This window comes from Lygodium microphyllum, chromosome 20, assembly GCF_053477565.2.
Source record: "Lygodium microphyllum isolate KBCC chromosome 20, Lygodium_microphyllum_v1.1.10, whole genome shotgun sequence".
Taxonomy (NCBI): Eukaryota; Viridiplantae; Streptophyta; class Polypodiopsida; order Schizaeales; family Lygodiaceae; genus Lygodium; species Lygodium microphyllum.
Genome location: NC_141154.1, coordinates 108,784,990 through 108,857,078, shown reverse-complemented (window position 1 = coordinate 108,857,078; position 72,089 = coordinate 108,784,990). Strand labels below are relative to the sequence as shown.

Below are 72,089 nucleotides of genomic sequence, written 5' to 3'. Positions count from 1 at the left end.
AGTTCAACTAGGTGTTGCATCCATGCCTCCTTTCCTTCCCATCGTTCCTAAAGTGCTATTCTCAAGCTAGGCACGAAGAATTATATAGGGAGAATTGCTTCGGTTCCGTAGGTCAACCTACAGGGGGTCTAACCCACAGCCATTTTATAAGTTGTGCGGTAAGCCCACAAGGCTGCCATCAGCTTGTTATCCCAGTCACTGCGCGAGGCAGAGACTACCTTGGTCAAGACGTTGACAAGAATCTTATTCGTGGATTCTACATGGCTATTTTCTTGAGGGTAGTATGGAGAGGATTTTCGATGGATAAGTAGGAAGGTGGATAGGAGATGCGCTATCACTTCATTGATGAAGTGTATGCCCTAGTCACTAACCAGTTCGATGGGGCAGCCGAATCGTGAGATTACCTACTCCCACAAGAACTTGGCAATCGGTCGAGAATCATTCTTTCGTGTTACTCTCGTCTCTACCCATTTCATTAGGCAGTCTGTGGCCACAATGATGTACTTGGCCTACAAATACTGTGCAGCGGGGCTGATGGGTCCTATGAAGTCGATTCCCTATTTTTCAAAGGGTTGTCGTGCAATGATTGGGGTCAACTCCATTTGATCCTTGCGAATCGGGACTTTTGTCCGCTGACACTCGTCACAATGCTTAACAAATCGTGCTGGATCACGAAATAGCGTTGGCCACCATAGTTGAGACTGCAGCACCTTGCAGGCTGTCATGTCTCCGCTAAAGTGTCCACTAACAATTCCGTTGTGTGCCTCTGAGAGCAAGTCATGCATCTCATACTCGCACACGCATCTGCATAGCAATACATCTTGCCCTAGGTGATACATCTGGCCTGCTATCAACTGGTAGTGTTGGATCTTGAGAATGCGTCGTCTAAGTCTTACCTTCTCTATTGATCGCTTAGGTAGTCCATGCTCAAGCACTTGGAGTATGTCATCTGCCCAATATGGCGTTAGATCAGCCTTGAATAAATATCTCTCGTTGAAAAGGTTAAAGAGACGGGTGTCGGGCAATTCATCGGCAATGCCTTCTCCAGTGGCTTCTCTTGTGGGGATGTGTTACATATGGTCAGTCATGTAGTATTGTTTTTCCTTCTGTACAACCACGGAGAAGTCAAACTCCAAAAGCAGAAAGAGCCACCGAGCTATGCGTCTTGTAGCGCAAGGTTTATTCACTAGATATAGCAAGGTTTGATGGTCCATGAAAAAGATAAAGGGTGTAGCCAATAGATAATGCTGGAACTTCTTCACAGCAAACACCATTGCCAAGCCCTCTCTTTCTGTCGTCAAGTAGTTCATTTCTGTCTCAATGAGTTGTCTGCTAGCAAAGCTCACTGGATAGTCTAGGTTGTGTTCACCAGGTTGGCACAACACTGCCCCACAGCAAATTTAGAAGCATCGATATGCACGTGGAAGGTAATGGTCCAATCTGGGGCTCGTAGAATTGGTGCTGTGGTTAGAGCATTCTTCAACTCTTCATATGCTCGTTGGCATGCTTCAATCCATTCAAAGACAATCAACAGCTTGTATAAAGGTCTAGCCATCAATGCGTAATTCAGCACAAACCGTCGATAGTATCCCGTATGGCCTAAGAAGCATTGGACTCCCTTATAGTTGATTGGGGGTGGAAGATCAACAATAACCCTGACTTTTAAGAAGTTAGTGGCAATGCCGTTCTTCGACACCACGTGGCCTAGGATGCATCCATGCTTCACCCAAAATTAGCATTTTAAGGGGTTTAAGGAGAGATGATATAGACTACTTGGAGTTTGTCTAAGTGTTTCATCCAGGTTGAGTGAATGCATAAGTCATCGACAAAGACTTCTAACTCTTTGTGAAGCATGTCTTTAAATATGGTGCACATGAGGCATTGGAAAGTGACAGGGGCATTAGTCAACCCGAAAGGCATGACTATGTAAGCAAAGATGCCCCACTCAGTGGCGAAGGCAGTCTTATGCCTGTCGGCAGGATGCACTTGCACCTGATTGTATCCTGAGAAGCCATCCAGAAAACTGTAGGCCTCCTTGCCCGCCACTCTTTCAAGCATGTGCTCGGTGTATGGCAATGGATAATTGTCCCTCTTAGTAGCAGCGTTCACCTTCTTGTAATTGACGCACACTCTGATTTTTCCGTTTTTCTTCATCACGATGACTATGGGTGATACCTAGTCCGTGTGCTCAATTTCGTAAATGAATCCCACTCTGATCAACTTATCAATCTCTTCCATGACAACATGAGCATGTTTTGGATTCATAGGGTATGATCGTTGCTTCAGTGGCATTGCGTCTGGTGTCATGGGTATATTATGAGTCACTATACTCAGATCTACCCCTTTGAGCTCTTCCAAGGACCAAGTGAATACGTCTACATACTCTCGCAAGAGAGCGACAAGACTCGTTTCTTCTTCCTCAGTCAAGTCATCGGCAATGAAGGCTGGTCGGGGTGTCTCCCCTTCCTAGGCTAGGTTCACCTCATTCATCTTGGTTGGTCCCTCGATTGGTTCGCTCGTTTTCCCTTGCCGTTTGGCACCCAACAGGATCACTACCCTATCTCCTTTCTTGAATTTCGTAAATCTTTTAGGGAGGTCCCGCGGTTTTCGCCGTTCATGTGTTTGTGTGTCCCTGGATTGTTTCGCCCTTTCCTGCTTCAATCGTCTACGCCTCAGGTGGACGGGTAGGTCCCCCTTGGTGCGTCGAATCTTGGGCGTCCTAGGTATTTCTGGGTCACTATCCGAACTTACCTTTGACTTAGACTCGAACTCCTCATCTTCTCTAGAAGATATGGTCTCCCCTGGTGGTTGCAGTTTAGATGGTGATTCTATCCTAAGCACTGGTGTTGTTCTTGGTTGGGCTAGGCCTGCTTGCTCAAAGTCTATGGCTCCTACGTGTTCTAACCAGGCACGATCACAATCCATGTGCATGACCCCTCGCTCTATCCTGAAGTCACTCTTTTTCTGTGGCTTGGAGTCTGCCCGTATTTGTTCTATTTCACGTCCCTCTGTGTCGTATTCTATGGTATCTATCTCACCCTCACTTTCATCATTGAAGGTTTGGCAATCTTCGTACTCATCATTAGAGTCCTCTGCATCAGACTGCTCATCGTCTCCTAGGGCTTGGTATATCTCTTGTCGTTGATCAGGGACTAGGGTCCGATTGTACATGAGGTTTAAGTCATGCGCCCTGGTCCATTGCCACTTGGATTCGTCTTGGAGTGGTTTGAAGTTTGCTGCTGGATTGTTAGCTAACTTGTCCGTTAAGTATCCCAGAATCTTCTGGAGCTCAATTTTGTTGTTTGGCACTTGGAAGGTGACGGACGTAGGTCTCCCACGAAGGGTTCCTGCCATCATGCAAAGTGGTACGGAGGGCGTGTCGTTAGACTTGCCCATCATCTTGATGGCTTGCTCATATGCCTCATGATCTGAGAACGGCAGTTCAATTGTAGCAAGGACATGCATCCAATCTCGCTCATCCTTTGGGCATGGGATATACTTGGTCAAGAGCCCATAAGACTTCTTGACTCGAGCGTTACCTTTGAGCATCGCAGAGATGGCATCCAAGTCGACTGGTGGGGTCTTCCAAGTGTCCATCTCTACCCTCACAGCTTCCGTTCTGTTGCCTAGTAAGATCAAGCCGTTACCCCAATCTTCTATAGCTCTGGCATTGTGCATCCAGGGTCGGCCTAATAGGATAGCATAGTCCACTCTCTTCATGACTATAAAGTTGAGAGAGAACTAGATACCTGCGATTTTCACTGGCCAATTTTTAAGTACCCCGAATGGCTTCACTCTCATGCCATTTGCTAATCTGACATTAAACTGAGTGGTCTCGATAGGTGGGTTTCCCCAAGTCTAAAGTACTATGTGGCTCAGCACACTAACCCCAGCTCCCGTGTCTACGATCCCCTTTCTCGTCGTGTCGCCTAGGGCTAGGACTGATAATACTACATGCATCTCGGTGCCTTTCAAGAAAGCATTAACGTGCAAGGATTTTGGCACAGAGTGCAGTGTTAGACTCGGTATTTGTGTTTCTGCATCATGGTCGTGCAAATCAGCAGCTTGTTCTCATGACCCCTCAACCCACTACTTCAGGTCTTGCCATAGGGTGGGATGCTGCTTAAGCAGGTCTCCCATGCTTAACGTCACAGGGGTGGTCACTAGCATGGTAAGGAGGTCGTTGGCTACTCGTCTCTCTCCTAAACTGGATTGTCCTGGCCAATGGCCGTGACTGATTTGCAGGCCTGAAGCATCAAGGCTTGGCCTAAGTGATGCTGCTTGTGGTGCGGTTGCATCTCCTGACTTTGGTCAAGGGGGTGAGCCTGCATGCTTATGCTGGAGAGATCATCGATCTCGTCCTCTAGGATGGGCTCAACGTCCCTTAAGTGCTCTTGGGCCTCTTTCACCCAATCCTTCACTTTCTCTATGGCCTCTAGTTGGTGCTTCGGATGCGGGTATTCCCCTACCTTGGTACTTCCCTTTTCAGCCGTCTTAGGGGTTGAAGTTTCTACCTCTGCGTCTGTGACCTTCTTTCCAACAGGTAGAGTTGTAGCACTCTCAATTTTCAGTGCAATCTTAGCTTCTGACCTCTTCTTTCTCCGTCTGCGGCTCTTCTTCCCTATTGAGGCTGCATCGAGGTTGCTAGGTCCTGGCAGTGATATGTCGGCCTACTTCGTCTAGGCACGGGTCATGATCCGCAATGGGATAGGTGTGGCCTCCCCACCATCAAGGTTCTCAACACCAAACAACCCCAATGGGATAGATGATATGTTGGCTGAACTTGAAGAAGGTTTCCGCTTTAGGCAATCGACGAAGAGATGGGTGATTCCACACTCAACGTACCTTAGGTCAGCTTTGTCTCTGTTCTACTACTCCCTCTCAAGGCAACGTGATGAGACATGACCTAGGTGACCACAAGTCCAGCAGATGATTGAATCCTGTGTTTGCCCTCCTAGGCCTCTACCTCATCCTCTCCCTAATGCCCTCACCAGTACTGGTCGATAGTCCATAAGGACTGTGTTGCCCTCGTCGTTGTGAGAGATGTAAGGGTATACGTAAGTCTCTTCCTCATTTAGCTCTTCCATGTAGTGGACTGGAGCATCACTCGGTGGATGGGTCACATAGGGACCAGGCGATCTAGATATGCCTGTAGGGTTTATATCCATCCTGGGAACAGTCGGCTTAATGTCATTAGGCGCAGGAAGGGCCAATGGGGATCCCCTTTCGAAGAGTGGCTATGGCCTGTTTGCTAGGTAAGGTTGGCTGTATGGTAGTGAGTACGGAAGTCTTCTCGGCAATCTGCAATGCGCGACGTCATGACCAAACCTGCCGCAGTTAGTGTAAGGTCTCGACCTAAGGCCTTGACACTTGGTTGACAAGTGGTTTCCGCCATAGTACACGAATTGGACGTGTGGGCGCGTTGGTCGTCTCAACATGTCTTGCAGCTTGGCTATCTCCATCTTGACATCAACCAAGTCTTGGTTTGTCTCGATGGCTTTCCCCTTCTCTTGGGATGATGGGACTGATCATTCACCAGAGGCTGACGCTCTCTCTGAACTTCGCGAGTTGGTTTCTTCTGAGTTTGAGCTCCTGGAGCTCCGCTCTTTCAGCTGATCGTCAACTCTGATGGCTTCCTCAAAAACCCTAGCTAGCATGTCTCGCTGCAAGCTCGAGTTGGCTGCCAAAGCCTTATACAGTTCCTCGTTTCGAATTCCACTGATGAATACAGTTGAAACTACTCTTTTAGTCGGTCGTTCACCCGTAGGGATTCTCTTGAAGAGACTTCTCACATGGGTTATGTAATCGCGAATGTCCTCCTTCTCTTTCTGCTTGACATTCATCAGTCGTATTAGCAGATTGTCGAAGTATCCAAGCTTAGAAAATCTCTTGATGAAGAGATTCTTGAGGCCATTGAAGTTGGCTCGCTTTGCGGCATCTGAGCTTGTATACCAAGCCCTACCCTTGTCACCTAAGCTGAGCCCGAACATTTGAGAGCGCTGAGTCAAGTCGTTGAGGCCGTTGACTTTAGAAACTTGCTCGAACTGCTCTACAAAGCTGTATGGATCATCACGGGGTTGGTACTTGTCGAGCTGCTTTGCGACTATTGGGATTTTAGACTAGCTCTTAGAGCTTGGGTTGCTCCTAATCTTGCCAGCAGTGATGTCACCAATACTGCGGCACTTTGCTCTGCTACGGTGTTGTCTAGCAGTCGCTTCATGAGAAGCTCGCTCAACATTAAGTCTCCTTCTAGGGCTCTCTCGTGATCCGTTCGGTTTCTACCAGCTAAGTTCAGCATCCACTGCACCTCACACAACTCCGTGCTTTGCCTTTGGCTCCTAGCTTGCTGGTCTCTATTGTATTCGACTATGCTTTGCAATGCTTTGTGGGCTAGCTTTCTCTCTTCTTCTAAGTCTGCGATGATAGCATTTGTTGTCCTGCCACAGTGCTCATACCGGGCGTGCACATCATAGCTACTGACCAGCTACTGCTGAATAGCCTCTGGGAAGATGCCTAAGTCGAGTTCCTCGTTAGACTTGCGATCTGAGCTTTCTTCTGCCATAGTCGAGTTCTCGTGCTCCACCAAGCTATCGATCAAGTTGAGTAGGTTTGTCAAATCCACTTCATTGGCATCGCTTGCTTGGTCCTACTCCGCATGTTAATGGTTTGTCTACGTCTTTGGATCCTCTCCTATTGGTGGGTTCCTTGAGTGGTTTATCTGAGTGAGTTCTTTGACTTATTAAATACACTCCTCAATTTATCTCCCCTCAATGTGTGTGTTATTTCCAATGCACTTGTGCTCAATCAGGCTTTCAGTTTTCCTTAAGTGTACTTCAAGTGTGAAAATTCAAGGTGAGTGCAGTAAACAATCTCTAAGCGTCTTACGCACTCTCGGTTCGTTTTGGGCCTGATACGCTTTGTCGATCAATTCTATGGCCGTCTTGATGGGGTTTAAGGTTTTTCTGTTACGTTGCCTTGCTCGTTTTTTTGTCTAATCAGGGCTTTATGGCTTACTGGGTTGCCTCAAGGTCTCTAGGTTTCGCGACAGCCTACTCAAGCTGCTAAGCGGCTGCGCCTTACGATTTTGTCTATTCCGTGCACCAGAATCAAGTTCTGAGCATCAAGATGACTTGCGACAGTTTGCACTGCTGAGCTCTAGCCGGGTCAGGTCAAATTTTTAAAAATTTGAGACAAATTCACACTTGGCCCAACTAGTCCGAATTGTAGGGGCCGAGTGGGTGATTCGAACGGACCGAGGCACATGGGCTGAGGGCTGAATCACACTGGTCCGAGGGCTGAAATTTTCGTGGGCCTCGCGAGGGCCAAATCACACTGATCCGACGGTTGAACTTTTCGCAGGCCGAGGGCCGAACTTTTCATGGGCCGAGGGCCGAATTGGGTCTTGGGTCGAGGGCTGAGTTGGTCAATGGGGCCGAGTGCCATCACTCAAACGGGCCGAGTAGACTTTGGGCCAAGGGCCCATTAGGGTTCCTGAGCCGAGTCGGTCGAATGGCAAGGGCCAAGGGCCGATTCTGGGACTCAGCCCAAAAACGACCGCTTGGACGGGCTGAATGTAGTGCGATGACGATTTCGATCAAATCTCACGATTTAGATAATCACTCCAAGCACAAACTTCCAAATCCTAACTAGGGTGCCAAGGGAAGTGATTGGTATACCTGAGGTGAGCGGTAGGCTCTTCGATGATGAGATCGAATCGAATCTTTGAGAGGGCGTTCTCTCTCTCTCTCTCTCTCTCTCTCTCTCTGTGCAATGGTTGCAAATAAGCTCTCCCTTGGGCTCTTGGCTCTTAAACCCCTTCCTGGGTAAGGTTTTGACACTCCCAATCACTCACTTACCGACATTAAGCATCCCAAGAAAGCTTTTTGCCATTTTTTGCATGATTTATGCCCTGTTTTGCAACGGTAAACCCTACCCTTTCCCGATTGGATTTCCTAATCCTATCCTACGCTAAATGCAACAAGAATCAAAAGCAACAAAATGAAATGATTTCTCCATGTTTTCCAATCATCAAACAAACTAACTAACCCAAAATACTTACTTGTTTCGAAGATCAAAACACCCAAACTTCCTACCTATCTCAAGCTCCATTTTGGGGATGAATCCCTTACTTGGATGCTCGATATGAGGCGTGCAAGTGCTCAAGCTTGAATTTGTGGTCCTGGCAATGGAACCAAAATGTGGTGGGAGCTCACGCTCAACCTCCAAGACCCACGGACCACTTATTGTTTCAAGCGTTTCAAGCAAGCTCTAATGGCTATCTCTCACCTAGCCGATGCGTCGTCGATCCTACGAGTATAGTGAGCTCACCTTGATGCTGATATGAGTTGCCTCTCCTCTCACACACACCGGTAGCTCCAGGATCCTAGATGCTAGCTCAAGCATCCTCAAGCATCCTCCATCTCCAAGCTCCATCCACCATAGCCGCGCGCGCGAGAAAAGAGAAGAGAAGAGAAGAGAATAAGAGAAGAGCTTCACCCTCTTGATCCCTCACTCCCACACACTCACTTTTTCATACTCTCACACTCTCTCTCAAGAGCACGCACAAGCAGGAGAAAAGAAGGAGAGAAGAAGAAGAGAACTCTTATTAGCCACACACCAAAGAATAAGCTTCCATTCACTTTTTGAACTTTATATACAAACCCTACAATCCCATGGGCACCCATCCCTTTTTTACATGACCGGCCATTGTGGCAAGGTCCTTTCTCTATTTCCTCTTCTAGCCTTATGCCTCTAGTCTACACCCGTCTAATATATTTTACAATTTGCACAGAAGGGAGCCTGGCGCTCTTTTACATGAGTTTTTTGGAGTTTTTTGAGGCGCCGTTCATTTAAAATTACGCTTTTGGCCCCCGCTTAGCTTTAGAGGCCGCCTGCGTGTCTTTGCTCTTTTTCCATCCTTTTTCTGCCTTTTCATTCATTTTTTCGCCTTCTTGACTTGGGGTTAATAGCATGTCATACATCTACAATGAAATAATATGGGTGTAGTATCTGGACTAAGCCCTCGGAACAATCATGTGTTCCGCATGTCACTAGCATATCCCCCTCATGTCTCTCTGATGTAGCATCTATGTCTAGTACCTTGAAATCCATGGTTCGTATGCTCCTCTAATCTCCTTAGCTCTTTGGACTATCATCCATCTTTGTGTAGATGTCAAGTGTGTGGTCATTGTTTGTAAGAAATCAAAGAGCTATGATTGATGTTCCTCTCTTTAAATAGTTCTAGCCTATAGTAATGATGTGTAGAGCCTCTAAATCTTGACTAGGAGCTGGCCCAAGTCTAGGGACTCCATGACTAGTCTCAGTGAGAGAGAATAGGAGGGAACACATGCACACATGCATGTGGATACTAAGTGAATTTAAGTGCCTTGAGGAGCCTTAGCTCTAATTGATACATGATAATGTCACCTCCCCCCTTCCCCCCTTACATGAGTGCATGGGGGTATACTAAACAATCATGACTCTGTAGTTGCATAGGTTGAGCAAATTTCTAGGAGGAAGCAAGATAGGCAAGGAGGAGATGTATGGAAATGGATATATGTTGAGTCATCTAGGGTAGGCATGATTAACCATGAAGAGGTCAGAAGTCCATGTACACTTTATGTTTTGTTGTACAATGAGAAGATATTATAGCACCTAACAAAGGATGCAAAAAAGAAGGTGCTTTGAGTAGTTATGGCATTCTCATTGCTCAAGCTTAGGAACATGTATATCAATTATTCACTTCCATGTCTCTTCTTCTTTTTAATGGGCAAACCGCTAGGACAATATGATTTTGAATGTTGGTTTTAGGAGGCATACTAAGGCAAAGCTATACTACTTTAGCACCACCGTAGTGTTGGTTGCCTTATTTCTAGCTTTGATGGGCTCTTTGACTAAATACAATTCATTATATGGAAGTGATTATTAATAGACATGTTATTTGCTATTTTTCTTACGTCTACATGTCTTACTTGTGAGCCTTTATTTGGGTCAAATGAGGAATTTGGGTGCTTTGCCATTGTCTCAGTCTGCCATTTGTCCTTATGTGTGATGTCTTTCCATTTCAAGCACATTAGGTGGAGATTGGAATTTCTTCTCCAGTTCATCCACCAATTCATTTTGAACTTGTTAAAATTGCACACTGATAATAAGGGTGAGACCAAGTCACCCTCTCCTCACATTGGTTGGTGGCCTTTAGAGGTGACCACCAAACATTGTTTTGGTTGGGTCATAAGCTTGTACTATTTCATAACTCTGACTTTCTAAGGATGCCTTGCAAGGGTTTAAGATAGATGGGGTTAAACGAAGCTTTACACATGCATCGACACAACAACTCCTTGTATTTTCCTTGCTTCCCTAGTCAAAAAGCATGACAAAAACTTGTGTGCTTTACTATGTGTGTTCTTGCCTTACAACCCTATTTGTGTATGCAATTTGCAATGCATATTATGGACACACCATTTGCTCGAATTGATTTGCCACACTCCCTTATAGACATGTGGTCCAATGAAGATCTGGAAGTTGGGTATCCTTAGCTTGAATATGGGGAGTTAACTTTATAATGTGAGTACTTGAAGGAGATAATGGATGTTGAAGTTTAGAAGGTATGTCAACAAGGGCATGTGGAAATTTGATCTTAGCAAATGATGTGTCCAAGGAAGATTTGAATTTATAGATATATTGATCCTTGGGTGATTTTAAAGCTTCACTTCCAAGCTCAAGGGAGTGCAAGCAAAGGGAATTCCCTATATGTAAAGCCATCATATCATGTAGGAATGCCTTTCTAGTCTTTCTTAAATAGGAATCATCCTTGATTTGGTACTTATCAAATCACTTAACAACTAGGAGAGCTTTAGCTTGGTCTCTTTGCATTATAGTGTTACCCATTCCAGTGACTAAGGTTTGGGATGTGTGCTTCTACTATGAGTAAATCCATAAAATCAAAAAGTCTGCATGGAATGAGGTTTGTAATGGTGTCATTAGATGATCGTCCCATCCTTATATTTAGGAGCGTACTAAGATTTTCTTGATTTAGTGTGGGCCTCAACTCTCCACAGAATCTCAAATTTTCTTGGGAAGATCAATTGGGTAGATAGGATGAATGATTATTTGTGCTCTTTGATGCAGATCTAAATTTCTTGGTTCACTAGAGCTATGACTTGGTTAATAAGGTTGGGAATTGGAGTATTTTCAATGATTAAAATCCCAATTGGTTTCTTGGGACTAGGATTCCTTTTCTTTTTAAAGCTGGGAATCACATGACCACTTTTCCAGTGCATGTACTTGTAGTATTCGAAGGCCCTTCTCTAGCCTTATGTATCATAATAGGGGTTGCCTTAAAATTTTTCTCTTTTTTTAAATTGGTTTTCTTAATTTCTATAAAAGTTAGGATTTTCACCTTTTTGGGCACATGTGAACATATTGGATTAATCACACATCTTTCTCATCAATCTTGCATATTACTCTATAATGGAGGGATTGAATGTTGCAAAGTATTATTGGACTAGCTACTAAGTGATATCTTTAAAATATGTCACATGACTCTTATCAATCTTGCTCAACAAGTTTCAAAGTATTCATCCAAGAGTAGATACCACATATTAAAAGATTTATTGGCACCTTTGTTAGGAGCCAAAATGCGCTTTTCTTAAAAAAGTTACAAGTACTAAATCTTTATAATAAACCAATGCATGCAAGCTCTCACATAAACCAATAAAAAGAAAAAAATGCTATTTAAAAGTATTATTTTCATATAATATATTTGATGTGTCATCTAGAAAGTACTTTATCAATGTTTGTGATATGTCATGTTTTTAACAATATTGCGATATGCATAAGCGTACATATGATGTATAGAGTTTAAGGTTTAAGATTTAGGGTCTATAAAGGGTCAAGCAAGGAAAATTTGTTATTTCATGATTACGTGTATGCTCTATCTAACGTACTCCTTTACTTGTAAACTAATGTGCTAAAAAATGCGCCATCGCAGGCACAAATTTTTGAACCTACAATCACTTCATTTCAAATTTCAAGCTTCTTTTGAGCTACTCACAATGATGAATGGGTTGAGAACTTTGATTGAGAGAACGATATAACGCTAGGCAAGAGCATGAGCTCCAATTTGGGAGATGCCACGGAGGAGAGCCATCATGGAGGGAGCATATTGTTACCCTTATCCACTCTTCTTCTCCACACACAAAGGTAAGTGCATTTTGCTATTCTGCCTCTTCATCTCATTTTTCTTCTTCTCATTCTTCATCTTCTTATGTTTGCAAAGGTTGAAGAAAATAAAGCATTTTTCATAGTCTAAAAGGATGGGAGATTCTTCCAAGATGTAATTTCTCCCTTGTTTCTTTAGTTTTGTTATGCTCTCAATATTCTTCCTCTCCATAATATTTTGAATTTTTTTTAAACTTTATGTTTTTGCATTTAGGGTTTGATATGATCCATCTGTGAATATCCAAGTTTCGTTCTCAATTTGTGTTTACTAAAGCATGGCATTTTATGTGTGATTTACGAGTTTCAACGCATGGTTTCAAACATCTTTATATGTGCCAAGGTTATGACTTCACCTACTATATCTATGCACATCCATTGTCCCTCTACAGATTTAGGGCAGATCACAGATGTTGCATTTGTGGACATCTATATATGTGCTGGTATTTTGCAAGCTTACGTGTTTTTTCATGAGATAATAAATGCAATTATATTTCATAATCAAGTTTTATGTAGGGTTATCACTTCATCAATTTTCTAAATTTAATGTTTTTTTTTTGTGTGTTTTTTTGTAGATGGATGGGATTATAGTTGCATATATTGTGGCTACAACTATATTGATTTGTGTAGTACTAGCTTGCATTTTCATCAATTGTTTACGAGACAAGGTGGAGCATCACAATGAAGAGCCAAACATTGCTCTCACACCACGTACTAAATGCACATCATCACACAAGGGGATCCAAATCCTCCTTCATAAATTGGCATTTTTGAGATGCAAGGCTCACATGCACTAGTAGGACATGCATGACAAGAATGTCTCATAGGTAAAGTTAGTTTGAGTTGAATTGTATTTTGTAATGATATCTAAGATTTGCTAGCTTGGACTTATTTCATATTGTATGCAAGCCAAACTCTATGTAAAGTTATTTCGAGCACAAGTGAAGAAGGTCATTAATTAGTCTAGCAACAATAAAGGTAAAGCTAGAGAGCCTCCCAAATAAGTGGAGCAACATGCCCAAAGTAAAGGACTAAATGCCTCTTTCCTTCAAGGTAATGAGTATTGTGAAAAGGTGAAAGAAGTGTAGAAGTTAGTGTCTACTAATTTTTCTAACCTAGTATGTAGGTGGAAAGAAGTGTAGAAGTTAATCTCTACTAACTTTTCTAACCTAGTTTGTAGGTGGGAATAAGGCACCAAGAGGGTTGTAAAGTCTCTAAGAAAAGTGCATGGCAAGAGGAGGGCCTCAGAGAGGAGGAGATCCATTGGAGAAACATATTTACTTCCTACTACTTCTAATCTTGTCTAGCTCCTACAAGGGGTCAAAGGTATCATTCAAATTCAAGAAACTTATATCTGCGAAGGGCCAATTGAAGGCTTCGTTGGATCTTTTGGGGGAATCTAAAGAAGAAAAAGACAATTTTATTGGTTGAGGGATCTAATGGGGTGTTGAAGGAGGACAAGAAATAGTTTACATTTTTGGAAATCATTTTGCTTTATAACAAAGCAAGACGGATGTCCTCCCATCATTTTATATGACTAAAGACTTGCTACTTTTTTGGATACCATGAAATTAGCCATATTTTCAAGGTTGCTGAATATTGGAAGAAGAGATATCCTTGCACCAAACTTAGGATTTAGAAAAGAAGAGCAATGAGGATTTGGGTGAGTACACCTTCCAAAAGACTTAATGTAGTCATGTGAAAGAGTTTAATGAACAAATTCCCTACAAGGGAAAGATTGTGTAAAGCCAAATAGCTTTCCAATGTGTGCATTGTGTAAAGGCCAGGAAGAATTAATTCAACATCTGTTATGGGAATGCCATGAAGTGAAGAGCCAGTGGTTTGTTGTTAAGAGGTGGATGGAACGTGTGGGTTTTCATGGTACAATCAATTTAAAAAATGACATGTTTGGTGATCTTGGTTACTTGAATGAAGCCTCAATAAGCCTTTCGAATGGCCTCTATGGAGTGGCAATAGGTTTGTTTGACAATTCTAAAAGGATTAGGGAAGAAGAACTCTATGTACAAGGCTGTTTATAACGCTTTGTGGAAGTATATGGGTGCTATACTTTTTGAATGTGTGGCAAGTAAAGTGAGTTGTATCATATATGGCATATTGTTTAAGCCTAACCACGTGTTATTAAAGGGGCTAACTTTACTTATTAGCCACCGGAAAAGTCTAGTCATGATCTGAGTGGTAGGACCCTCCCTAAGTTCTGTATGACTCGATGCTGCGCAGGTCCCCGTGTTTGCGGATTGATATGAATATTCATTTAAAAAAATACATTTTCCAATTAGCAAAAAAGTTTTCAAATGCCTATTACAAAATTTTAAACATGGCGGCAGTACGATGGCATACAGTCGAATGTCCAACCGGCAACGAGCAAGGTAGATACAGAATGTGTTCGATGACAGTATGTCAGAGACAAGATAATCTCACCTGGTTCTTCGGCCCTGGCTTCTGCAGGAAAACCAATGGCTATACAGCTAAGCGAGGCTCAGCAAAGAGCAGTGGAAGCGCCCGCAGATCGACCATCTCTCATCCTTGCTGCTGCGGTTGAGTATTCTTGTTTTTCTACATAAACAAGTAATGCAGCGCTCGTAAGTTTTCATGGTTAGATAATGATAGGGATCCATCGTTTCTGCTGAAACTGGTCTAGTTACCAGTCACATTACTGATGTATGGATCTTTCTCTGCTCGGTTGGAAAAAAACAAATTTGAACCCTTTTCCCTGTGAACAACAATCATTCTAATCATATCAACCTTTTCAATGCAGGGCTCGGGGAAGACTTTGGTGCTCTGCCATCGGATTCTTCGCTTCATATCTCAGGTTAATCTGTTATGTTGATATAAGAGTTTAGTTTGCACATACACTAGAAATAGGGATTTTATCCTGGCAATTGGCATGGTGCTCGAGTCTCTTTTACTTGATTTTCCTTGATGTTCAAGCAACAGAATTAGTTATGGATCTTTTACTCTTTTGTTGCAGGGCGTGCCTGCAAAAGACATTCTTGCCCTTACGGTTTGTCATTCGATGCCGCAGAGTGAAAATTGTGTAGGAAGAAGAATTTAAGACATAGACACTTGGGTTCATCAGTTGATCTGAATTAGAGCAATTGACGTGAATTGGTCTTATTATCTTATATGCAATATGTGACATCTCATGCCCTTGTTTTGTGATGATGTTTTCTTTTGATCAGTTCTCTAGACGAGCAGGACAAGATCTTCTGCATAGGCTTCATACTCTTGCTGCTCCAGTAGCAGCTGCTGTTCCTAATGTTAGCTTAGATGGGATCCGTGTCTGCACCTTTCATTCATTTTGCTTATCAGTTCTACGCATGTTCCCAAACGAAGCTGGCCTTTCCCCAAACTTTATTGTTTTTACTCCCAAAATGCAGGTACTTAGATATGCTGCATCATCGAGTCTTTTGGGATGTCTCATTCATTCTGCTCATTCAAACCTGTTCTATCATAACAGCTTCAGTTACTTGAGGATTTGATAAAAAAGTGGCACGAGGAGAAATACAACCGGAAATGTGCTGGAAAGTCAGGGTCTGCTGTTTCACCTGAGCGAAAAAGTTTCGCCCAGCTTTATGGGGTAATTTCCGCATTCTAGCTGGATTTGGACATTGTGAAATATGGTGCCTCCTTACAAAGTTCCAATCTTCAAATTAGTTCCTTTCTTCAATCTAGCTATACGGTGCAGTTTTTATATTCTGTTTTTTTCAGTGAAGGATTTGTTAAAAGACAGCTCATAATTTGATGAAAATTTGAGACCACACCTGTCATGTTATTCTTGTTGGTACGCTGCTTTAGCATTGGAGTAGTGTGGGCAATGACCCATTCTTTTCTTTGCAGAAAAATACATACCTGACAGAAGCTTATTGTTTGCTCCGAAAACTTCGGCAGCTCCAAAATGCTGGGAAGCCGTGGCCACATTTTGATAACAAGAAATTCATCCAGGAAAAGGCTAATGATTATTTTGAATGGGTGTATGAACAGTATCTTGCATCCTTGAAGAATGTCGACGGAATTGATTTTAGTGATTTTCCTCGGTAAGTTGACCTTTTTTTGCAGGAAAGCTCTCACATAAAGATCTGAACGAGGTTTGGAAATGCTGATGTTTACATTTTTTATTTGTGAATGCTGTGTAGACTTGCAATCAAGGTTCTGCAAAGCTGCCAAAAAGCATTGACAACCGCTGGACTACAAGCACAGTATGTCCTAGGTGAAAAGGAAGATGTTTTATCATTACTCTTGAAGCTTTTTAGGTTCTAGATGATGTTAACCCTCCAGATAGTTGGCTTGACATAATTTCTCAAATGCGGAAACCTTTTACCTTATAGGATGTTTCTGTCAAAAAGAGTTTGTTGATATTTATTCTTATGTGAGGCTGACATAGTAATGCTTTTAGTGGACGAGTTTCAGGACACTGATGCTGAACAGTTCAAGCTTCTAAGTCTGCTATGCAGAGATCACAAACGTCTGACAATTGTTGGTGATGATGATCAGCAAATCTATTCCTGGCGTGGTGCTGCTGGCCTGTATAATCTGTCTTTATTTGACAAGGTTTTCCATGGAGCAATTGTAACTAAGTTGGAACAAAACTTCAGAAGTACAGGTGCAATTGTGGCTGCTGCAAGGGCTGTTATAGTTAAGAATGTGAACAGGACACCAAAAACAATATGGACAGTCAGCCCAACTGCGGTGGTATTGTCTGTTTGCGAGTGCCGAAATGAGCAATGTGAGGCAGCTGCTGTGGCAAAGCATATTGGGTCTTTAAAAGAAGAGGGGGTTCTGATGCATGAAATTGCCATTCTTTATCGAGTTCAACATGTTGGTTTAGAGCTGCAAAAAAACTTACAAGCTCAAGGAATTTCATGTAGTTTTAGGGGCGATGGTTCTGGAGCCACTGACCCTTTGGCTGGAGGGTTTTTGCTGAAGAATAGCAGAACAATTGATCTAGTGGGTGCAGTACTGTATGATATTTTGGCAGTTCTTCGTTTGATATTGTGCGAGTCAGATAACATAGCTTGCAAGCAGGTTATGGATGCCATATGTCCTACTTGGCATTCATCAGTTGTCTCTACATGCACACAACACTATCAACTACATAATAGAACGTCATTTCTTGAGGCTTTGAAATGCAGCCGTTCTCATTTGCTAGGACTTAAGAAACATGAGAGCTTGCTTCTTCTTGAATTGGATAAACAACTCTCTCCTGTTGACAAGCAGGTTATTGAAAGAGTACATTTGCTTATGAAGATTCTAGAATCAACAAAGGAAGATTTAAAACATGCTGGGATGAAGAACGCCATAATGAATCTGCTGCAGCAACTTCCTCCTCTTAGGGGGGGCCTTACAAGCAGAGGGCATACACTCTCAACAAAAGGATTAACTGAGGTCTCTTCTTACACACCCTGCAATCTTGAATTTGCTGGGGTAAAAGCTCTCCTGAAAGAGGCTTCCCAGTTTGATAAAGAAAGAGACAGTGAGATGCAGTCTAGTGACAACACAGGTAATGTGTGATTCTGAAAAGGAAAAGCTTGTGTTTATTTTTTGGCAAGAGAATGGGAGTTCCAGTTATGAAACTTTATAAATGTTCTAGGAACTACACTGAACCGAGACAAAGATTGAGAGAAAGAAGAAAGAAAGAAAATGTCTGTTACAGGCCATGTCAGCCCATGAGACAAATCACTATATGACAGTTCATCTCTTGAACTAATCCTAGTCAAATGCATCCCACACCTAGTCCCTTCTACGATCGCAATCATAGTGAGTAATCTGAAACTAGCTCCATTTAGTGGCTATGATAGGATGTAGTATATGACATAGTGTAGGAGCGAAGAGGACTTTTGAGGTCAGCTGTGCCCTATCCAAGGCTATGTACTGTTCTCCACAATTCTGTGATGCTGTGCTTGAATTTGAGGAATTTGTATGGTATAATTGTCTGTTCTTTGTGTCCAAGTAGTCTGGACCTTTTAACACCCTTGATGTCCAAGGCCTAGTCATTTGATAAGCATGTCATCCATTGATGTGAGAAAATGATCTTTGTAGTGCTGCATCTTGCTGGGTAGGGGACTTGACCAAGTCTCTTAAGTGTGTATTTGAACTGAATCCTGTCTCAAAACTTTGTTTTGTAAGACCCATAGGAGCATTTTATCACTTTTGAGATCATGGCAGGCCCTTTGGTAGTCAATAGTGGCTGTTCTGGAAGTTCATTATGCGTCTTGGTTTTTGAGGGTTGATTTGTTTGTGCAACTCAACAAAACGATATCATTGTTCTTGTGATCTTGATAGGCCCTTAGGCAGTTTGCAAGGATCTTGTTTCGAGCCTCAGAAGGGATCTTAAGCTACCTTAGATTTAGACCTAAAGTTAATCTCAATTTATGGGCTGATTATTTTAGGCTCTTGTACAGCAATATGTTCTAGATAAGACTTACATAAACAATGAAACTCAGGAATTTTTGGTAGGACATCTAGCTTAAAAAGTTCTATAAAAGGGGATAATGAGCCGGGACACTCTTTGATTCTTATTCTCACCACTTGCCATCACCAACACTCGCCATCATCATTGCTATCATCCTCCTCTGTTGCTGGTTCTCATCCTTTGGAGCTGTCACCTTGTATCCTTGCTGCTACATTTCGTCACTTGGAGCTGTATTTTACCACCAGGAGCTGCAGCCTCTCTTCTAGATTGTTGCATCCTCATTAGAACTGCCACCCCTGCCTGGCATTGCAATGTTTTAGTGCTGGTGCCCTTGGCTCCAAAAAGTAGTGTTTTGCAGCCTAAGCTGCTTTTCCACATCATTGACTACATCATTTGCTCCAGAGCTGCCAGGTTTGTCAGTCATTGCTGCTGCCTGGGCTCTCTATGTCAGCTTCAGTGTTGAGCTTTGGTGGTGCAAGCCTGGTAGGAATTGAACTTAACACCCTGAGGGAGCAGCTATAAACCTTACCATTTGACCTGCCTATTTTACATACTTCTACCCTTTGTTGTCCAGTTGGTACTTTGAAGTACAAAATTGATTTTTGTTGAAGAAGTCTCCTAGGTACACCCTGTAGAATTACTCTTACATCTATGCACATTCATCCAAGTATACCATACTATGTGCTGACTCCCTTCAGATTATCTTGTATCAACTCGAGGGTAAAATTCTGTTTTAGAACTGTTCTACTTTAAACATGATGAGAAGATCAGGGTTTTCGTAAATCTCTCTTTTCTGGAATGCCAGAAATGGTATCAGAGCTCATTTGTATTATTGTTTGTTGAATTTGAAATCTAGCAGGCACTAAATCTAATAGCTATCAGGAGCTAATGCAGCAGAGAAAACGTCGGCAGTCTTTGCGACAAAGCTATGAATCATCTCCAAAAACTGATGTTCTCTCTTGGAATAAAAGCATGCAACAGCTGCGAAACTTCTTAGACCTTGTATTGGTGAAGATACATGATGGTGAGCTTGGTGAATGTGGTGGCATGCATAATTCTCAAGCAGAAGCTCAACCATCCGCTAATAGAGATAACTCAGTGATTTTGTCAACCATACATCAGGTTTGTTGTGGTGTTTTTAAATAGTTAAGAAGACATTGATTTTTGTAGAATTGTTCTAATGTATGTGGATTGCTTGTATTATGCAGGCAAAGGGCCTGGAGTGGAGAGCTGTTATTCTTGTAAGGGCAAATGAAACTGTGCTTCCCTTACTGGATTCTGAGTCTATTGAAAGAGTTAGGCCTCACCAAATTGACACTGGATATGTAGTGAATCAACAAGATAAGCATTCAAAGGATTCACTAAAGATGGATATGCAAAGTGACAGAATCCAGAAGATTGAGGATAATGTAACATCAGAGGTAGTGGTGATCAGGGGCACTCATGATTTTGATATGGCAAATGCTGAAAGAAATACATCATTTGAGGCACTTGAGGAAGAGGTCAGCAATTTGTTCTTTATGTGTGCTAAGTGCTTCATGACCTATTAAGATAAATAGAATATGGTTTGGGCCAACCAATATGTGCAGTACTGTAAAGTCTGTTTGGTGGGTTTTTGATCATGAACTCCAAGTCTGCATTATGCACATGCACCACACACATATGTAATGTAGGAGCATTGTAGGGGATGTCCCACATTTGTATGGCTAAAAGTGGTCACAACTTTCAAAGGCTCATTTGCTTGTTTCTTTCCAATATTTATCTTTAGGCGTGAGTTAGACACTAATTAGAGTTGTTTTCTTGCGGTTGATTTTGTATATTTTCAATTGTAAGTGGTTTCTATTTTGCATCTCGATGCTTTGATTTGCTGTTTATCCTTGTTTGGTGAGTGGTACTACCATCAAATGCAAATAAAGGGCCCTTTTATCACTTGCTCAACTCCTGCCAATCTCTTGTAACTTTCTATGCATGGGGATATATGTTTTAGACAATCTACTATGCTAGCCTCTCAGCAATGTTTCGTTTGCAGGATGGTAGGCCATCTTGCAGTAGGGTACCCTAGGACACGCTAGTGGTGGAGACAAGTAGCTTGGCACGTCTCCTTCCAGGATGAGGGGGAGGACCTCTACCTTGTGGGAGGGGGAGACTGACACAGGAGATGGGCTGCTAGACTGAGGAGAGTTTTTAGAGACCTTATGCTTGCTGCTTATAAAGATGCGACAACAGTAGCCTCACCCTAGTTTGTAGCCTCCCAAGAGCTTCATACACCCCTCTAGCTACTAGCAGTGGTAGAGATAGTTGCGCTTGCAACTTCATCTCAGTTGCCACCAACAACCAAGATAGTTGGGTCCATACATCCTTCTTTCCCTCGGTCATGTGTTCCCAAGCTAGGTGCACGTGCATCTCTACCTTCGCCCCCAGCTACCAGTAGCCCATCCCATAGCCATGATCTCCATAGATACATATTTTTTAGTTTCACAAGGCCTTGGCACTTAGCAAGGGGAGGGGACTCCTCTGAGAGAGAGAGAGAGAGAGAGAGAGAGAGAGAGAGAGAGAGAGAGAGAGAGAGAGAGAGAGAGAGAGAGAGAGAGAGAGAGAGAGAGATTTGTGTGCCCTTCTTGGACATGATCAGCCCATCATGACACCTTTCTGATAGACATGCTGGCCTGCATACAGGCACAGCCTTCATGCTGCCAGTCAGGCAGACAGGTGCGCACGCGCACACACAGAGAGAGAGAGAGAGAGAGAGAGAGAGAGAGAGAGAGAGAGAGAGAGAGAGAGAGAGAGAGAGAGAGAGAGAGAGAGCGTGAAATCTTCCATGTCCAAGATCAAGATGATGTTTTGGAAGCTGCTGTGGATACAAAGACAGTTGCGTTCATTAGAGAGAGAGAGAGAGAGAGAGAGAGAGAGAGAGAGAGAGAGAGAGAGAGACCGTGAAATCTTCCATGTCCAAGATCAAGATGATGTTTTGGAAGCTGCTGTGGATACAAAGACAGAGTTGCGTTCATTTGTTTGAGAGAGAGAGAGAGAGAGAGAGAGAGAGAGAGAGAGAGAGAGAGAGAGAGAGAGATCTTCCAAGTTCCATGTCCAGGATCAGGATGATGTTTTGGAAGTTGCTGTGGATACAAAGACAGTGTTGTGTTCATTTTCAGCATTTTATGAAAGGGGGGTTATCCTTTTCTTTATAGGTGGAATCTTGGTGCTTTCTTGGATTCACCTCCAGTTGAATTCCCTTTTATTGGGTGATTGTGTGGAAGAGATTTTTGTGGGACCATAGGGATTTTATGAAGAAATGTTAAAGTTAGCCATGCTCCGTGACGATCTCTTAGCCAAAGTGCCTTTGTTTTTTGATTGCCACCTTGTTCATGTTGTGCCTTGGCGATTGCTGTTGGCTGATTTCCAGCTCTTGCTTCAATAGGAGTGCTTGGTGTGGGTGGAAGTGGAAGCTTGCCTTGTCGTGTATTGGACTTTGCTAAAGGAAGCTATGGCAGCTATTGGTATGATCTTGGTGCCTTCCAGTTTAAGGGCCACAAATCATAACCACATGTGTATGTTATGGGATACCCCTCGCAAGAGGCCTAACTGGTTGCGGCTAAATTGCCTTGGCATGCCATCATTGCATTTTTGTTTGAAATGGGGCACTTAGCTCCAGAGGCTAGGAGTGCCCCTGCTATTAATGAGGATCTTATGGTTGATAGTCTTCTGGATGATGAGGCCCTTGTTATGATCAATGTAGACAAGGGGAAAAAGCTTATGTAGTCTTTGGATCACCCTGATCAAGGCTGGGTGGATGTATGCCCTAAAAGAAGCAAGAAGAGTATTGTTGACTTTTCAGCTGCTATTCGTGGCCGTGCCTAGGACTCTCTAGGAGTCTCTACATACCTATGTGCGACAAAAAGATAAGACAACTTGGCATGTCCAAATAATGACATGGCCTCTTCTGCCCCTCAAACACCTTCTACAGTGAAAGGTTCTATGGACTGTTTTAAAGATCTACCAACAAGGCTTCATTTGATACATGGGGTAAGGTGATTACGCCATGGGATTGTTGTTATCCAAGGTCTGTCGCAAAAAAGGAGAGGATCCCTCTACCTCAAAATCAGCAAGTTAGAGGATGAACTCATTTGTAGTACTGGCTGATTTTCTTGATGAGGGAACTCTTGAATTGTTAGGAGAAAAAGTTAAATTGAGGCAGAGTCGCCACTTGGAATGTGCACGGCATTTGCTCCTGTAGTAAGTAGCATGACATGTGGTGATTTTGCATGATAATTAGTGGGATGTTTTATGTGCTATTGAGCATAAGAGTCACGATGATGCAAGCAGATTGTGGAGTGCCACGGGTTTCGCTTGTTTTATGCTAGGGGCTTTTCACAACATTACTCTGGTGTGCTCATGGTCATTCATGATAGATTTCAGCCAGTCCTAATCAAGAATGATGTGTATGGTTGTTTTCTATTGGTTGAAATGATGTTCGAAAGGGAGGTCCTATGGCTGGTGGGTCTATATGCGCCAAATGATTCCTTGTCTAGACATGGTTTGTGGGATAGAATGATAGCTTGTTTCACACTTGGTAGACCAGGTTTGTTGATGGGAGATTTCAGCTAGACTTGATGGTTTGTTCATGAGAGATTTCAGCCGCTCTTGATCAAGAATGATGTGTATGATCATTTTCTAGTCGTTGAAATCATGTTTGAAGGGGAGGTTCTATGGCTGGTGGGCCAATATGTCCCAAATGATCCCTTGTCTAGACGTGGTTTGTGGGTCAGAATGGCAGCGTGTTTGGCACTTGGTAGATCGTGTTTGTTTATGGGAGATTTCAATATGTGTACTAATGCATTGTAGTCTACCTTTGCGTATTTGGTGATGGATGCTCTCGAGAGTCATGGTTGGCATGAGCTTGCTTTGAATGTTCTTAAACAAGATCTTTGGTCTTGGCTTTGTCCATTTGATCCGGGATCCACTTTTCACTTGGTGCAACATATCACTACATGGTCTAGACGAGATCGTATCTACATCATGCATGATGATGCCTTCATGCCTGAGATCTTGGAAAAGCAAGTCTTGCAATGCTATGCCTTGTCGGACCATTTTTGTGCAATTTGAGATGCTTGCACAATCGGTGGTTTCTTTTGTGTAGTTTTTGGGCAAGTTTCCATTGTGTTTCAATTCGTCTTATTTGAAGCGTCATGTTTTCAATGGTTATATGGGGCAATTGCTTCACTAATTCGTGTTTGATTTTCTATCAAGAGGAGCTCACTCCTTTGAGCAATTGATTGGTGATGTATGAAGGGTTGCTTGACAATATAGCATCCATCATGCATCCCTTTGTAGATAGTGTCGATAGGCAGTAGAGGAACTATTAACCTTGGTGCATTCATTGCTTCTTGAGTCCTTGGATGATACATTCTTGTCCTCATTGGCTATGCAATTGGTTCATCTTGTCCACCTCCTGTTTCAATTTGGATCCTCGAAAGTGTCATCTCCATCAATGTGCAACATTGGAGACCCATCTTCCTAATGGGATCGATGTATAAAATTTCCACTAAATCGTCGGCATAATGTGTTGAATGTGTAGATGGGAATTGACTATGCCAAGCACTCTAACTAGGAGGTGGTATTAGTGCAGTTGCATTTTTAGAAAGCTTTTGATTATTTGGACTGGTCCTTTCTTGTAGAACTGATGCATACTATGGGTTGGGCCGTGTATGTCGTAGTTGATTTATACCATTAATGTTGATGATTCTTTTTACGTGGGGTGTGAATAGTAGTGGAGAGGATGGAAAAGGGTGACAGAATGTTGGAAGGAATGAATGTGTAGGATGATCAATGGGTGGAGTCAATGCTGTATTTATAGGCATATATTGTCTGGAGTGACACTCTTTGAAATCTCTTAGGTGGCGCATGAAACCAGCCTTCCTTCTATGGATGGATGGTAATTCCCTAATTACAACTTAGTTACAGTAGTAACATTTATCACAAAATCGAGAAATGCAAATTAACTTACAATCTTGGACAATAGACACCCTATTGGTCCCAAAACTGGCGCCCCTTTCGGTATTTATTTAACTTAATTGAAGAAGAAGTTGATGTACAATGGGATTCTCCCAATCCCTTTCGGTATTTCAACTTCCCTTGTTGTTCAAAATGACCAGTAAGTCTTCAATTTGATTTGCCCCTTGATTCAAGTAGTCAATTAGCCTTCACTCGCTTTGATGGAGATGGAAAATGCCCCAAATTCATTGATTTGCTGGTCCCTCCACTTGAATTTGACTAAAAATAGCTTTAGCCCTGCTGAATCTAAGTCTTGGAGCTTCCAATTTTTGGCACGCTTCTCAAGGCTGTTGCTAAATCCTAATTTCTACTTGCAGATTAGGATTATAGTAGAGAAATTTGAAATTTCTCAGCCTCTGGTGATCTCAATGCTGTAATTTGCAGAGCAAGGTTGGGAGATGAGAGAAAATGTTGAGCACAAAGAAAATTCAGACCTTCTTCGCAAAGAACTGAAGAAAATTTGTCATTTACTGTTGCTACCCTGTCTCAACAGCTTGTAGATGCAAAGAACTGAAGAAAATCAGTCATTTACTGTTGCTACCCTATCTCAATAGCCTGCAAATGCTGTCACTTGTTGTTGATTGGTCTTTCCCTGTCCGTGGGTGCCTCAGAAGGTCCTCCAATAGCCGCAAATCAGACCAACAACATCTTCTTTCTCTCTCTTGCAGATTGAATATACTAAAAATGTCTCTTTCCAGCCTCTAAAGACGTTTTTTAGTCTTGCATGGGCATTTTTGACAAGTGGCAGCTTTTCAAATGGTTTTTTCAACATTATCCATAATTAAATATTACTTTTCAGTCTTTAAATACTAAAAATTAATCTAATAATTATTTCAGTGCCTTGAAAAATAATGTGACTGGCCAATAATTAAATTGGCTAGGTAACTTCCATTCCCAAGCCTCTCTGCACCATCTTTGATCATTAGATTGGCATTAGGTACCATTAAACGCCACTTCTCTAGTATCACCAATTGACACTTATGGCCAAATGAATGACCTAGACCAACAAGTGGCACCAGATACCACCAAGTATATGTGCGGCATAACTTATAACAACTTTTGCCTTTGACATCCTATGATTTCTTGTGGTCTTGGGCTGGCAGATTTACTCTAATCCTAGTTACGCCTCATATGTGCAACATTTACTTAACCTTGTGATTAAAATTAATCCACATGTTAAGTGAGGTTTCAAAAATACATATCCTCATGACAACGTCCTAACTCTCTTGGGAGACACCTAGAAAGCTGCTTTGGGCTGTAAATGGAAACCAAAATAGCAATGGATGAGGGAAAATGTATTGAACGACTTGGTTTCTCAACATACCCTCTCAGGCCAAAAAGGAGTGAAATAGAGGAATGTGAGAGAGAAGATCAACCCGGGGATTCTAGTATTCCACCTGTAAGGTAAAATGTAGTGAAGAATAGTAAACAGGACAAGCTAATAGAACTTGAAACTCAACCTTGGGAGAGAAACCACAAGCTTTGTTGCTCCATGTTGGAAGGTATATGAAGTCCTAGCCACAAGCCATGGTTGAGTTGAAAAATCCAAAGCCCTAAACTAGAAATAACTTTTAGAACCTGGGTATTAATGGTAAAAAAAGAATGAGTAAAAGTGTGAGGAAATGGGTGATGGGACATAGAGATGTCAACCACCCCAAGAAGGTAAAGGGTTGTTGACAAGGTGTGAAGAATTGTAGGATGAGAAAAGACCCCCTTTGAAGCTGAAGAAAAGGGATCCCTCTTTGAAGAAGAAAGATGAGCCTGCTTGGAATCCCTTGCTGAATCCCCCTTTGAGAGAGATAGGGAATCAAGAAACTCATGGATCAAGGCCTCCGAAACATCTAAAGACAAAGGAAATACTACCGCGGGTGGTGCCCAAGGAGGTTTTTGGGACTCCAATGACATAGAGGCTGGGTAGCTCCTAGAGCTTGCCTCTCAAACCTGACTAGAAGAGGGAGTGTAGGGAGGGTTATCACATAGAATCTTCTCGACGCCCCGTATCAAAATCGGTGTCCATGGAGCAAGACAAGGAAGGTGAAGGAATAGATAGCTCTTGAGCAGCCAAGGGCAGACAACAATCATTGTCCCCCAATGCGGACAATTGAGTCGAAGGAGAGGAAGAAATCGAATATCCATTGTTTCTCAATAGAGCGATTGATGAGATGGTACCCAACAGCCATTGCCTCTTAGTGGAGGGGATTGTAGAATTGGTGGGTAGGAAAGCCATTGTGCGCATTGGAGCTACATATCATATGATCCCCATCTTGGACATTTTCATTTTTCGATCCCTTGCAGTTGGGATAGTTTGCGTTGGGAATAACTCCTCGGTCAAGATTTAGGTTCCTGGTTGCATTAGTTTTGCCATTGGTCATGGCTTGGATCTTGCTATGTTAGATGATGTATACTATGTCTCCCAACTTGGGGTGAACTTATTATCTAGTCAAGAACATTGTTGGTTGGAACAAGCAGCTTTCTTTATAGTGACCATAGTTGAGGTCCTTGACCCTCAGACTAATTTAGTGATTGCTTGTAGTGAGGCATAATCTAGTGGCTTGTACCACATGATTGAGTTCCTTTTTGAGCCAACAACTAAGGGCTCCAAGTTTCACGATTTTTGGGCTTTAGCCACTACATGGGAGCCTATGCACACTGAGTGTCTTTGAAAATTTCACATAGGACATCTCGGATACGACTCTCGTTATGAGTTGTCGCATTGCTAGATGGTTGAGGGCCTCACACTTGAAGCTATCTCGAGATAACTATAAATCTTGTCAACTCAAGATGTATCGTCATATCCCACTTCTTGATTCATGTTGATCTTTGTGGGCGGATATCCACCACCACCTTGAATGGCACTTTGTCCTTCTTTTTGATAGTGGATGATCATTCTAGATACATATGGGTGATTTTTCTTAAGTATAAGTCGGATGCATTTACACATTTCTTTGCTTGGATGTCATTGGTTCATAATTGGATTGGTTGTCGTGTAGGATGTACGAGGAACATCTCCCACGAGTTTTTCGAGTCTCTATAAGAGGATGGCATCTCTCGTTGGCTTACCTCTATCAACTCCCTCTCTCATAGTGGAGTTGTAGAGCATAGAAACAAGACCATCATGAACCTTACATGCTCTATGTTGTTCGTAGTACGAGTTCTTTGAGCGCCTTTCGGTTAAGGTTGTTAACACCTAAGGGATCGAGGCTGTTAACACTTTGGTGTACATTCTCAATCGGTGCCCAACTATGGCTGTATGAGGTATTCTTTGGCTCTTGGCTTGTAGTTTCCCTCTTTAGAGTCTTGCAGATATGCACAGGTTTGATGATAAGATAGGAAAGATCACTCCTTGAGCCGATCTCTTGTTTTTTGTAGGTTACTCCTTCGAAGCGAAGGCATATTGTTTGTTCGAGCCTTGGACAAACAAGGTGATCATTAGGAGAGATGCCATTTTTTGATTGGAGAGATATTGTGCAGTCTTTTACACCGAACTTTGAATCGATTTCTCAATATATTCCATAGAAGATAGTGTCTTTTGAGTTAGGTCTACTCCTTGCTTTTGACCTTCACGCAAATTCTTTAGCTCCCAGGCGCTCTCCACAAGACTTGCTACCTCATTGATACTAGCAAACCATGCGGGATGTGCAGTTTCTTCCATCAGATTCCACTTCGGAGGTCCTTAGAAGGTTTGCTCGAGTTGCACAATAGGCTTCATTTGTATCACTGTTTATAGCTGATTACATAGCGCACTTTGAGCTAGATAGTTGGTAGGAGGCTCTTTAGCACGCTCAATGGCGAGAGGCCATGTAGAAGGAGCTAGAGAGTATTGACTCAAACGAGACTTGGACCTTGGTGGATCGTTCGAGTCACAAGAAAGTCATCAGGATGAAGTGGTCTGTTGGTTGTGTTGGCCGCTCACTATGGTTGGCCAATCTATTAGATGGATATCAAAGGTTCCTTTCTGAATGGTTATTTGGAGAAGGCACTATGTGTGGAGCAGCCATCCGGATTTTCTTCTATTGACAGCAAGATAAGGTCTTTTGCTTGTGGAAAGCTCCTTATGGGCTGAAGCAAGCACCATGGTCTTGGTTTTAGAGGATGGACGAGTTTCAAGTTTCTTCGAACTCACAGATACAATTCTATTGCTTATGACCCGAACTTATATGTCCATATCACTTCAAAGGAGCTCAATTATATCATGCTATACATAGACGATTTACTTATCACTGGTTCAAATTCTACTATCATAGTAGAAATTAAGGCTAAGCTTTGTGCTACTTTTGACATGCGAGTTCAAGTTACAATATCTATTCACTACGTAATGTGTTTGTTGCATGAGCATTGTATTATTCAAATTCATTCAGTGCACATTATTCACTATGTTCATTGTCTTTAAGTTACCCTAACCCTAATTGTGTTGTTGTCAGTTTGTGCTTTGTTGTACGATTATATTTGTGTTTTTTTTGTTAGGGCATTTCTTTACACCCTTCTTTGTTATCTCCATTTAATTGACTTTTGCTTGTGTGCATTTTGGGATAATGATAATGGGCTCTCCCAAATCTACGAAAGGGACAACCTTACTTAATTGTGCTGAACATTTGTTTCTAGAACGAAATCTTGTTTAAGCTTTGGAGCAAGATTCTCCTGATTCCATCCAGGGGCAAGACCACTGATCCTTATCTCTGTGTTATTACTTTCAATCCTATCATTCTCCTTAATTATTGACATAATCTCTTTACAGGAATGTGTTGAATTAGGTAAATGCACTTTTTGTATCTGGTTAGTCAATTATGCTTGTAATGACTTTTTATGGGCTCTTCCTTTGCTTTTTATTGTGTATTCTTCATGCCTTGCAGTTGTTCTTGTAGTTCTTTGACATGCTCCTTCTTCTTGATCATTGCTTGTTTCATTATTGCCAACTCCCCTTGAACGTTTTTTAGGTCTTGCAAGAGGTAGTACTCCCATGTCATGGTGGCATGTAGAAGAGGTTGGAAGAGATGGCTGCAAGGACAACATTTGTTGCCATAGATGTAGACACGTATGGGTTGAGAATTGAAAGGACTGATGAAGCTCGTAAAGGAAGGCATGGCTAAAGTAAAATCTCGCGTTTGGATGCAGGCATTAGATTACATGGAAAAGGGCAAAACAACAAAGTTTGAATTGGCTGATGCAAGTTAAAGTATATGAGGGAGAATAGGATGGAGTGCACTAGTGGATTCATTTTCAACCTATCCTTATTTGGCTAAGGTTCATAATCAAGAAGCTCTTGTGGAAGAAAAGAGAAGAAGAGATGAGGATACTGTTGGTCCTTTCTCTTCAAGCCCATCTAAACGCATAACACGAAGTAAAATGGTGGGACTACTTTGCAAATCCCTTGGGTTCTCAACAGGCATGCTCCCCTCAGGTCGCTTGTGCCGTGCAATCTTTTGTACCTTGGTCAAAGATCAGGTTCCGCATGATATGCAAACTACTTTGGACGCTAATATTCATGAGGATGAAGTTATGGATGTCTTGTTGTGATTGCCCCATGATAAATGCCTTGGTTGGGATGGTGTTACCAATGAATTCTTTGAAAGTCATGCATACCTTTTGGCCAAAACCACTCATGGCCATGTGCTAGTAGGTTTGGGACTTCGGCAACATGCCTTCATCATGGAAAGAAGGGGTCATTAAGTTGATTCCTAAAGTTCCATCCCCTTTGAAACTTGTGCATTGGAGAGCAATATCCTTAATGAGCACCATGTATAAAATCCTTGCAAAGGTATTGGAAAATTGAATGCATTCCTTTTTGATGTTGCCTCAGGCATCCATAATTATGTTGCCAAGCTTAAAGGACTTCTTTAGTGGCAGCTTGATCTTATTCAGCATGCTGATACTTTGTTTGCAGAGGATTCGGTTTGTTCAGTGACCTTGCCTTCATCTTTGCGCTCCTTGGTGTTCCTTTCTCATTTGACTCCCTTGATTACTCATATTAGAGAAACATTGCAGTCAATGCTTTTGGATGATGATTTGCATTAGAATGGTATTAATGGGCAAGTGCAGGCCCTTCTCGTTGAGGAGATTTATGATGGACCAAAAGGGTTCTTTGAGGTCTTCTTTTGTACTTTGGATGCCCATGTGTGTATAATTCAGCGTATCCCTTTGTTTTTGGATGGTTAGCTAGTTCACATGGTCCCTTGGAGGCCCATGGATGAATTTTAGGATGTTCTTAAGTAGGTGTGCCCAATCTGGGGGAGGTGGTTAATTTCCCTTCAAATCTTTAGCACCTCCTTCCTTTGGTTTTGAGCTCTCTTGGTTAGGTTTTGGTAGAGCCTTGTTTGGCTTCCTATGAGATTGAAATAGAGCTTGAATGCGTTGGGATACTGCAAAACCTTGACCCAATACAATTCAATTTGAGGCACTTGGGTTGCATGTGTCTATTTTTGTGCTTAGATGGGGAATTTTTGCAAGTTATAACTTTAGATGTGGCCAATTGGGCCATTTCAAATCTGAATGTGATTATAGTCCTGAGGTCTTACAACGTTCTTTGGATCCTAAGGTGGACATGCAAGAGTGTGTTCCTCAAAATATGTCCTAGCAGCAAGGTGTTTCTCCCCATATACCATTTGGCCAGCATGGAAATGGTCATGGAAGTAAGGATTCTCCTTAGGTTGGGATTGAGAATGTGGGTTGTGTCTTGCTTGTTAGGAACAGGCACTTAAGGATGGTTCTTGGGTCATTGTGGCTAGGGACAATGCTTGATAAGAATCCCATTCGATTCTTGTGCATCTAGCTCTTGATACTATTACTTTGACTTTTCAATGTAGGGGTAAAGGATTTATTCCAAAAGTCAATCATCATGTATGCCTGCTGTTGGAATAATTGATAAAGGTGCCGCTGATTTTGCTTTGAGATTTGATGCTTGTGGGAGGTTGTTGCCCTCTCGCGATGTGTTCCATACTCAAGAACAATAATTCCCTCCTCGTGATTCGATTGCTAGTTTGCAGAGGGCAGATCTAGTTGATTTGATATGTAGTAAAATGGAGAGATCTTAGGCTTCCAAAGCTGTGGATGCTAAAGGGAAAGTAGTGATTCAATAGTTTTTTCCCCTTTTTGTTCATCATGAGGCTTTCCTTATGGAATTTTAAAGGGATTTTGTTGCGCAGGAAGTAGTATAGGCTATGGAGGATTGTTTTTGCTAGTAATTGGGATGTTTTTGTGTGGTGGAGCATTGACAGTTGGTTTCTCCTATGTGTATAAGGATTATACGGTGTTTTTTAGTTGCCATGTTCCTCATAAATCTAGAGCTATGTTGGCTGTTAGATCTTTGTTGCAGCCATCCTTGGTTTGCAAGATGTTTGAGGTAGATTCGTGGTTGTGGAGATTATGTATGAGGGGAAGGTTCTATGGTTGGTGGGGGTGTATAATCCTATCCAATCAAGTAGTCCACTGTGCTTGACCCTTTCTTGTTATTCCAGCATTGTGAAAACATTAGATCCTCGCCATTGTGGCAGCCCATTAAGGATGGCCAAACCACGTACACTTCCCAATGCCAGTAGGTGTGTTCCATATTCTATTATCTCTCTATCTTGGGATGGCCTGACTAATCCCACTTCATCTAATGCAATATCTTTGAACATCTCATTGCTACTGTTGAAGAAAGCAGATTGGTTGCTTCATGTGCGTGCATTAAAGTTTCGTGTTAGTAAAACATCCCCAATGCTCATAAATCTCATATTGTCCTCATATAGTGGTGTATATAGGGATTCTTCTTTAGAGGCAAACTTAGAGTATGCAAGGGGAAAGTAGCATATGGCAATATATATGTCTGGAGTTCTATTTGTATGTAACTTTATCTTCATGTATCTTGCCTCTGCATCTCTATGTACCACTTGGATTGTATCTCGGAGCTCTTCTCTAAATAGAATTGCCACACCTCCTGATCCCCTTGTCCCTCTAAACCTCCTAGGCTGAGGGCGATATGTACTTTTCCATCTATATCCATATACATCAGGTAGACAGTTGTTTTTACACTGGTGTGTCTTAGTATACATAGCAATGTCTATCCCTTTGAAAGTATTTTCGAAATAAATTCCATCTGTCTTAATGAAGCCATTGTAATTCCATAGTGTGAACTTAAGGGTCTCATAGGCCACGCACCATCATGTGGTCCTTTGCAGATCATTGAGACTTTCTTTGCCATGTGTGCATCTAGTGTTTGTTGTATCTCTTTTTTCAGTTCCTCCATCATTTCAGCTTGAACCCGCTCTTGTACATTTCAGCTTGAACCCACTCTTGCATTCCTCTACTTCTTCTTTTAGGCTAGAGATCATTGAGACTTTCTTTGCCATGTGTGCATCTAGAGTTTGTTGCATCTCTTTTTTCAGTTCCTCCATCATTTCAGCTTGAACCTGCTCTTGTATATTACTTTCCACTTCCTTCCTCATGATACACACTTCAGCACGAAGCATGGTCAACATCTCCTCATATGGTGTTTCATTGTTTTTTGTGGGTAGCATAAACTGTCAGTGTAGCATAAAACTGTAAATCTCCCCTAAACTGTCACTGTAGCATAAAATGTCAACGTGTTTGCAACATAAAATGTGATTGTGGCATAAATGGTCAGTAGGCATAGCATGTTAGGCTTTTGAGCACATTTACGTTAGTATGCACAGTGCATCAATCAGTACATTGATGTGTCAGTACATTACTGTATACAATACTCCTGTGTCAATGCATTGAGTACTCTCATTCACGTCAGGAGAGCATGATAGGCACATTCATGTCAGGTGCCTCACAATAGGTTCATTCACGTTAAGTTTGCCTCACGACAAGTACATTCCTCATGATAGGTTTGCCTCGCAATGGGTCCTCATGATAGTTACATCCCTGCGTTAGTACATTGCTCACACGATAGGTCCCTCATGCCAAGTACATTCTTGCTCATGACAGGTACATTCTTGCCTCACACACACACACACACACACACACACACACACACACACACAGAAGAAGAAGCGATGGCGACGACCCCAGTACGCCTGCGACCAATCGTCCTGTTTAGAGATTAGACCTGCGACCTGCATCTGTGAGAGAGGGCGGAACCAGGAGTACCCGTGTCCTTTCGTCTGCCCACCCTTTCGCCTGCACCCCTTGCTGCTAAATTGCCCTTTGTTTGGTGCTGAATACCTGTGTCTGCAGCACAGGGAGCTCGCTTGTGTCCGTGCAACTGTTGGCAGGCTGGAAGGTTGTTTGATTGCGGATCATGGTTCCTCTTTCGACCTGCACAAGGTCTGTTCGTGATGTCCTGTTCTACTCCTGGTTAAGACAGAGAGTGAGTGAGAGAGATTGCGTGAAGGCTTGAACAAATAGTGCAGCAGAGTATAGATTTGTGCAGAGGACTTGAAGTACAATGGCCTGTAGAAGGTGATAGATTCAGTTCTGATCTGTGACAGACAGTCAGGGTTGGAATAAAGTGTGTAATAAGCATTAAGCTCGGATATGGCAAATTTGCAGGCGTCTAATGGTATTGATATGGCATTTCTAGACTAGCATATTGGGAATGGGGATATTAAAGATTTGGTAGAATGGTGATTCGTTAGCTGAAGATTTTGGGCAGTTAATGGATGGGGATGAGATGGGTAAACGTCGCAAGATGTCGGTTGATGAACCGGCTTTGTGTGCCCCGAATTCGCCTCAGCAAAATGTTCATGCTAATGAGGGTGAAGCGAGTTCTTTACCACTGCCAATAATCTTATGTCGGAATATGCTCATGCTAATGAGGGTGAAGCGAGTTCTTTACCAGAAGGGGAACATGTGGTCGCTTTTATGGGAACTGATCTGGTCCTACAGCAAATTGCTGCCTTTCATGAGAGGGCAGCTATCTTTTACTTTACGGGAAGGACTCCTTTGATCAGTAGAATCCGTGCTTGGTTGTAGTCTATGCTTGTCAGTGTGGATGTGTGCCAGGATGATGCTTCACGGCAAGTGCAAGCCCCTCTCGTGGAAGAGATTTATGATGGACCAATGGGTTTTTTTGAAGTCCTTTTTCGTTTCCCGAAAGTGTGTGCTCACATTATGCAACACATCCCTTTGTTCATGGATGCTTAGTTGGTACATATGGTTCCGTGGAGGCCTATGGCAGAGTTTCAGGAGGTACTTAGATAGGTATGTCCAATTTGGGTCAAGGTGGTTGATTTTCTTGCACATCTTTGGCGACTTCTTCCTTTGGAATTGAGATCTCTTGGTAAGGTGTTGGTGGAGCCTCGGTTGGCCTCCCGTAATAGGAATAGGGCTTGTATGCTTTGGGATACAGGGAAACCTCACCCAACCAAAGTTCGTTTTGAGGTTCCGAGGTTGCAAACTTTGGTTTATGAGCTGAAATGGGGCACATTTGTTGGACACTGTTTTAGATGTGGCCAATTGAGACATTTCATTTCAGAATGTGATAGAAGCCATGAGGTATTGTAGTGTTCTATGGATCTTTACATGGACATGCAAGACCATCATTCCCAGCAGATGGTTCAGCAGTTAGAAGCTGATCCTAAGCCGATTGTCCAGCAGGGACAAGATGATGGAAAGAATGTTGCTTCTCAAGCTGGTATTGAGCGTGTATCACTTTTGGTGGGTTGGAACTTGTCTCCTCAGGATAATTCTTGGGTCACGGTGGTTTGACGTAATGCTAGACAGGAGTCTCAGTCAACTCATATTCACCCATCTCCTTAGCCTATCACTCAGACTTTTCAACGTAGAGGTAGGGGGTTCTAGATGAAACCTCAACCTTCACGTGTTTCTGCAGTTGGTGCGAATGAAAAAAGGGTTTCTGATTGTGCTTTGCACTTTGACTCGTGTGGGAGGCTGGTGCCTCCTTGGGATATTTTCCTTTCCCAGCAACAACAGCTTCCTTCTTGTGCTTCGATTGCTAGTTTGCAAAGGGCAGATCTAGTAGATGTGATCCGAAGCGAGATGGAGAGATTTCAGGTAGCCAAAGCAGTTGATGTAAAAGGGAAAGGGAAAGTGGTGGCTCAATAGCTCCCTTTTTTGTGATCCATTACGAGAATTGCTTTATGGAATGCTAAAGGTATTTCTTCAGGCAGTAAGCAATATCAGTTGTGGAAAGTGATTTAGCCGGCAATTGGGATGTATTTTGTGCTGTGGAGCATAAACAACATGCTTTGGTAGGATCATCTTATGTATATAAGGATTATTCAATCTTTTTTAGTGGTCATGTTCCACGTAAATCAAGAGTTATGTTGGTTGCCGTCAGATCTTCATTGCAACCATCTTTGGTTTCTCAGGACCATCGCGGCAGATTTGTGATTTTGGAAATCCTATATGAGGGAGAGGTTTTATGGCTAGTGGGTGTGTATGCTGCTTCTACTGCTTGTGAATGTCGTCAGCTTTGGGATGACTTGCATTGCCTTGCCATGGCTCGTCAAGGCTTTGTTGTTATGGGTGATTTTAATGCTTGTACATTTGTGGATCAAACGGCTTCATAGCACTCGGTTATGAATGGTCCTAAGCGACAGGTTTGGGATGCTCTAGCAGCTGTGTCTTTGAAACAGAACATGTGGACTTGGATGCATCCCTCTCAGTCAGGATATACTTATCGTTCTCTTCAGCATCCAAACACATGGGCTAGATTGGACAGGATCTATATTTGTCAGAGTGGTTCTTCTCTTCCTGCAGTTATTGATATGTGGGTGGAGTGACAACATGTCTTGTTTGATCACTACCCTTTGATCTTGGAAATGACAGACCGACTTGTTCATGCCTACAAGGCCCTCGTGGCTCATTTGCCTCTTTGTTTCGATCAATCCTTTCTGCTGCAAAATTAGTTTTTGGAATGTATTCAGCAATTAATTGATTCGTTTCGTGCTAGGGTCCTATCTGAAGGGATGGAAGTACAGGTTGTTTTTAGGGATAATGCGCGTCCGTTATCCCGACAGTATGGTATTCATCATGCTTTCTCTTTATGCGCTGAATTGCTGCATGCACAATCTTTGTTGGCCCATTCGTTGTCTCTGTGTCTGTCGGGGGATACATTGATGACTTGCTTACATGTGTTGAATGGTTGAAAGGCAGAGTTCAATCTCTACAAGAAGAGGAAGATGCTAAATACAAATTGTTGTCTAGAGTGGAAGCTTTACACGACAATAACTGTCAATCTCATAATTCTTTGCTCAATTACATTAGAAATATGCTTGGGAAAATATTGTGCGTTTGAAGAATGAGGAAGGTGTTATGGTGATAGATCCTACATCCATCATTTAGATGTCTGTCGGTTTTTCTAAATCATTGTTGGGTCCGCAAGAGATTGTTTCTGATGTTGTTCACTTTGCTCGCCGATACATTTGTGATTTGGTTAGTAACTAGATACAGCCAGAATGGGTTGAGTTAATGGAGGTTGATATTTCGGAGGATGAAGTGGAAGAGGTACTGTCCCATTTGCCTCGAAGGAAAAGCTCTGGTTGGGATGGGCTTCCTAATGAGTTGTTTTCAGCCCATGTTGAACAGCTTAAGGATCCGTTGACTCGCCTTTGTCAACAAGTGTGGAATTCTGGTGTCATGCCTTCAGATTGGAAGATTGCTGTCATTTGGTTATTGCCCAAGGTTCCTTCTCCAACCTCTTTGAAACAATGGAGACCCATTTTTGTTATGGGTCTTTATACAAAATCTTCTCTAAAATTATTGCCAATGGATTGTAGAAAGTATTTCCGCATTTGGTTCATGCACATCAATATGGTTTTATCGAGGGACGGAATATAATGCACAACATTTTGAATGTTCAACTGGGGATGTTTACTATGCAAAAGCTTCAGGCTAGTAGGTTGTTATGCTTCAGCTTGATATTGAAAAGACATTTGATCATGTAAGCTGGTCTTTTTTGAGGCAACTAATGTTCACCATGGGTTTTGGGCCATGTATGGTTTTTGTTGTGGATACTATTAGTCAGGGGACAATGGCCTGTATTGCACTTAATGGAGGGATTACTAATGAAATTGCCTTATCTGGGCTAGATTGCTCTCTCAGCCCTTTGTTTAAGGTGAGATTGTTGGTTTGTCTCTTTCCAGTGGGCCCAACTTGTGGGTTAATCTTTAGCAGATAATTCCTTTATGTTCCTTAAGGGTGATCGCTCGAATGTTAATTGGGCAATGGTTGCATGGAATCTTTTTGCTATGGCATCGAGACTTCATATTAATGCTTAGAAATCTACACTGCTCTCTTGTACGGAAAATGATTTGTAGGCTTTGGACTGGCATGGTATTGTGATTTCTAAGGGAAATATAACTAGACACTTGGGGTTATCGTACTGGTGTGGAGGTAGCTCTTTGAGCCTTGTTGGATTGGATGTCATCCTGTATTCATGATCGGTTTATGTACTGGAAATATCAAGGTTGGCCTCTTCATGTGAGACTTAAAGTTGCTCAATGCATAATGATTGGCATGATTTCGTTTTCTTGCCATTGCTTCCTTGGACCAAGAAGTCTCTCTTGGAATTGGCTCAACCTATTCTATTCATGTTATGGAAAAAGAAAGGGAATCGCCTAGGCTAGGTGTGGATTTCGTGGCAACATGTGACTACTCCTAAAGGGATGGGGGGAGCAACTCTTTTGAATGTTAATTTTTATATGGGTGCTTTGAGGTTAGCTCTTTTGCAGGCACTGTGTAGAGAGTCATCCGTGGATAGATATTGTAAATTTTTTATAGAAAGGATTAGCATTTCTCATGGTAGCACAGTTATTCATGCTTCTTGGTGGCATGTGCTTAAGGCGATGTTACGTTTTGCAGTTTGGCGCTCTCCTAATTTTCATAAGGAGGAGAATTCCTTGCAAGATGAAGTACTGGCTACCTTCAGATTGTTGGATCGGCTTGATAAAGATCTGTAGTGAGACAAGTTCAATCGGATGGCTCGTTTGGGTTTGCAAACAGTCCTTGATGGTGTCATTCTTGGGTAAGCTCGTCTTTGTTCTTTTCGGCGTATTCGTCAGTACTTTCGGGTTCCTAGAGGATATCACGATATTTGGTTGGCCATACAAGACAGACTTTTGAGGTTCTTTCCTTTGCCTGCATTACAGCCATTGTCTCTCTAGCGTGATTGGATGTTTGTAATTCTTGATGATTTCAAGAAAATGTCAGCTAACCATATATACCATCAGATAAACAAAGACTATTTAGAGTATTCTACTCAATTATTTGGCAAGCTCGAACCCCGTCACGTTGCGCATGGTATCCCATCCACTTCTAATCGTCGCGTCCCGCCGAATTCATCGCCATCGCCAGCGCTAGGGCCCCATCTCCATCCCCCTCGTCATCGCCTGCGCTCCATCGCCAGGGTCATCGCCATCGCCATCCCCCTTGCCAGGGCCATCCTTATCGCGAGGGCCATCCCCATCACCATCCCCCTCGCCCCATCCCCATCCCCATCCCCCTCGCTATCGCCACGGCCCCATCGCCATCCCCCTGCACCACCGCCTGTGCCTTCCGCGCCATGCCTTGCCCCCCTTTGTACCTGTCCCGCTCGCCCCAGCCCCGTTTTTTTCTCCCTTGGCCGCCACCCCCGCCTGTCTTTTCCTCCCTCCCCCTATAGCAACTCCCCCCTTCAATAGCATAGCAGCGTGATAGGTAGGTTAACCCAGAAGGGAGGCGCAATGGAAACCTATGGTCAGATGTCGGCGCACACAGCGAGTGCTCCCCAGTCAAACACCTTGCGCATAGTCCTCTCTAAGGAGCAGCTCTTAGCCGTCCGAGCTAAGAAGCTGGAGCTAATGGAAACAACGATTTATGATTAGGTAGTAGGACATTTCCTTGCCAGGGCGCAGCTTCAGGATTGGCTTCACTCCACGCTGCGCATCGGCATAGCGCAAATCGTGGAGGCGGTCTTATTGGGCCAAGGGATCTTCATGGTTCGGTTGAGCTCGATAGATGCAGCTCGCGAGTTACTCGCCATTTCACCATATGCGTCCACGAAGGGGGTTATATGTATGGTCCCTTGGTACAATGGCTTTACTGTGGAGGCGTTTGCACTCCACAACAGGTTTCTTTGGCACCCAGTCACCCTTCTTTTTCCCGGCCTGGCAATTGAGTATCGCCAGTTAGTGGAAGACTTTGGACGGCTCTTCGGCACTGTCCTTCCCGCATCTTTCGCGGATGCAATGACAGCAACAGGAGTCCCAAAGGTACGGGTGGCAGTGAAAGAGGTGAAGAATATCCCATAGTTCTTAAAGACGACTTTGGGCATTAGGCAGCAGTTTGCACGCATTTCAGAGCCAAGGCGGCTCCGCCCATAGGTCCGCAAGTGGACGCTGACGGCTCCACACGAGTCCAGAGACGACAGAGAGGGAGACGACAAGGGGAGGCGCAGCCAGCTTCTCAAACCCAGCCTCGTCAGTAGGGTGTAGGTGGGCGAGCGACCCCCCCTCGTCGACAGAATACTCCATAGGCCCCCTCTATCCGTCCCACCCCACAGGACCGCGGCCCCCCACATTCTTCACCCGTGCCAGAGACTGCCTCGCCTGAGTTCCCAAAGTTCCCTCACCCCCTCCCCCACCAACACCCAACACCTTCTTGAGACAGGCACAACTGTTGCCACAGGAGTCTTCCGCAGTGGCCCATGGTCCTAACTGCGAGTTGCAAAGTGTGGAGAGTTTCCACTACCTCTAGAGATGGGGATCTTTGTGGGTCGTAAGTCAAGGAGGGGCAATGTCCATCTACTAGCACCACTGGATGGACCAAACTATGCCTTTTTTCTTTAGTCCTCTTACTCAGGGGAGTGGACGACTACACAAATTGAGGAGTTGAAGAGTCAGGTGGCGGATCACATCTCCCAGTGGATGGGAGATGAAGGATTAGCACTGTTTGCACAACAGTGGCCAGGTTGCATGATGGACATTAACTGGTGGGCTGGTGCTGAGGTTCCACACTTGAGCATTACCTTTCGAGCCCTTTCACAGTGGAGAGCTCCGAGGGACGTGATCGTGTGGCCTTGGGCATAGGCAGCCCGTTTCTGCCAGTGTACAGAGTCGTGATTCTCAGCATGGGTGATAGATGCATTGATAGTACCACCTGGAGCATCTATCACCCCTATGGTCCGACAAAGGGCCACCATGGGGGATTGGAGTTCACCATCCAGATCGGCGGCAAAGCGCAGTTGCATGCCTCACAATTTCTCCCCCTCATCAGCAGCATCCACACCGAATAGATGCCTCTTCGGTTAGTCACAGGTTTTCCCATGAGCTTACATCTTGCATCCTGGAATGTGAATAGTCTCCACTACAGTGGGGCACGTGGTTCCAAGAAGTTGATTGTTCAACAAGAGTTGCAGCCTGCCCTTGCCGGACAGATCGACATCTTGCTTTTGCAAGAGCATACCCCTACCCAGGCCCAGCGGATTGGGAAGGTATTTCCGAGCAGCTTGCACACTTACTGGGAGCACGCCATAGGTGCCTACGGCAGGAGTGGAGGCGTATGCACCTCTATTGGCTGGAGTCTCACCGCCTGTGTACGAGATCACGGGACAATAGTGGCAGGAAGGGTTCTATGGATCAGATTGGATATTGGGGACTCATGTATTGGAGTCCTCAATGTCTATGGCCCTACGGAGGTTAGGGCACGTAGCAGTTTTTGGGTGGAGATCGTAGATGGACTTCCAGAGAGATGGACTCCTGGATTGTTGGAGGAGATTTCAACAACCTGGAGGCCTTGGAGGACCAGTAGGGTAGAGGCAGAAACTACCAGGGCATGTCCGGGGAGGAGCAGGAGGAATGGGAGGCCTTTTTGCTTGCAATCGGAGCACGTGATGCCTAGAAAGACCCTGCCTTCCATAGGAGGGAGAGGTCGTTGAACTTCTCTTGGGGATACAGGCGGCTAGGTGGAGTCCTGCTGGAGTGGTTGCACAAGTTTTATGTGGGAGAGTGGGGAGGCTCTCATGGAGGCTAGATTGAGTAGTTGGCAAGCACCACGTTGTCCACCGATCATTGCCGTGTTCTCCTGACACTTGACCCCCCAGCATCTGCCGTAGACACACGATCTTGTCGGATCCCTGACTCGATCTATAGGAGGAGGAGGTGATGAGACAAATAGAGTAGATTTGGATTAGAGAGTGGGACAGGAGGGACCGGATAGCAAAGGAGGTTGTAGAGGTCCTAGTCGATTTGAGTAGAATTTGCCAAGAGGCAGCCATACAGGCCAGGCAGCAGTGTTGGGAGGAGGAGAGAGCACTCCGGCGGGACCTTGCAGCCACACAGAGATTATTGCAAGAGACACCAGGGGATCCCACCCTCCACGCACAAGAGGTGCGCGTGCGAGCAGCCACATTGCTGGCCTAGAGGACAGGCGCTTGGAGTTCTCTTTCCGCACCTCAGCAGCCTTTTGGGCGCGGAAGGGAGACACGATATGCAGGGAGTTCTTCTAGGTGCACTAGTCCCGCACGGTAGGAGAGCATATACACAGCCTTCGGGATTTGTATGGGAGGACCTATTCTAGCCCAGATGAGGTGATGGAGATTGCCACCGACTATTACACGCGCCTTTTCCAGCAGGAGACAGCTTCAGCTAGAGGACATAAATGTAGACAGCAGGTGTGGGATCACATCTCGTCCCTCGTCACAGAGGAGATGGGACGTTCCCTCCTAGCTTCCTTCACAGAGAAGGAACTAGAGGAGGCTTTTCATACACAGGATGGACAGAAATGCTCGAGGGAGGATGGCCTCTCTAAGGCCTTCTTGACTACCTACTGGGAAGTGGTAAAGGACCCCCTACTAATGGCTTTCTAGGAGATTTTCACTTCAGGATAGATGCCAGGGAGTCTCTTGGCAGGCCTTATCAGTCTTCTCCCCAAAGGGGGAGACCGGTTGGAGCTCTCCCAGTGGAGACCGATCACCTTATTGTCAGTGGCCTATAAGGCACTGGCAAAGATGATTGGTAGGCGACTACGCTCCGTGCTTCCAGATATCATCCATGACACACAGACAGGCTTTATCCAGGATAGGAGCATCCTAGACAATGTATTTACCTTCTTTGAGGCGACAGAGTGGGCTCAACACAGTGGGCAGAGACTGGCAGCAATACTCTTGGATTTCGAGAAAGCTTATGACAGGGTGGACTAGGATTTCCTAGAGTGCACCATGGTGAGGTTGGGATTCCCCCATGCTTGGATTTGTGGGGTATTTTGCCTGTACAGATTGGGCATCAACAAGGTTCTAATAGGTGGAAGGCGAGGGGAGGAGTTTCAGTTGGAGAGATCGGTTTGACAGGGCTGCCTCCTGGCCCCATACATGTTCCTACTCTTCGCAGAGGCGATGTCTCACTTCCTCAAGTAACGTATGAGCGGATTACGCGGCCTTCAACTTCCAGTGAGAGAGGAGATCGAGTTGTTAGACTCAGAGTACGTAGATGATACAACCCTCTACATAGAGGACGATGTGTTGATGCTGGAGAGAGTGAGGCTGGCCCTTGAGGTGTTCTGCTTTGCAGCGGGAGCGAAAATCAACTGGCGAAAGTCGGTTGGTTTTCTCACAGACCCGGACTCCAGCACGGAGTGGGGCGTCCACCTGGGATTTAGATGGGTGAGTAGAGGGCAAACCATCCGATACCTAGGGTTCCAGGTGGGACTCGACATCACTCTTGCCTAGCAGTTTTTTCTTATCCTTAATTCTATTCGGAGGAAACTGACCTACTAGAGTACGGTTTGCCTCTCACTAGCCGGACGAGCCCTGGTGGTTAACCAGGTCCTCCTAGCGACAACATGGTACATCGCCTCCTGTGGGTGCTTCTCCTTATCGTACGTAGTGCAGCTTTGCCGCCGCCTAGTGCGGAATTTACTTTGGTCAAGGTTTGATGGTTTCAGGGATTCTAGGGCCAAGGTGGCGTGGGCGACCATCATACGACATAGGTCAGAGGGAGGGCTTGGGATCATAGACCCACAGTATCAAAGTATGGCCCTCTTGGGCAACAAGCTAGTTGTCTGTGGTCTCATACTAGGCGGGTAGACCTAGAAGGTCCTATTGCAGGAGGGCCTTCAGGATTGTAGACCGAGGCTTGGCGGTGAGTGGAGGCCGTCCTTCAGATGGATCTTCATGTCAGCCCAGATCACCCCCCCAGATTAATCACCTTTCCTTTGTAACTTGCTCCGCGTGTGGTAGGGCCTCCGTAAGGCCCTAATCCAGAGCCCCCCAGGCTGCCAGGAGGAAATAGACCTTTAGTCGGTGATTTGGAACCCCCAGGTCAAAGATCAAGAAGGGGCACAGATAGGTGAGCGCCTCCACATCTAGTGGGCTGGGTGGGAGGCCGGCCCGGCTCGTACCATATCAGGACATGGTGGGAGGTGTACAGGATGGCGGACGAAGAGGTGTTGTAGCAAGTATCAAGTTGCCAGAGAGGAAAGTCTCTCTCCGCCGAAAGCCTGCTAAGGTCTACCTACGGAGTGGCTTGCTCCCCCGGTACGAGAGCTGATAGAGCCTTGGGAGGTATGGGCAGCTAGGTTTTCACTAGCAGGCATCCCCCTTCAGGTGGCAGGTAGAGTGGGTGGCGCCTTGTAGGGGACTTTCTTTGCCATTTAGGAGGGGGGACGTTTGACCCTTGACAGAGGGCAGCAAGATGAGGGGATTGCCACCCTTTCGTGGAGGAGAGACTTTGCCACTCTTTCCTACTGGAGCCCATAGCAAACCTCTTGGAGGTATGGGAGATCATAGGGAGTTTTACTGGATGGCATATATGGAAGGCGCGGTGTCAAGAGGCTTTCGACGGAGAGAGACTTTCAGCACATGCGACCTTAGCAGAGTTCTGGACCTCCATCATCCACTCCCTCCACAGCCGATGGGATCAGGTGCAGGGCGAGTCAGGAGTTTCGTGGTCACTTTATGCGTACTTAGGGCGGCCAGGGTCTGTTCTTTGTGATGCATGCAAGCAGCCCCAGTTGGCGATATATTCCCCCCTCCCCAACCCCAAAAAACATCATCCCTACTGGTGATATGCTATGTGCTTGCAAGATCTCTGCTAGTCGATGTGTATTCTGCACTACATGTGATGAGATAGTGCTTCATCTCTTTGTCTCCTGCCTTGTTGCAAGACAGATTTGGAGTTTTGTTTCCCGTGTGTGGCTCTCGGCAACTCAGCACCGAATATCAACTCGTTCGTGGATTATGGGAAATATGACTTCTATGACCTCTTTGCGCTTAGATTATTCTTGTCTTTTCCATTTCCTTAGAAGGACAGCCTTGTGGCATATTTGGCGTACTCAAAATGCCTTCATTTTTGATTTAGTATCGGGCATTCATGGTCATGTGGCCCGTATTCATGGTTTAGTGTTGTGGCAGATCTCCTCTATGGTGTTTGCTGATTTGGCTCTTCTTGACCATGCTGCTCCTTGGCTGGACATTGTTCGCTCCACACCAGCTGTTCTTTTTGTGTGACATTTTTGTGTTAGAGTCTTCGTAGACTTTCCTTTATGTTTGTTATTTTCTATGCTGACTTGATGGTCTGATGTAAATATTTACTACTTAATTCAATTATCTTCACACAGAGAGAGAGAGAGAGAGAGAGAGAGAGAGAGAGAGAGAGAGAGAGAGAGAGAGAATGAAATGATTTATTCATTTGCAAAAGGCTAAAATAGCTTATGAGACCATAAGTTACAACTATTTGTAAAATGATACAATTGTTTGGTAAGTAACCAGTAAAGAAAAGGAACTTTGAATGTAAATGTTGATGATAGAAAACCTAGTTGTTAGCATAATAAACGATGAAGTGGACTTAGGAGGGACATGGTTTACTTATCATTTGAGGAAATCCCTCACCAATCATTGGTGCATAGCCTCAATCTTATCCCATGTAGAGAAGATTTTGGGGGGCCTACTTGGGGAATGATATGTTGTATCCTCTTGTGCTAGTGTTGTCGACATATTTGTCAGGATCTAGGATGTCTAAATTGGCCAAGTTAAACCACTCGATTAATCAATGTTTCTCGAGTAGATATAAGTTGAGGTTGTGAAGGGGGCTCCTTGTTATTCCTGTCAGATGTAGACTAAGATTGGTCTAAGGTTGTTTGGGTACTCACAAAGAAATGTGTGAGCTATCTTTGGATGGGCCCTTGAGAAACGGTATATGCACACATTGTTCATTCTCTTTCCTAAATCCTTAGTTCTTCCCATCCCTCCTAGTGGTCTCTCAAGGCTGATAAAGTCTTTCAATAACTTAGAGGTGCCGCCTTACTCAGGTGACAGGCACCCATCTTAATGACCGTTGATTGGACAAAGATCACCCTTTTTCACACACATGCCAGCCTTATAGCAGCATGAGCCACCCTCACACAACTTGATTCCTCGACTAACATTGATTGCCCTATCTACTATGCTAGTCGTTTGCTTAATATGGCCAAAAACAATTACTCCATAACCAAGTGGGAAGCATTGGCTATTGTTTATGCTTGCATGAACTTTCGTCATTACCTTTTAGGAATCCATATTTTCATTATTTCAGATAATCTTAAATTATTTACTTAAACAAATCTCAGCTTTTTGGTCATGTTTGGAGACAGTTGCTTCTTTTGTAGGAATTTGATTTTCACATATGGATCCATTCGAGAAAACATGAAAACATGGTTGATCATCTTAGTCATGTCACAATTGTAGAGCCGCTTCATCATCGGAAGGTCGTAGACCTCCATTTCCTAGACAACAAGCTCTTCAAGATTACTTGCATGCTTTTCCAAGTGGATGTGGTATCAACTTGATATGAGGATATCACAAACTCATTGGCACATGGCTTGTCCTTGCCCTGAGCTTTTGCAAGAGACAAGCATCGTCTTCTACTCAAGAGCCGACCATATCAATCGTGTGGAGGACAGCTTTATTGCCGAGGCTCAAACACAGTTTCTTCGAAGATGTGTGACACCCCCATGAAGCTCAAGATCTTGTATCGTCTGCCCATTTTGATTTTGGACATAACCACTACTTAGCCCATGATACTGCCTTTAAAATCTTACAATCTAGTCTTTGATGGCCTAGTTTGTTCCAAGATTGCAAGCAATATGTCCAAAGCTGCAATGGTTGTCAAAGATGTGGATCCAAGCCTACGAGGAGTAACCACTTACCACCTCACATCTCCATTGGATGGTGGCTATTCGCCAAATGGGGCTAGGATTTCATGAGGCCGATCTCACCAACCACCAAAAGGGCAAGAAGTATATCTTGATGGCCATCAACTTCGCTACCAAGCCGGCTGAAGCAGTTCCCTCTAAGGATGCCATTGTTTCCATAGTTGCCATCTTCCTCTACTCCCACGTGTTCTCTCGCTATGGTTACCCTCTTAGCATTGTGAGAGATTATGGCACACATTTCAATAACGCTCTCATGATTCATCAATGACTTTGGTCATCACAAATTTTTTTATTGGCAATCTTATGCCTATTATCCTCGTGTCAATGGCCAAGTGGACAGTACCTACAAGATATTGTGTTACCTCCTGCTCTGCATGTCACTCATATTTCTAGTATTCGGATGAGGCTTTGCTTTGTTGTTTTTACGGGTGTACCACACAATCCACAATAAAGTGATGGGTCACACACCTTTTCAGTTTGCATTTGGCATGGAAATGGTCATGCCAATCGAATTTGCCACACTCACATCTTGCCTTCTTCAGCACCCTGACGCCGTGGTACTCCTTTTCAAGCCCTCACTGTGTTTGCATCTTCTGGAGGAGACTCGCATCCATGTCAACTAAGCCCTCAATGCCATCTAGCAAAGACGAAAGGCCTGGCATGATTGGCACCTACGAAAGCCACACTTCACATCAGAGATTTGGTCATCCTTTTCAGCTCGCATTTGGCATGGAAATGGTCATGCCAGTCAAATTTGCCACACTCACACCTTGCCTTCTTTGGCACAGCGGGTACTCCTTTTCAAGCCCTCGATGTTTCTGCATCTTTTGCAGGAGACTTGCATCCACGTTGAGTAAGTCCTCACTGCCATCTAGCAAAAATGAAAGGCCTGACATGATTGGCACCTTTGAAAGCCACGCTTTCACATTGGAGACTTGGTCCTTGTCTACAATGCCTCTCTTTTGCACTCGATTTTTCACATGAAATTGTTTTGGATTCATCAGCTTGGAAAAAGTGTTTATGGTGAAACAATATGTGCTAACAATGAAGAATCATTACCACATTTGTCTAATAGGGTATTTTCTGGCTTATGGATGGGTCATGATTACTTTTGAGTTGTAAATTTGTGGTAATTCTTTCCTCTATCAATTTTTTCTTTGCAGCGGCGGCTAATGTACGTTGCCTTAACTCGAGCAAAGCAGTATTTGATGGTAAGTGGAACCTCAATTTAAGTATCATTGGTCAATCATTTTGTGGATTGCTATCCATTGTCCTACAGCAGAATATCTGTTAATGCTTCTTTCTCTTGAGGGTGGTTATAAACTTCTATGCAAGTGAAGGTTCCTGTTCAAGCTGGAAATCTGCCTTGTTTTGGTGATAAAAGATATTGACACAGTGATCTTTGCAAGAACTTTTGATTGTCTTAGATGCAATTTTGGTTTGGTTGAGTCTGTTGTAACAGCCTTCAGGAGTATTTTGTGTTCAATACCCAAGCATGAAATACATAATTCACACAGCTCGCACAGCTCACAAGACATTTGCTTGCTTGACTTTCTCTGAGTAGGGTGGTTGCATTACAACAGCTTTGTGACTCTTGCTTTTAGTAGCATATCTGCAGCAGTTCCAGAAATTCTGGCAGCACTTGCATGACATACAAAAGCACCGTTTAATAAGTATATCAGTCATCTTTAACAGTTGTGCTTGCAGCAATAGATTGCAGTCTTAGATGATTAAATCCTAGTTAATATTATAGCAGCTCCATCTCCTTGGGACTAATTGCTTTATTTGTGCTGGACATACCTAAAGATCAAGGAGTGAGGAAGACCCCTATGCTCTGATATCAATTAGGCCATATCAAGCATGGTCCAATTGGCATGCTCCACCACAACATTCTTAGTTGGTGTGTTCGGATGGGAGTACTCCATCCGAATGCCATTATCCTTGCAAAGCTTAGAAAAGAGAATAGAATAAAAATGACTGCTATGGTCTGCTCGAATGCCTCAAACCTTGAAAGACATTTGCGTTTTTGCAAACACCTTCAATCGTAGAAGTCGGAGTAGGCCTCTCTTTTGTTCTCCAAAAAATAAGGCCATGCATAATGGCTGAAGTCCTCAATGATCAGCATCAAGTACTTGGACTTCTCAATGGAGGCTACGCCCATAGAGCCATAGAGATTATGCCAGTAGTGTAGAAGCCCTATGAGAGGGGTAATATTTCCGCACGAAATATTAATGATCCTAGACCCCGCACATCTCGCGCAAAAGCAGTGCAAAGTAATCTCCCGCAACGGAAAAATGTTGGTGGCTAAGTGCTCCCTCCACGTGCATCACAAATTCTAGCCACATTGCGCACAAGAGTCCGTGGCTAAAAACCCGCAAGCCCACGCGGGAACACCTTCACGGGAAAAAGGCAAATGGATAATGGATAAAATTTTGCAATTTCTTTTACTATTAACCCCTCCCCTTCAGCCGTTGCATAGTGGGGGAGAGGGAGTGTGAGAGGAGTGGTGTGGAGTAGGAGAGCACGGGGGGAGGAGGAAGCATGCAATTAGCCATGTGTATGGCTATCCCTCCCCCCTTCCACACTATATGAACCTCCCCTCTCTCTAGCTTGAGAAGAAGAGAGGAGGGACTGATTGCGTGCCATAGTGCTGCCCACCATATTTCCACCACAGGCTGCTGCCGCCAAGCCGCTGCTGCCACACCGCCTCCACCATCATCATATTCATCGTCCTCTTCCTCTCCTTCATTGTCATCCTCATCGACATCTCCACTTGCATCCTCATCTTCTCTCCCCACGTCACTTCTCTGCCAACAGAAGCTTAGAAGCTTCTCTTTGGAAGCTTCCACTAAAAGGCTTCCATAAGCCTTGTTCGTACCGTGCCTTCCCGGGGTGCTGTAAACCACGTCTTGTAAAGGCAATTACTGGCGAGGGGGGAGTAGGCAGTTTTTGGGGCTGATTTGCCAAAGCCTGGAGGAAGTTCGGAAATCGGAGAAAAGCAAGGACAAGTTTGCGGAGTCAAGGATCTACGTCATCGATGGATCCTAAGCTAAAGACGCGAGGCGCACACGCGGGAGCTTCCAATCCGAGCTCGCGTGTGGACAACACCCTGAACCTCAATGCCCAGGTTTTTAAAATTGATTCTCGCATGAAAAGAATGCATTTAAGCATGTCTTTAATTCACGTAGTCGAGTTAAATACATTTGGAAATTTAATTGCTCATCCGAGTTTACAAGATTTAGTTGCATGGTGTGCATTTGAAATTGCTTACACTTCCAAGTTGCAATCCTAAATGCGTATTGCATAAGTTAAAAGGTGGATTTGTCTAAATGCATTCTTGATTGCCTCGCGAAAAAGAACAGCGCATAATGCATTTAGGTAATAATTTCCTAGATGTGTTTCGCGTATAAAATCATCGTAGACGCCCATTGAATGTTGCCCAAAAATAGTTGCAATGTATGGAAAGGAATTTATGAATTTGCAAATTGCATGTGATGATAATTACATCCTAGGTTGGGCTAAGTGTTGAAGGACGAATTAAATCATTAATGGTCTTAGGGCATTCGCTCATGCATGGAGTGCTTTTATCGAAGCTCGTATTTAGGAAATGATGCATTTTTCTATTAAAGCTTGAATTCAATACATTAAACGAAGGGTTTATAGGCATAGTTCTTGATGTAAATCAACGTAGGGTTTATACGAGTTAGCCCTAAATTGTCAATCATTATAGTTTAGGCAAGGAAAAGAAATGATCATTGCAAACCTTATAGTTGCATAGAAGGAAAAAGTCTATGAATCGCATATTTGCATGGAATGTTATATTTTGCAATTATTTACATCTTTTAGGAAAAGTGTTTGCATCTTTAAGGAAAGATCATCTCTTGTCGCAAGACAATTAGATCAATTAGGTAAATTGCTTGTAATGGCGTAACTCAAATGATGATCACCTCAATGCGCTATGCGCTAGGAAAAGCTAAGCCGCGATAAAATTCTGCCTAGTATCACACTCGGGAAACCGACTTAATACTTTCAACCTCAAAGGTCCTACTCACATTCACAGAATGTTAGGGTTAAATGAACGCCTATGTAAGAACGATCTAGGGTTTTACCCTAAGGATCAATTAGCCAAATACTAGACCTTCGTATGGATTTAGAAACCCTAGGGCCAAACGTTGTCGGCCTAATAAGGTTAAGGTTGGGATCGGGTCAAGAGGACATCCCAAACCCTACATCTTGACCAAAGGTATTCTTGACCAAGGAATACCGTGTGATGGGAGAAATGATCCCACAAGTTAGGTGCGACACTTGTCTCGTGCAACAAGTTGCAGCGTCGCATGGTTTGTGTCTAAACCACAAAATAGTATTGCCACTCCTTAGAACAAGGTTGACGAGTTTTAAGTACAAGTCTAATTTTCTAGAGGATGAGTAGAGATCTTGCTACATCACCCTTCTGTGAGGCTGGGTTGCCAAGTTAGGGTAATTATGAATTGTCTAGCAAGCAATTGACCAATCAAGTTAGGGCGACGAGATTGCCCATGATTTATTGTCTTTAATTTAAAGAAACGTAAGGTGGAAACAATTTGAGTTAACTGGGTTTAAACCCTAACCCAAGGATAAAAGGGTAAACAAGCAACTTAGCTTACGAAACCCTTGGGATCTTGCCAAGTTGCAATTGATCTCGGATCGAATGATGGATGCATTCGGAGAGAAGGATTCACATCTTAGCAGTTGGCCGTACAAACGACCAGTGGAATGCTTGTGTTTGTACACTTAGGAGCATTGTTTGTACCTCTTTGCTCAATGAACTAATGCTAGAAAATAACTAATGCTCCAGGCTAAAAGCTTGGAGGGAGAGGCAGCATGAGTTACCCCCGACTGTCTGTCTGACCCTATCCAAGGGGGTTGTTAGCCGCGCTGGGTACTTGGACTGAACCCGCCGCGAGAGGTCTCTTCGTGGGTGCTACTTGGAGCAGGAGGACGCTTGGGTGCCAGGGGGGGCTTTGGCCGTAAATCCCTTGTCTCTAGGTTCTGCACAAGGGGCCGACGTGACTCGAGATTGGATCTCAAGGCCCGCATACTAGTTTGCGGGTGAAAACTTAGAATAGCGATCCCTGAGGATTGTTGGAATTGCCTACGGGTGGATTATGGAATTGCCTTCGGGCGGATTATGGAATAGCCTTCGGGCTGGATTATATGATGTATTCCAAAATAAGATCAATTGTTGAAAAGGAACTTGTTTACATTGTTTTTCTATGTCAGTGTTTAAGTTACGTGAAGAAACCAGTGATTAAATGGCTAATTAAGGAAGCTGTTTTTGCTTGTCAAACTAAATGTGGTAGGTAATTAGACAACTAAAGCAACCCGAGGAAAGTGCGGTGGATGTGACCATGGGTCCGTCCTACGGAAGGGTGGTTCCGGTTGGCCGAGAACTTTTCTCAAAGGAATTGACAATATGGTAACGATAACCTAGAATCTAGAAAGCTAGAGTCCCGATTTATACTGTTTTAGGGGAACATAGCGGGACTATGCCTTATGGGCAGAGAGGTCGAGCTTCGCATCCCTCTCGTTTTCCATTCTCCTTGAACCAAGTGTAGTATAAATGCGCTTCGACCCTGACATTTCTACGTAAAGTAGTTTGCCTGGGGCTCGACGCTAGCTACCGTTCTAGGAATTTGACCACTAGGAAAACCCTGATTCAGGTCGATCCCAAGTGGGAACGACCGAAATGATTCCGCTTCGTGGTAGACTCGGGAAGGCCTAGATCGCAAACCCTGTGACATTCCACGGGAGTGCCGGGCGGCACTTTCTAGACTCTCTTCGCGATGGGCTGCTAAGACGTGTCCTGCAAGTAGATAGGGGGACACGTTACAAGAGGCAACTTGTGGATGGGGCTACCTATGCTACTTGCCTCTCAAATAGCTAGGGCATAGAGTATGCATGGGAGAGAATCAGGAAGTCTCTTCACAATCTTCTTCCAGAAGCCCGCTTGATAGCATCAAAGTTGAGGTGCCCATATCGGGCATACTCCACCTTCTTGTGTACTTGTTCAATGAACTGGTCGTGTAGGAGCATCCTTCACAATCGTTGCATCTTGAGTGAAAACAATGCAAGGGGTACCTAGCTGTCTGAAGAACTGCTCCTGTAGGAGCATCCTCCACAATTGTTGCATCTTGGGTGAAAGCAATGCAAGGGGTACCTAGCTATACGAGACCATGAATAGACAGTAGGTTAAAACCCAAATTTGGTACATAAAGAACTTTGGCGAAAGAATGTTGTTGATCCGACAATAGGGGAATGGTCCCTACTCCACGAACAGATATGGAAGAAGTATCATCAATGGTGATGGAGCGCCCTCTAGAACACGTCTTGAAGTAACTCTTGATGATAGGTCATGTGGGAAGAAGTCCCACTATCCACGAGCCAAGGCTTCTCCGTGGTGGAAGAAGTAAGAGTGGTATCCTCCTCCTCGAACACATGTATGAAGACAAACTCAGTGATTTTGAGCTAAAAATGCATTAGCCCGACTTAAACAACCCCAAAACATGCTTAATTAATAATAAACCATCTTATTTTAAAAAGAAATGGGATCCTAGAGAGTTATTGTGTCCCACATGCAAAACCCTAATTTGGGTGTCCTAAACTTTCTATAAATAGGCATACATCCCATGGCTCTCTCATAATCTCGTTTTTGCAAGTTTCAAAAGCTGTATCTCTGTTGCCCACACCCCTTCGTAGATGACATTGTGGTCAAAGCTTCCCCTAGCCTTTAGCTACTATCTTATGCTTGATTCCAGCCTTTGCCTTCATTTTGCAGTTGTCGCCTGGTACACTAGAGTTGTCTCCTATAGACTGATTGCTGCGTTTGATGTTGACGTCATCATCTCGTGCTATCGCCAAGAGTCTAGAGCTTGTCAGAGTGCAGCGATGCGGAAGCGTAGGACAAAGATTGAGAGAGAGTGAACATGGAGAGAAGAGAGAGAGAGAAAAGGAGAGTGTAAACACAGAAAATCTGCAGTGTAGTATGCTGTATAAGAGTGTAGAAATATACACGGGGGCAGAGGAAATATTTGCGTCTGTCTCCGACTCGATGACCTCGATCTCCGTCAGCCCGAGCATAGACTGTCTCAGCCAACAGATCTCAAGACCAGAATCTGAAGTCAATAGAATGACTGAGTCTACCACAAATTGGCTATAAATAGCTAGAAAAATAGGCAATAACAGCACCAAGTCCGCTGCAAATGCAGGCGACTGCAGTAAAACTGACCGACTATGTAGTCCTTCTGGATAGAACTGCTGTCCGACTGCACCAGTGCCACGTGGCATCCTGCCGTACTGCTGACGTGTCCTCTGCGCTGACATGGAGCTTGCTGGACTCTGCTGTCCATTCATTGTCCAGGAAATGATTGTTTAACACCCCCCCTCAGATCTTGGATGGGTCTAAAGACTGAGGGATTTGGAATGCTACCAAAGAAGAGCCTGGGAAAGAGCCTTCGTAAACAAATCTGCAAGATTATCCTCCATCTTGCAGTACTCCACATCAATGGTCCCATCTAGAAGCTTGTCCCGAATGAAGTGATACTGGATCTCAATGTGCTTTGTCCGGGCTTGGAATACAGGATTCTGCACCAAGGCAATGCAACTCTTGTTGTCGCATCGCAGAAGAGTAGGACGAGTCTGGGGGCAACCAAGCTCCTCCAACAATCTCTGAAGCCACACAACCTCACATGTGGTTGAAGACACAACCCGATACTCCGCCTTAGTAGAAGAAAGGGCTACCGTGGGCTGCTTCTTGTTACTCCAAGAGATAACACATGTACCCAAGGTAAAACAGTAGCATGTAGGAGACCGTCGGTGGTCCACATCGCTTGCCCAATCCAAGTCACTCCAACGTGCAAGAACCAGATTTGAAGCATCTGTACTTGCGGGATCCACCGGCGGAAGCTCCTTGGGGGTGGCCGGTGGAAGTGAAGACTCGGAATCAGAAGAAGAATCTCCATCAAAAGACTCTGGCTCCAAAGGAATTGTCTTGGGAGCCCAACTCTTCCTTAGATCTCTAAGAACGGGGTGCTCCTCATCCTCCTCTGTGGCCAAAGCTTCCATGAACCGTATATCTCGGCTCGTGTAGACATCCCGCTTGACGGGATCAAACAGACGATAACCTTGGGGCTGGGAACTGTAGCTAACAAAAACCTGTCGTCGAGAAGCCACCTCGAACTTGTCACGTTGCGTCTTCGGGATGCACACATAAGCGTCACACCCAAAGATCTTGAAATAAGAGACATCAGGCTTAGTCCCAAAGTAAGCCTCAAAGGGTATCATCTTGTCAACGGGACAGAAGTGGGAGATCGATTGAGGATGTGAACTGCGGTAGCCACTGTCTTGGCCCATAGAAACTGAGGTGTCTGTCGGTGCTTCATCATGGTGCGTGCCGTCTCGATCACACTTCGGTTCTTCCACTCCAAAATGCCATTCTCTTGGGGAGTGTTGGTGTTAGCAAACTCCTGGTGAATGCCTCTATCTGCACAAAAACGAGAAAACTCATTAGACATAAATTCACCTCCCTTGTTTGAATGCAAGGTCTTCAGGTGCCGGCCAGAATGGTTCTCCTCAAAGAGAAGCCAATCCTTGAAGTGAGAGAAAGCCTCCAACTTCAAAGTCAAGAAATAGGTCCCAGTCATCTTGCTGTAGTCATCTACGATCAATATGAAGTACAAGCTGTTGTGCTAAGATTGCTCTTAGCCACTTAAACATCCCCAAAACATGCTTATTTTAGGCTTATTTTAGCCAAAACCCTAAAACAGGGAGCGGATCGAGAGAGTTAAGTGGGAGAGGATCTAGAACCCTAATTTTCTATAAATTGGCAGCAAGCCCTCCACTCTTCCGCTAATCTCATTTTTGTAGGTTTTAGGTGTTAACAACTTGCTGCCCACACCCCGTTCGCGGAGGACATCTCAACCCTTGCTGTCCATTACTGTTCCCTACAGTCTGGCACCTGTTTCCAGCCCTCCACACACTGATTGTTGTTGTTATTTCTTGGCGACTGAATGCTGATCATCTGCACTGCTGTCGTACAACCTGCCACGTCAGCGAACTGCGTTTGCAGGCCCCAGCTGCTGCCTTGACATTTTTCTCTCTCCTGCTGCAGTCAGTGCAGTTTTTCTCTCCTGCAGGCTGTCCAGCTTGCGTTTTTAGTCTTTCTCTCTCCTGCAGGCTGTCTTGCCTACGTTTTTAGTCTTTCTTTCACTTGTTGCCTGCGTTTTTAGTTTTTCTCTCTCCTACAGGCTATCTTGCTTGCGTTTTTAGTATTTCTCTCACTTGTTGCTTGCGTTTTAGTTTCTTTCTCTCCTGTAGGTTGTCCTGCCTTCGTTTTTAGTTTTTCTATTTTCTGCAGGCTGTCCTGCTTGCGTTTTTAGTCTTTCTCTCACCTGTTGCCTGCGTTTTTAGTCTTCTCTCTCCTCACTGTTGTCTGCATCAGATCTAGCTTCTCATTGCTGTGTTTGCTGGTGTTCGACATCCGAAGGTTGCCTTGCTGTGATTCGGAATCCGTTCGGTGTACAACACACTCTCCTGCTCATTATCCTTGCCCTGATCCTTGAGATACAGGAGTTCGAGGTTCAATATTCATTCATTGCATAGTGTGTTTGCTGCATGAGAATCGTATTATTAGTAGTCATATCATTTCATTTATTAACTGTGTTCATTGTCTTTGAGTTACTCTAACCCTAACCCTAACTGTGTTCTTTTATCAGTCTGTGCTTTGTCGTATGGTTTCTGTTTATGCTTCTGTGTTAGGGCATTTTCTTTACACAAGCTCCTCTTCAGGGACTCGGTCCTCATCGGGCCACAAAGATCCGTAGATATAAGCTCCATAGGTGAAGTAGACTACCTTAAAGCTTTGTTAGGAATTGCATCCCGATGCAATTTTCCACGAATGCAGGTGACATATGGACCATAGGAACCAACTCTTTCCATCAAAGAGTCGACTCCCGCCTTGAAGCAATAAGGGCGGAATAAAAAGTACCGAATTGTGGTGGCAACTGGGACAATAAAGTGATTGCCATGTCTTCGGAGGAAATAGGCTTCCTCGCATTTTGAACTTGCATCTGAAGCTGCCGAAGCTTGTTGATGTATTCTCGAAGCGAAGGATACTTATTCACGGACTAGGTCCGCATTTGCACGTCCAAAGAAACCCTCTTCATCAGGGTCATCCGGTTAACCGTACATCTGGTCGAAGAGCTCTAGCTATATCTCTTGAGCCACCGTTAAGTGCTCTATGTGAGCTATCACGGTTGTGGTGCAAGACAAAAATAGAAAAGATCGAATCCTGGCATTCTGTTTGTCCCAATGAGACTAGGCCTTGGTCAACTTCGCACAAGCATTGGAAGAGAGTTTGGACTCATCCCTCACCGAGGGCCTGTGAATTTCCCCCATCACCAGTTCCGCCAAATCATAAGACTCCAAAATGGCCAATATCATCATCCGCTAGATGTGATAATTGTCACCATCAAGCTTTTGATCCAATGGAAGAGCCGGTAGGACAGGCACCTTCCTGTCCATTATTGCCTGGAACTCCAAATTAGTATCTGTAGACATGTTAACTTGTAATACTTGCACAAACGCAAAATCAGCTCCCTCTGACTGTATAAACGCAGCCTTCTTGGGCTGGTTCCTCCGCTACCCAAACCTTCTTCAGCCGTTGGAGGTGATGAAAAAGTAAAATCTGCAATGGAAGGCCTCAAACGCAGCCTTCCTCTCCTTCGAACAGCAATAACCTGCAGCAAATTCACCGATTAGACTCCTTTCCGGCACACCCATGCTGGCTTCAGCCTTGATCCGATGTGTAGCCCTCCCGCTCGCCCTCAAATCCTGGAAACGCAGCCTTTTGTCGCGCTGAAATCTCCTCTTAAGATAGGTTCATCCCTCAGTCAGTCCATCTTCATTGCTCTGATACCATGTCAGAGTGGAGCGATGCGGAAGCGTAGGACAAAGATTGAGAGAGAGTGAACATGGAGAGAAGAGAGAGAGAGAAAAGGAGACAGTGTAAACACAGAAAATCTGCAGTGTAGTATGCTGTATAAGAGTGTAGAAATATACGCAGGGGCAGAGGAAATATTTGCGTGTGTCTTCGACTCGATGACCTCGATCTCCGTCAGACCGAGCATAGACTGTCTCAGCCAACAGATCTCAAGACTAGAATCTGAAGTCAATAGAATGATTGAGTCTGCCACAAATTGGCTATAAATAGCGAGAAAAATAGGCAATAACAGCACCAAGTAGGCTGCAAATGCAGCCGACTGCAGTAAAACTGACCGACTGTGTAGTCCTTCTGGACAGAACTGCTGTCCGACTGCACCAGTGCCACGTGGCATCCTGCCGTACTGCTGATATGTTCTTTGCGCTGACATGGAGCCTGCTGTACTCTACTGTCCACCGACTGTCCAAGAAATGACTGTCTAATAGAGCTGTCACCCTAACATTTTCTCTCCTCCATCAGCTATATTTACAATTTTTGGCGGCCGCCATGACTTTCTACCTCCTCTGTCTGTTGCATTTGCATCACCTAGTTTTTCTCTCTCCTCAGATATCTAGATTTTTAGTCTTGGTTGCGTTTGTTGGTGTTTGACACACGGAGGTTGCCTTTGCTGTGATTCGGGATCCATTTGGAGTATGACACACTCTACTGCTTATAACCTTTGCCTTGATCCTAGAGATACAAGAGTTCGAGGTTCAATATTCACTACATAGTGTGTTTGCTGCATGAGCATTGTATATTCATTCTTCATTCACTTCATTATTCATTGTGTTCATTGCCTTTGAGTTATCCTAATCCTAACCCTAATTGTGCTGTGTTTATCGGTCTGTGCTTTGTTGTATGATTGGTTTTGTGTTTTCTATGTTTAGAGCATTTCTTCACAAGTGGTAGCTAGGGTAGCCTTTGAATGCTTAGACCCTTTGGGCTTCAAAATGGGGTACCTTTGTTAATGCTTCTCCTTTGGATGAGTACCCTTCCCACGATGTGGGCACTTGGGTTGCTTCTTATCATCCTTCTTCTTCTCCTCGTCATCCTGTTTCTTTGCGTTAGGCTTCTCCTTCTTGTTCCCTTCTCCTGAACATTCTATGAAAGCCTTCTCAGAGCTGGATCCACAAGCTCTTACGTCTTTGAGCCGTTCATCATGCTCCAAGACTAGCTAGGTAAGCTTCTCCCAATGAAGACTCTCTCCGATCCTTGATGTAAGAAGGTTGATATAGAACACATCAAACTTTGGAGATGGCAATTGAGTTAGGAGAATCATTGCCATATCCCTTGAAGATACATATTCTCAAGGCATGCAAGCTCATCCCTCATGTCCTCCAGTTTGTTGATGTGATCCTTCTTAGAAGAAGAGTCATCAACAACGAGCATTCGAAGTTTCTTCTCAAGAGAGATCTTGTGGGCAAATGTCTTTTGATAGTACAAAGACACAATTTCTTCCACATTTCTGCTGGTGTCTTTAACTTGCGAACATGAACTAGGACAAAATCCTATAAGCTCATGAAAAGGAAGGATTGGGCTCAAGAGTAGAGCGGATCTCATAGGGATGTGTGACCCATTGATGTTCCCTCATGGGGATTCTCCACGGGGCGGAGTATAGGGACGGTAACAAGCTTCCAAAGATTGAAAGTGTCTAGGATGCATTCCACCTTATAGGACCAAAGTGAATAGTTAGAACCATCTAGCCGGTCCTCTATGGGTAAAGAAGGGAGAGCAGGCAGCTGAACAGGTGGTGCAATGTTAGGCACTTTAAAGCTAGTAGAACACACTTTGTGTGAAACATGGAGAAAAGGGGGAGGAGAAGGCTGCTTTGAATGATGAAACCTTACGAAAAGGCTCGGTCATCTCTGCTCTTCATGATAATCATGCTGCCATTCAAAGGAGTGATAGGAAACCTCCTTGTCCAAGTGATCAAAGCCTTGGAACCGGGGATTAGACATCTTCATATGACCTGCAAATACACAAAGGTTTCTGCATTTTGCTGTAGGAGAGCCCTAACAGAGGGAAAATCAGCAACATCTTCAAGAAGAGAGTTGTGGATGTTTTGTCTTTGTCGTATGGCATGTGAAAAACACAAAAAATGTGTGTTTACTACAGCAAACAACAAGCTGAAATTTGAGTTTTCAGCAACAGTGTGGTCTCCTCTTTGGTTGGAAGCTCTGTGTCCTCACGTAGGCAATGATACCATGTGAGAGTGCACAATGGAAGAGAATCTCAAACATGGAGAGAGAAGGATAGGAGAAGAGAAACTAGGAAGAGAAGAGAAATCTGCATTGAACAATGAAGGAAAGCTGAATACAATGAGGACTGATCAGTTCTTGCACACAGCCCAAGGCATCAGTGAGGGCACTGGATCGGGCTGAATAATGATTACAGCACTTGTGATAGTGACAGTGATGGAGATGAAGAAGACTGCAGCCAACTGTTGGCGCACTTGCAACAGACAGAGAAGAATGTTCCCAGCCTGCTTGACTGCTATAAATAGCCAAAAATCAGCAAAACTGACTGATTGCTGAGCTGGCCAACCTAGGAAAACTGGCTCACTACATTTAATGCAGCTTGACTGCAATAAATGCAGTGAAATGATGATGTGGCAGGCTAGTAAAAAATTGCAGCAGACTGGGGAGTGATCAGCAGATGGCACTGCAACACAAACATTGAACATGCACATTGACTGGAGGAGAAAATATAGTCAGAGCTCTAAATGTCTCTGTTAGACTCTGACTAGGGCTCACAACAAGGGAATGAGAGACTGACAAAATAAGGTAGGCTAACAGTTTTCTAACTAGGGCTTTCAAGAGTGCACACCATAGTTTGATAGAGAGTGGAGATCATCCTTGAGGTGGATCTTCACGATAGGTCAGATCATGCCACCTAGATCTTTCTTTCTTCGCAACCTGTTTTAGGTGTGGTACGGCCTGTACAAGGCCCTTATTTAGAGGTCTCCTGTATGTTAGAAGGAGATAAACTGCTAGTCGGTGGTTTGGAACCCCTAGGTTTGAGACCATGATGGGATCCAAATTGGTGAGCACCAAGGTTGGTTGGGAGGCTAGCCTTGCTCGCACTATTAGGGTATGGCAAGAGGTTTATAGGTTGGCAGATCGGGTGGTTTTATAGCAGGTGTTTGGCTATCAGTGTGAGGTTGAGGCGAGGAGGGAAATTGATGCAGGGATTTCGCAGGAGTGGTTGGATCCTTCTATTAGAGAGTTGGTGCAGCCTAGAGAGGTGTGGGCGCCTAGGTTCTCACATTGATGGGCATCCCCTTATAGGTATTAGGTGGAGTGGGCAATGCCCTCATGGTGTTTTCTTCATAGTGTAGGTTGGTGGGAGGCTAGCCCTTGATAGAGGTTCGTAGAATGAGGATCTACTAGTTATCCCATGGAGGAGGATTCAAGTTATCAAGCTCCAAGGGAAGATTTTGAGGATGGACCCCTACGCACCTTGGAGGGAGTTTTGGGAGCCACTAGTCCTCCCATGGAGGAGGATTCGAGTTATCAGGCTCCAAGGGAAGATTGGGAGGATGGACCTTGTAACCAGCCTTCCTCTTGGGATAGGGCGGTAAATAACTTGATTAAGCACTATTTGTAGCAATTAACAAAGTCACAAAACTGAAATGCACACTTTACCATATAATCTTGGACATTGGACACCTTGTTGGCTCCAAAATTGGTGCCCCTTTCAGTATTTATTTAACTTAATTGAAGAAGAAGTTCATGTACAATGGGATTCTCCCAATTCCTTTCGGTATTCCAACTCCTCTTGTTGTCCAAAATGACCAGTGTATCTTCAATTAGATTTGCCCTTTGATTTGGGCAGTCAATTGGCCTTCATCCGCTTTTATGGAGATGGAAAATGCCCCAAATTCAATGATTTACTGGTCCCTCCACTTGAATAGGCTAAAACAACTTCAGTCGTGTTGAATCCAAGTCTTGGAGCTTTCAATTTTTGGCACGCTTCTCAAGGCTATTGCTAAACCTCAATTTTTACTTGCAGATTAGGATTTATAGCAGAGAAATCTGAAATTTCTCAATCTCTAGTGATCTCAATGCTGTAATCTGCGGAGCAAGGCTGGGAGATGAGAGAAAATGCTGAGGAGAGAGAAAATTCAGACTTTATTCGCGAAGAATTGAAGAAAATCTATCATTTACTGTTGCTCCCCTGCCTCAACAGCTTGTAGATGCAAAGAACTGAAGAAAATTAGTCATTTACTGTTGTTGCCCTATCTCAATAGCTTGCAGATGCTGTCACTTGCTGTTGATTGGTCTTCTCCTGTCCCTGGCTGCCTTAGAAGGTCCTCCAATGGCTGAAAATCAGACCAGCACCATCTTATCTCTCTCTTTTGTAGATTGAATATACTAAAAATGCCTCTCTCCAACCTTTAAAGACGTTTTTCAGTCTTACATGAGCATTTTTGACAAGTGGCAGCTTCCCAAATGATTTTGTCAACATTATCCATAATTAAATATTAATTTTCAGTCTTTAAATACTGAAAATTAATCTAATAATTATTTTGATGCTTTGAAAAATAATGTGGCTGGCCAATAATTAAATTGGCTAGGTAACTTCCATTTCCGAGCCTCTTTGCACCATCTTTGACCATCAGATTGGCGTTAGGTACCATTAAATACCACTTCTCTAGTGTCACCACAACTGACACTTATGGCCAAATGAATGACCTGGGCTAACAAGTGGCACTAGATACCACCAATTATATGTGCGGCATAACTTATAGCAACTATTGCCTTTGACATCCCGTGATTTTCTCGGGTTCCGGGCTCGTAAATTTAATCTAACCCGAGTTACACCTTACATGTGCAACATTTACTTAACCATGTGATTAACGTACCTTGGAGGGAGTTTTGGGAGTGGTAGCTTTGGATATGGGAGAGCTAGCCTTTAGTGCCCTTGGTCGGCCACAACAGTCTCGCCCAGAAGCCACCTATACCGCTAGGATGGTAGACATGTATTGATGCATGAGGATATGGATTGGGTGCCCTTGTGTAGTAGGCATTGGGTGGAACACAACATCACGGATGCCTTTTGATGGATGTTTTGGGGATGCCTGTGAAATAACTAGGATCCTTGGAGGGTGTCATATTTTTTGTGGCTCTTGCCACATAAAGATTTGGCTAATGGGAGTTGGTTGGCCTAGATTCAATAGGATGGAGTTTGCAGATGCTGCCCACTGCAACGTTTGAAAACTGCAAAGTACTGCCTTTAGTTTTGGGAGGCAGCACAGTTCCTGTGGAGAGGAGCTTGTCGTTTTCGTTGCTGCATGTCACCTAGGTTGGGGTGCATATCCTAGGGGGCCTTTTGCTGGCAAGCAGTTAGTTAGGACTGCCACTTATTGTACGAGGCCAAGATGCGTGACACTATTTTCCTTAGAGGTAGGCTCTTGTGCTATGGTTGGCTTGGAGGCGCTATCCATTCGTTAGGTACTAGAGCCCACAATAGAGTGTTTAGAGGTGTGGGAGATTTTTGGGAGCCTCACAGGGTGGCACATTTGGAAGGCACGTTGTCATGCGACTTTGGTAGAGCTTTGGACTTCCATCATTCACTCTTCGCGACTGATGGGATCAGGTGCAAGGCAATTCTTGAGCTCATTAGGAGCTTTGTCATCATTTCTTACTCACTTCAGGTGGCCACGATTTGTTCTTAACGATGCAGGTTGGCAACCCTAGCTGATGGTATACTCCTCCATGGCTTCTCTCCCCCATACCACTCATACCGCCTTGAAAGGCTTGTATTTATGATTATTTTATGACTTTGTCACAGCTCTACCCAAACTGTTGAGCACATGTACTTTGTTGTAAAAGTTTGAGTAATATAATTAGCCACAAATTTTATTTGCGAAACAAAAAGACACGATGGCTCCCTCTTACTCAAAGATGCTCTCCTCACTAGACATTATGGCTCCCCCATACTTGTAATCTTCTTCTAGAAAGATGTAACTATCAACCTAATGTTCGCAAAATCGTAGCATCAATATACCTCCATACTTGAGCAAGCTTTGTCGATGCCTCGTGATAGGGAGTCAACTCCCTAACTTTCACCTATGCATGGAACTCCTCAAAGGTACGATCACCCGAGGAACAAACTTGGGGGAGAACTTGAAACTCTACACCTACAGTTCTACCCGGTCTTACGCCACAACGGAAGCTCCTCTACTTTTTCACACTTCTTGTCCTTATCTGCAACAAGGACATCTCCTCTTCACAACACTTGCACACGCCACCTCCATGTCTTCTTCATCTTCAGCTTCGTTTCCTTGGCTTGGCCTAGCTTCCTCAATGTCTCGGCATCATCCACCAATTAGTGCCCTCTCCTCAGCTTTCATCTTGGTCTGCTGCTTCTCTCATCTCCCCAAATCAGTGCATTTACTCCATTTAACCATTACAAGGTCTTGCTTTTCCATCCATAAAAGCACATTGATTATTGCCAGCACTCTAGAGCAAAAAGCGCTGCAACACAAGCATCATGTCCGACATAAACATCACAGCCATCATCTTTGACATCATGATAGTGTGTATTTCCAGCAGTTATCCCTCTTATCAGGGTGGTGACGAACACATAATTATCAAGAAAGCAATGCATGCTTTTATGCTTTTTAGCATACCAGTAGATTGTGTTCATATGCTATATCATACCCAGATTGCATTTTGTCTGAAAAAGTTGGTATCATCGTCATGACTACCCCTTGGTCTTGTTATGCAACCACCTCATTAGATTATACCTAGTTTTGATGTGATAGTTCTCATCTCATTGGTCCATAGAGACATCCATGATGATAGTCTTCAAATCTCGAGTCCTCGCTGTCTTCAAAACCCTATAGCTTGGAAAAACCATGTGATCCATGGAAAAATACCTTGGAGTTCTATCTTAGAAAATCAACCTTGTTGCAATAAAACCATCCAGATCTTCCCTACTATTAATGACTCCGGCACCTCATAATAGCTCAACTAGGAGCTCAAGATGATTACCTGGAAAACACAAACATTGATGTTTGAAAAGTTTGTCGTCAGTGAACAGAATGCACTGTTGCATGTCCAAAAGAAAGAACAATTTGAAAAGATGAGATCTCTATTGTGCTGTCTAGTGTTGTGTGTGACACCTTAGGCTAAACTCTGGTGTTGCTGAGACTTGAAAAGAAGCCCCTCTTGCCCACATGCCTCCTGCGCAACAAGAAACATCAACAACTGGCATCATGTAGTCGATGAAGAAGTGAGAGAAAATTACCAAAATTTCCCTTTAGTTGTGGGAATTCCAAAAGGACCTCAATTTGAATTACCAAAATACTCTTGTACATATCGAAATTTGACTTGTCCCTCTTTTTGTGTACTGGGCACCTAATCTTTGAATGTTTTAAAGAAGAATAATAATCGAATGAGCTCAAGAATAGTGACATTTGACTCCATAAATCACAAGCTTTTGTATCTCGTTTGTATATAATACCTATTACCATTCTACTGTCACATGTCTATGAAATACGATTATCCTCTTAAATACTTGTCAAATATAATGTATTAGACCATGTTTCTATAATCATGAGGGGTATATTGAGAATTTGGCAAAATTTGATGGGCAATTTGGGAATCTTGACTAAAGTGGAGGGGTATATGGGGAATCTTGACCAAATACAGGGGTATTTAGGTAGGGATGTTTTGATAATTTTCCCAAGAAACAATGGTAATTGGGAACAGGAGGCTGTCTAATGCATAGTGGGATGGGAGGTACTGGGGAGAGGGTGTAACCATTGGTTCAGGCACGAGACACCTTGTAATCTACAGTATACAAAAAAACTTGTGCGTGCTAAAAGATGTTGAGGAAGGTATTGGTAATAGGTCTATATTTGGGCGGTAGTGTATCGTTGTGACTTAACAAGGTATGCATCATTTACAGGCATGGTTTGCACACCCATACCCATATGATGCATGCTTTGGTCCTAGCCGGAAGTTTTAAAGCTGAACTTTTTGTATAAGCTGATAGAAATGAAACTAAATACAAGCATCATTTGAATCATCTACTCTAAATTTTTTCATAAATCGTAATTACTAGATAGTTTGGTCATGTTTAGAACTGATTGCACAATCAGACAGTTAAAAACTACTGTAGCTTGTATCTTCTAGGAGTTGTAATTGAAAAATAACACTCATTTGAGTTACAGGTTCAGATGTTGTTTCTTATGGTAGAATGGGAGTTGGTGCCTTTTGGAAAACACCTTTTACCTACCTTGTGATATGGATGTACCGTGCTGACAGTATATCATTAATCTTGCAAGCAGATTACACATGTGATGTTTCAAGGACAACAAATTCTGTCACCATCTCGGTTTCTTGCAGACATTCCCAAAGGTTCATTTCAAACCACAAGTTATTTTGCCTCTCATACAACGTGGTTTTTATCTGACATGTTAAGTGCTTGTTTTAAAATTAGGTTTAACACGCAGAACAGCTTGGTATGACAGTGTTGGTCGACCTGGATTGGAGGCAGAAGATCATAATTCTATCCTGCAGAATGTGGGGTCTAAATTGAACAGTCGCAGCCCAGAAAAGGCAGATGATGTGGTATGCGAGAGATTGCCTTCATCACATAAGAAATCAAGAAGGAACTTAATCAATCAGAAATCAAATAGGCACATCCAGGAAAAGGTAAGCGATGTAGTCAGCCAGATGTCACCATCGCATGAATCAAGAAGTTTGTTCAGTGACCACAGAGGATGCAAGAGGAAAAGCAAACAGAAGCCGTGTGTTGTAGGCTCAGATGCTGCAGATCTCAAGGAAAGTCTAAGGGACATAGACAATCTTTTGGAGAGTGTCACGTCTGCAGAAGAGTGTCTTGGGACTACTCATTCTAATGATGTGAAAGGCTTGGTGAGTTCAGCTAGCAAAAACAAAAACAGCGGCCTAGGTAAGAAACCTAAGGGTGTCCAAAACCGAGCTTTGCGACAGAAATGGAGTGATGACTCCAAGTTTGAAGATCTAAGCTAGCACGTGGACTTTTAACGTGTGCCCTTGCTCTCACTACTGGTGCAATGGAGTGTTCATGTCTGCCAATGCACAGAGCGAGGAACTCAATGGCTACCCTAGTTACACTTGCTGCCTGGAAGATTGAAAGCTCTTCTTCGTTGCATGTCCATTGCTATTACAGTGAAGGGAAGGTATCAAAGTCGACCCCCATTGACACAGAAGCAATGTTTTTTGACATAGGCTCACAATTGTATAATATTTTGCACCATTGTAAAGATTTGTGCTTTGGAGAGTCCCTTGGGTGACGGGAGTAATATAAACCAGCTGTATGTTTATGATAATCTTGTGAGATGTGACTCTCCAGCCATATGCATACATGGTGTCAATTTTGGACTTCAGCAATGTGTATTTATTATCAGAATTGCTGGGAACTGCGTGCTGTTGTAATGGTGGAAATGGTTCAATGACTATTGATGTGAATTCTATGGGGTGCTTTCTTGTTTAAGGAGGAATGTCCTACATTAGAACTTAGATGCATAGAGTTGAATAGTAAAGGCTATTTGCATACAAGTCAATATGGGATTGTGCTAGGGTTTTCCTCACGTGTGTATATATATCTACCTTTTCTTGCATGCAAAAGATTTCCACAGTTGTATGGCGGGATACCTCTCTTCCACGCAAACCCCTGTTTTTTTTGAGCATTAGAAGTTGATGTCATGATGGCTAGGGGTTCTCTTCTTTCTATCTTCTTGGGTGGAATTGTTGTCGTTTATGCATTGGCTCACCTTGAACTTCCTTATAGTTCAAGGGGTTGACTTCTCAACTGTATGGCTTGGTTTTTATGGTTGATTTGATAGCCATTTTAGGATACATGGCTTAGCCTGCTCGTAGGTGTCAAATGCCCAAGCTTGGTCTATGTAAGGCTATGGGCATGGTGCACAAGGACTATGTTGGGAGCTTGTGATTGATATTAGTCACACTTATTTCTTGTTGCCAACTTTTTGTGGGGTGTACTATGATAACTATGAATGGTATTCTTTGCTCCACTCTGTTGTACAATCGAGATTTATTTTATTGCTCAATGTAGCACGATCTATGAGTATAAAGTGCCTTTGTTGTTGTTGGCGGTGGCTTATAGGTACTACTTCCTAAGAAGCCAAGTCAGCCTTGATTGGAGCCACCATAAATCTATTGGTTGCTGTTATCCATGAAATAGTGTTGAGGGTATGCAAGTATTGAGCTTTACTGTGAGATTATGCTGGTAAAGCCAAATAATATTACGAGTATTTGTTGTAGTAATTAACTAAATGACTGTATCATTGGACAAATTCTTATGTGCAAGAAAGGGCGCTTCTTTATGATGTTCTTATATGACCAATTGAAATATCAATAGCATTTAGGAGTGGACTTTTTGTCTATGAACCTTTGAGGAATGATTAATTTGCAGTGCATGGGTATTTCCACTCGTATATTCTAACCCTAGGGCACACATCTATCAGTGCAGGCTTCAAGTCTTGATAAAGCTATTCTATATCTTTTCTATTTTTGTAACAATAATGTAAATTTTTATTGTTTGGATAGCGCATGCATTGACCCTCTTCTCTACAGCACTTTGACTGCTCTAAAGGCTCTAATCTCACCCTTTGCCTTAATAATGTAATGCTATTCATTCCAGTTTAGAATTGGCATCACACTTTATTCATTGCTTGAGCTTATGATTCTAGTCTTCGATCTAACTTAATGGCAATCCTATCTGTGCTTGGCTTGAGAGGTGCTACCAACCTCCCGTCCTCAGTGGGAACTGATCTGAGTCGCAGTGCTCATTGCATTCCCATTTCACAACATCGATTAAGATCTTGGAAGCCTGGAAAAAGGTTTACTATATCCTTTAAGCGCAAGGTAAATATTTGAAACCACCACCCCACTTATTGGCTCATATGGACCAGGCTCTGCTCACTCTGTATCTGTCTCTATATCTATATCATTCCCCTTTAATCTTGATAGGTGTAGCTATCTTGAACATAACTCTTATGTTATGCATTCATTTTTCCAGCCTTTTCTTACATCTCGGAGACAACTTGATGCTAGCCTTTCACTATGTGAAGTAACTAACCTCTTCCTATTTATAATAGCATACACTTTTGTGGCATATTGAGGATATAATAGTCAATACACCTTTGTAGCATATTGAGGATGTAATAGTCATTCACCTTCTTCATCAATTTGGTTCCTCTCTTAAGTGCTTTTCACCACAGCCTTACTTGAGGTTCCCTTGGCCAATGACTCTTACCACAGTTGAAACTTCCCTGTGCGACACATCCTTGAGTGTGCTCATACTACTTTCTTGCCATCCAATCATCTTTGTATTTCATGGAGCAAAGCAAGATAAAAGCTGCCTGGAAAAGTGGCGGGCATAAAAACTGTAGGCTGTTGTTGATGCCTACAATATACGATACTGATGGTCTACCTATTTGGTCTTGCAGGTACCAAACGGCCTCCCTCTCTTCCATGTTTTTGTTTTTTTTGCCAAGAATCTAGGAAATAATATAGCAAGCAGACGTTAGTATTGTATATCCTTCGATAATACATTCGGTTTCATGTTTTATTAGCTGCTTTTAATGGTAATAGTAATTGTTATGAGCTTTGTTATAACACATACTCCTGAGGTTGGTGCGAAATACAGCCAGCTTCTTTAAATTGTTTTTCTCAATGGTACAGGCTAATCCCTCAGAGTTGCTGTTGTTGTAGCATAACTCCTGGCATCATGAACTGGTAACTCTTGGTTATTCTGATTCCCTGCCTCCCCTCATCGAGTTTCTTACAAGGATTATTGACTTGTATTACCTCACAAAGAATTCCATGGAACTCTCATTGATATGGAGAAAGCTTGCTTTTCGAACAACCGTGACACAGAAAACTTATTATTGTTGTTACAATTTGACACTACAAGTTGGGTCAGGATCTATCATATTTCCCTTAGTGATGCTAAGCTTGCAATCATAGAGTTGAAATTACTTACGGAAACTTGGATAACCTAGTTAAGAAAGAGGAGTCCAATCTTTGTAGCTGATTAGGTTCTTCCAAGGGCATCATCAAGAATCTTCTCAGGCATGTGGGTCTTCCATTTTAGGAAGAAAACCCCACGGACTAAGAAATCCCTTATAGCCTGGTAAGCATGTATATGGGACACTAGATCACATAGGCAAGCACTTAAGAGCACTAAGGCTTAGTTGTGAGCATGTTTGTATCCAACACTCGTTCAACCACCATTGTGTTTCCACACACCAAATGCCACAAAAGTTCATTAGTTGGTCATTGCATGCATGCTTGTTACTCAATTAGTTGGAGCATGCATTCACACAAATTAGCCACACAACGTACCCACGTTAACCACTCACAAACACTCACACATATGCCATGGGCATAGATTGCTAGTTGTGTTTAGTTAGATGCACATGTGCAAATGCAAAACACAAAATTCAAATGCATAGTTTGCACTTCAGCTTCACTCATGGGCAAAGTGCACAAGGAGGTGTAGATTGGTCACCATCATTCACATAGTATATTGCATGGTTAGTGGCATGGTTGGGTAGTCACATCAAATACTCCTTCAGATATGCACAATCACATTCCGTGACACATCACGTGCATTTCTACATTGCACGGATCACATGTTAGATATGTGGGCTAATATGCACAACACTCAATTCATTCCTCACATCACACACAATTAGTCAATTCACATACATTTTGTACATCGCCTTGCTCTCTACACATCACATGAATTTCTACGTGGCACAGATCACATATTAGATATGTGGGCTAATGTGCACAACACTTATTTCATTACTCACATCACACACTATTAGTCAATTCACATACATTTTGTACGTCCCTTTGCTCTCTACAATAGGAACTATAACTAGAGATCTAGATATCCATGATGAGGCTCATAAAGGGTCCCTCTCAATGACCCATGAGGTATCCTAGACATCAATCCCTTGAGCTTAGCACTTCTTGACTTCAAGACTTTGAGACTTCGTAATCAATGATCACCTATGTATTTTGCCAAGGATGGGGGAAGCATGTCCGTAGTGTGAGCTTGAGCTTAATCATTTAATCTAAATTATGTTTTAAAAAAAGGAGAACCCCTAGAAGTATCAATCATTTAACCCAGCTCATTGATAGGAATTTCTTACCACCTGTAGCAGAATCTCACCATATTGAAGGTCATATATAAGAGGGACTCACCCTTCTTTTATATAAGTGATAGTGCTCTCGTGCATCTGTAGGGAGGATCCATAAGGGGACATTTTCTTGCCTCTACACCACACTTGTTAGGTGTTAGGCTAGAACCACATTGACCCCTATCATCACCTAATATAGGATCCTTTCTCCCTCCATTACACCCGACAAAGGCAACCAACACACACCCGAATACATGCAATCGTAGTCTCTTAGGGCATTTCACATTAGTAGCCATGAAGTGCACTAGGTAACCACACAAGAACCACATAGCATACAGTGAGCCACACATGCAACTAGGCTTTCACCATTCCTTCTGCACCTAAAACATCAAGTTGATCAGTAAGCATAATGAGCAGTTGCTCACAAACAACTATCTTGGCTGTCCTATAAGTGTAATGAAAGCAATCAACCATGGAATGAAATCTAACAGAAATTGAAAATTAACTAAGCTACAACAAAGAATTAACAAATCTATTGCACCAAGACATCCTCATCATGTATTAATGGTTGGGGATTCAAGAATACATGACGGCCATGGCTAAGTGCCTCATAGGCTAAGAAGAAGCTAACTCCAAGAAATGGTAAAGCCAAGATTATTGAATGATCAAAAGATGTCTTGCCTTTGGCCTCTAGTCCCTTTTATTCTAACCCTCTTCCAAACTTAAGGGCTGTTCACACATGTACACATAGGCTAAAGCTAAATTTACAAAGGCTGGAATTAATCCAAGGTGCAAATATTAATGTTGTATTTTTCCTTCATGACAAACCATCCCTTCCTGAAGATGGTTTTGTCCTCAAAACCAATAAGTAATGGCCTAAATCCAAGTCAAGAATGATAGTAATCATGCCCATTCATCTTCCAAATGATAAGAAAGCACTGTCCATGAAAAGAAGACCTTTTGCATGCCAAACTGTGAGAAAACTGCCTGCTGTCCAAACAGGGCTGATTCACTAAAACTGCCATAACTTTTGATATATTGGTCCAAATAAGGCGTATGAGGTGTGGAAACGAAGTATACACTCCCAAGCATCACCCCATAACATCAGAATCAAATTTTGATGAAGTCAGGACAGTTTTATT

The 72,089-nt window shown here is 43.5% G+C and overlaps 1 protein-coding gene across 1 annotated transcript; it reads left to right on the top strand.

Annotated features, from left to right (window-relative positions):
* The first annotated feature begins 14,551 nt into the window (after positions 1–14,551).
* Positions 14,552–67,238, top strand: LOC148019244 (uncharacterized). The gene is made up of 14 exons (XM_087660837.1): positions 14,552–14,603; positions 14,683–14,771; positions 14,993–15,046; positions 15,206–15,271; positions 15,417–15,614; positions 15,695–15,814; positions 16,075–16,271; positions 16,371–16,444; positions 16,631–17,734; positions 19,506–19,768; positions 19,855–20,148; positions 47,926–47,973; positions 66,076–66,145; positions 66,228–67,238. Exons 1-14 carry the CDS (start codon positions 14,552–14,554, stop codon positions 66,779–66,781), a joined length of 3,183 nt encoding a protein of 1,060 aa, XP_087516963.1. The 3' UTR covers positions 66,782–67,238.
* Positions 67,239–72,089: the final 4,851 nt, after the last annotated feature.

Coding starts and splice junctions, on each gene's coding strand:
- LOC148019244 (XM_087660837.1), top strand. CDS start 14,552: ATGGCGGCAGTACGATGGCATACAGTCGAATGTCCAACCGGCAACGAG. Junction 15,815..16,074: donor GTTTCGCCCAGCTTTATGGG/GTAATTTCCGCA, acceptor TTTTCTTTGCAG/AAAAATACATACCTGACAGA. Junction 16,272..16,370: donor GATTTTAGTGATTTTCCTCG/GTAAGTTGACCT, acceptor AATGCTGTGTAG/ACTTGCAATCAAGGTTCTGC.